At 38.9% G+C, this 72089-nt stretch overlaps 5 protein-coding genes and 2 long non-coding RNA genes across 8 annotated transcripts; all 7 read right to left on the bottom strand.

Moving 5' to 3' along the window:
* Positions 1-1556: 1556 nt before the first annotated feature.
* LOC110874083 lies at positions 1557-4371 on the bottom strand. Of its 2 annotated transcripts, none has more exons than XM_035977274.1 (2): positions 1746-4371; positions 1557-1655 (listed from the first exon to the last, which is right to left on the bottom strand). In XM_035977274.1, exon 1 carries the CDS (start codon positions 2874-2876, stop codon positions 1773-1775), a length of 1104 nt encoding a protein of 367 aa, XP_035833167.1. In that variant the 5' UTR covers positions 2877-4371; the 3' UTR covers positions 1557-1655; positions 1746-1772. Both variants share the same exon structure in this region; 1 of them encodes a protein (XP_035833167.1).
* A 444-nt stretch (positions 4372-4815) lies between these two features.
* Positions 4816-6330, bottom strand: LOC110877125. The gene is made up of 2 exons (XR_002556779.2): positions 5466-6330; positions 4816-5026 (listed from the first exon to the last, which is right to left on the bottom strand). It is a non-coding gene; the product is annotated as an uncharacterized LOC110877125 (long non-coding RNA).
* Positions 6331-13807: 7477 nt separating this feature from the next.
* Positions 13808-14893, bottom strand: LOC110875211 (disease resistance protein RUN1-like). The gene has a single exon (XM_022123407.1). The coding sequence runs from the start codon at positions 14891-14893 to the stop codon at positions 13808-13810; it is 1086 nt and encodes a 361-aa protein (XP_021979099.1).
* A 58-nt stretch (positions 14894-14951) lies between these two features.
* On the bottom strand, positions 14952-17192 carry LOC110875209 (TMV resistance protein N-like). Its single transcript, XM_022123406.2, has 3 exons — positions 16312-17192; positions 16055-16228; positions 14952-15956 (listed from the first exon to the last, which is right to left on the bottom strand). Exons 1-3 carry the CDS (start codon positions 17038-17040, stop codon positions 14952-14954), a joined length of 1908 nt encoding a protein of 635 aa, XP_021979098.2. The 5' UTR covers positions 17041-17192.
* A 2238-nt stretch (positions 17193-19430) lies between these two features.
* LOC110877124 (toll/interleukin-1 receptor-like protein) lies at positions 19431-20702 on the bottom strand. Its single transcript, XM_022125278.2, has 3 exons — positions 20153-20702; positions 19952-20040; positions 19431-19834 (listed from the first exon to the last, which is right to left on the bottom strand). Exons 1-3 carry the CDS (start codon positions 20630-20632, stop codon positions 19501-19503), a joined length of 903 nt encoding a protein of 300 aa, XP_021980970.1. The 5' UTR covers positions 20633-20702; the 3' UTR covers positions 19431-19500.
* An 18402-nt stretch (positions 20703-39104) lies between these two features.
* Positions 39105-42162, bottom strand: LOC110874080. Its single transcript, XR_002555619.2, has 3 exons — positions 40446-42162; positions 39666-39753; positions 39105-39567 (listed from the first exon to the last, which is right to left on the bottom strand). It is a non-coding gene; the product is annotated as an uncharacterized LOC110874080 (long non-coding RNA).
* A 2582-nt stretch (positions 42163-44744) lies between these two features.
* Positions 44745-48072, bottom strand: LOC110877123. Its single transcript, XM_022125277.2, has 2 exons — positions 47937-48072; positions 44745-46237 (listed from the first exon to the last, which is right to left on the bottom strand). Exon 2 carries the CDS (start codon positions 46233-46235, stop codon positions 45039-45041), a length of 1197 nt encoding a protein of 398 aa, XP_021980969.1. The 5' UTR covers positions 46236-46237; positions 47937-48072; the 3' UTR covers positions 44745-45038.
* Between the last annotated feature and the right edge of the window lie 24017 nt (positions 48073-72089).

Raw genomic sequence — 72089 nt, forward strand, 5'->3', positions numbered from 1 at the left:
TACAACGGTCAAAAAAATTCAAAACAAATTCCATAACGCCGCTAAGATCTTCGCGCTAGCCAAAAAAATTCGAACATGGCGCCGGGGGGGGGGGGGGGGGGCGGTGTTCGCGGCGCTATACGGGCGCTATAGCCCCTTCTGGCGCCCCACTACGTATTGCCTAAGATCAAAATATCTAATCACCTTGACTTTCTATGCCTGACACAACGGACCCACTTCCATTTTAAAGTAAGCTCAATCCTACCAACCAGTAAGGTGTGTACTATAATAATCCTTTTACAAATTCCAAAACACTAACAACTTCCACCAATAACTTCTAAGGATCAAAAAGTAGAATTATATGAAGAACACTTGAAGATTGTTGAAGATATAAAGAACTACCCAGAAAATTTGAGTTTTCCGGTAAACTAAAGAGTTTTCCGGTGAACCAACACCTTTCCGAAACCCGATTTTGCTTGAAACTTCACTAAAAACCAACTTTTAACATGTGAAAATGAAAAATAAAGAGGTTTTTATAAGAACTTTCAACAAAAAAGGCAGATTTTCGATGTTTTAAGCAGAAATTTTCAAGAAACACTAAACTTCAAAAACCCAAAACACACCCGAAAACACTCGGTTTTAACAAGGAGAAGAGCCAATGCTCTGATACCACTTGTAGGTCCGGCTAGGAGGATCTAGTCGCCTAATCCTTGTATACAAACACACCCGGTTGTGCGGAATCCAACCGGAGATGCAAACCGAGATCGAACACGACAAGAACACGAGATACAAGACCGAGACTCAACGATTAACACCAATGTATTAATACTTGAAAAGTCGGTTACAAGCTCAATGTTTACAAAACAATCTTTGCAAACTCTCTCTTGAATCTCTCGGGTATATCTTCCTTGTGCGGTTCTTGTCTACCACCGAAAACACTTGTCTGTTTTCTTGTTTTCCTTGTGTACACCAATCACCAAGTGAGTTCGGTATATATATAAATGTTGACTTGTGCGATTGGGTAAGGTTCGGCCCAGATGTGATTGTATCAGCCCAAGTAATGTGATTGGCCCATATACAACAACACATGCACGTTCAGTTTAATAACTTGCATGAATTTTCATGAACTTGTTTTTAGTCAAAGTCTAGCCACTTTATGACATCATCATGACATCATGATGATGATGTCATGATGATGTGGCGACGGGAATAGGTTGCGGCTCTCCGTGCTTCACGTGTCGAACTCTGGGGCGTACGACGGAGGAATGTCGTGGCGTCGGGCTTGAGCCGAACCTAACCGGAGAACCGAACCGAGTTGAACCGAGCCAAGTCGCGTCCACATAATATGTATCAACAGCTATAGCAAGTGTCGTTACTATGACGAACTGAACGAATACCTATCAAATTCCGCCTAGGTTCGGCAGCAACGTGCGGGCTGAATCATCTAGTTGAGTAATATCATGTAGTACTTCCAATCAAACAATAATCATTAATTAAGATGCGAAAGAAAAATTATTTGACCATACAACTTTACCACAAGAAAAAACCAATAAAAAATCTAGTGATAATTAAAAAAATTAGACACAAAATAACAATCTTTTACTAAGTTTCCACTAGAAAATGTCCAATAAAAATGAGATCATCTATCACATGGCTTATCTTCATCATTGTCTATCCTGTACAAAAAAAAAAAAAAAAATTGTCTTAGTAGACTACAATTAAAAAAATAATACAAAATGTGTGTGTGTGTGTATATAATCTCAAACCTTGATCATTTAGTTTGATGTGGTTTATCAGCAATACGTCCCTTCCGTGTGGTCAGATCGTAAGTATGTGGTGCCTTCAATCCTGTAATTACCTGGTTGAATACCGACTGAAAATGGTGGTAGATCATCAAACTGGTCATATTCTTCCTCATTAGCAACATTGTCGACACCAATAATACGTCGTTTACCTTGCAAGACGATGTGGTATCTTGGGTTGCTCGGGTCATTGACAAAAAACACTTGTCTGACATGTTTTGCGAGTACAAATGGTTCAGATGCATAGCCATCACTTTTAAGGTCTACAAGAGTAAAACCATATTTATCAACTTTGACACCTGTACGATTATTCACCCATTTACATCTAAACACAGTTTGAGTGAAATCATAATAGTCTAATTCCCAAATTTCTTGTATGACACCATAATAAGAATCTTTAGCAATTCTTATCATTGTATCATGATTCATCCTATCAAATTCAGCCGTTGATGCTATTATTGTAACTCCACTGTTCTGCATTGTACTTTTTGCATCTTGATCTTTAGTATAAAACGTGTAACCATTAATGTCGTACCCTTGGTAAGATTTAACTTTAAAATCTGGACCTTGCCCTAACTTTTCCACAATTCTGTCAACCTTAGTTGTTGTTACCTTAGTTTTCATCCAACTAGAAAACTCCTTATTATGCTTTATTATATACCACATATTATCCTTACCCTGGTATGTCGACCGTAAAATGTTCATGTGTTCTTCAACAAATGGAGCAAGACAAGTCATGTGTTTTAGGACCAATAAATGTGCAATTTGTAAAGTGTCACGACTTGGGATGATGTTTTTCATACCAACACCTCCAACCCCATCAAGTTTACCCGAGTGACAAGATTGAGGTACACCAGTACTATCCACACCTTCCAAATAACCTGTACAAAATTCAAGCACTTCCTCGGAAGCATATCCCTCAACAATACTACCCTCAGGTCGGTTAGGATTTCTTACATAACCTTTTAAAAAACCCATATATCTTTCAAAAGGGTACATGCAACGTAGAAATACAGGGCCACAAGCCTTAATTTCTCCTACTATATGGGATACTAGGTGAACCATAACATCAAAAAAAGACGGTGGAAAGTACATCTCTAGTTCACAGAGCGTGATGATAACTTCTTTTTGCCATGTATCCAGTGACTCGGGATCAATAACTTTCGAGTGATTGTATGTCGGATGTGATTGTATGTCGGATGTTCCCGGGTAACACTCCACGAACTGCAATAGGAATCATATGTGTCATTAAAACATGACAATCATGAGACTTCATACCAAGAAGTTTACAGTCTTTCATTGACACTAAACTTTTAATGTTTGCAGAATAAGTTGATGGTACCTTAATATCATGTAAACATTTGCAAAACTTTGTTTTTTCTTCTCTTGACATAGTATAACATGCAGGTGGCAGAAAAATACGGTTGTCTCTCTCAACAGGGGCAAGCTCTTTACGTATTCCCATATTTACCATGTCTTTACGGACATTTATCCCATCTTTCGTTTTACTGGGAATATTTAACAATAAGCCCAACAAGCTATCACATACGTTTTTTTCGATATGCATAACATCTAGGCAATGTCTAACATCTAAATGTTTCCAGTAAGGTAATTCCCAAAAGATTAACTTCTTTTTCCAAATAACACCTTTCTCAACGCGAGTTCTTTTTCCCAACACAGTTTTTTTTCCCAACACAGTTTTTTTTCCCAACACAGTTTTTAAATTTTTAACTCTTGAAAATGCATCAAATCGTTTCCTTATCTTTCGGAGCTCGGTACTACCATCAAACTCTTCCTTTTTCTCTCGATAAATGTGACCATCTGGAAGGAATCTTCGATGTCCCATGTATACAGTTTTTTTGCAATTTTTTAAATATACTGAACTTGTCTCATCTTCACAAACAGGACATGCTTTCTTACCTTTCGTCTTGTACCCTGACAAGTTACTGTACGCAGGAAAATCACTTATGGTACAAAAAATCATGGCCCGCAATTTAAATTGTTCTTTCTTGTAAGCATCATACATATCTACACCTGAACTCCATAGAGTTTTTAAGTCTTCAATTAAAGGAGACAAATAAACATCAATATCATTACCAGGTTGTTTCGGACCCTGAATCAACAAAGACATCATAATGTATTTTCGTTTCATGGCTAACCACGGTGGAAGATTGTAGATACATAAAAGAACCGGCCACGTACAACGGAGACTACTCATGCTGCCGAAAGGATTGATTCCGTCTGAACTAAGTCCAAACCGTATGTTTCTAATCTCTTCTCCAAATTCTGGATACATGTTATCAATGTTTCTCCACTGAGGTGAATCCGCCACGTGTCTTAATTTTCCATCATTTACACGCTCATCTGAAATGCCAACGTAATAGTTTTGCCTCTTTTTCGTTTGAAAACAGACGTTTCAATCTCGGTATGATGGGAAAATACCACAACATTTTAGCCGGTGGCCCATTTTTTGTCACATCATCATCAACTTCATCGGTTTCTTTTTTACGTTTATACCTCGATGCATTACATGTAAAACACTTATGTTCATTCTCGAACTCATTTCTATACAACATACAATGATTTGGACATGCATGTATTCTTTCAATTTCTAATCCCATAGGACACATCAACTTTTTTGCTCGGTATGTCGAAAGCGGTAACTCATTACCTTCCGGAAGCATGTCGTGCAAAAGCACTAATAAATTTGTGAAACTTTTATCACTCCATCCGTTTTTTGACTTTAAATGAAACAATTTCAACACAACATTAAGTTTTGAAAAATTTTCACAACCGGGATACAACGGTTTTCCTTCTTCTTCAAAGAGTTGTTGTAATTTTTCTTGATCATCCGCACCAATATTAGTCTCTAAATCATGAAACATTTCATTTAAGTTGTCATTGGGGTCATTAAAATGGTCATTATCGTCATCAATATTTGAATCATTGTTCTCCCTATTATCATCATCTAGATTGATTGACGTTGTGCTAGTGTTAGTAAGTGATTCCCCATGCATTGACCAACATGTGTATCTAGGCATAAAACCACGTGTATTCAAATGAAACTGTATGTCTTTGATATCGTTAAATCTTTGGAAATTTTTACAAATTGTACAAGGGCAACAAATCAATCCACTTCCACTATTCAATCGATTTGTTTCGGCAACCCTAAGAAAATTTCGAACGCCATCCGTAAACATCGAGCTTGTACGTGTGGTATGGTACATCCAGTAAGTACGATCCATCTGCAAATTAAAATAAACAAATAAATCATATAATTGCATATATACACATATATGGTGTAAACCAGTGTTTTAAGGCGGTGGATCCTAACCCACTTTTTGAATATTCTATCTCATATGTATATATTTTAACGAGTTGACTATTTAAGAAAAAATCGACAGCATTTCGCCTTAACTCCCCAAGTATGCGTATAACCCGCAAACTCGAAGGAGCTAAGGCGAAATGCTACCGATTTTTTCTTAAACAGCCAACCCGTTAAAATATAAACACATCCTAATGAGATAGAATATTCAAAAAGCAGTCCCAAAATGGGGACAATCCGAAATTTATCTCTATTAGATAAATTTCGGACGGGTATACTCTAAAGGTTATCTAGATCTAGATGTATATGCATACAATCAATATATAACAACAAATGGAATATGAATAGAATTTCTGTACCTTTAAATTGGTGATAGAATGAAGAGTTGACGAAACTATAATTCTTCAATTATACCCTTATATATTTACCAACCAAACTTCCTACCATGCCCAACCGTTGCGTTCCTACTACGCTCAACCATAAGTAACCGTTCGCATGCTTCTATAAACAACTGACATCTCTATTATATATAAAATTTGTGGCCGTGTTTTTACTTTTTCCCTCTAAAATATATAGATCCATTCGACGATACGCTTCTAAAACAAAACGATTTGATGTGCGATATGGTTTATGGCACCTTTTCGTTATGCATAAACGCACTGATGTTACGAATTCGAACTTCACGACCGAAGCCTTTCCGTTGTTGGAGCGGATTTTAGAACAGAATCAGACCTTCTAATTCGATCTTCGATTTCGTCTCTTTTCCTAATTCTTCCGACCCTCACAACCAACCCGTATTCCATGTTAATCGAACCAATTTATAGCATCGATCATTGATTGCAATTTTAGTAACCCTAAATTTGCAAAATAAATAACGCTTACCGGTTCCAAAATGATATTCCGAAGAAGAGAGGATTTCGTTGATTTGCAGACGGCGAAACCCAGATCGTCGAAGCCTTACGTTTGAAATTAGGGCTACGGTTTGTTGTTAACACCATCAAAGCCGTATGTTGAAAACAAGAATCGAAAGAGGTGCGATTACAATAGGGGTAGAATCGATTATTAAAGCCGACTATTGTGGTTGTAATAATCTCTGGTGGAACCACGGAAAAACGAGGAGACTTTGTACAAGGCTGTGAAGAAGATCAAAAGTCAAAATTGTGACTTTTAAGAAATTCTGATTAATTTTGTTGGGAAGCGAAAGTGTGACTTTTAAATATTTTTTTAATACAAAATTTCAATTCTCAAGTTAAAATATAAATTCAATTTGATTAATTTGTCTGGAAATGAAAGTGTGCCTTTGAGATATTGTGAATTTGTGGGTATTTGCTTTTTAACGACCCCTGCAAATGTTATTGCTTAAATTGATATTCATGAGAATAGATGTTTAAGTAGAAAACTGGTAGTGGTTATTTTTTCTATTCCAACATAATGATAATTTTATCATAAAGTAATTGTAGCATTGATGTTAGACAATCACCGATGTGTACACAATTAGCCCGTATTCGTATGTCTTTTATAATCTTTCTTTCGCTTGAATCCGTAGAGATTACGCCATCAATCATCGCTAATATTAATCAAACTTCATGTTTTAAAGTCTATGATGACCAACTTAAATAATACAATATTTGTTTTCTTTTTTTCTCATATAATATCTTACATGATTAAAAGCCAACTATTGCTTGAATGATTTGGTTCCTTTTTTGCTTATTTTTCGGTTTTAAAGAATCTTCAAAGAGTGAATTGGCATTGCATGTTGTTACTTTGGGTTTGAGTATCTCATATGTAATCATTATGTTGTTATTCTTTGGTACATTTTGTGTAGAAAACATGTGTTATTTATTTGTCAGACCCTAATAGTTTCGTTTTGCTTTAGCCTTTAGGCCATTTTGCGATAATTGTGATATTCTTTCCATTCTATTTTTTTCATTCATGATGCTCATTAGATGCCAAACCTAACCTAGAAATTTATAACCCCATTTGATTTGATTATTTTGTTTTACATGTTTTGAAATTAGTGGGTGGGTTCTAAGATGCCCTTTTAAAGTTACGTATCTTTTTCATGGTTGATGTAACCTGTTTTGGATTGCAACGAATTAATGACGAAATTTCATCTCAAATGTTTATCATAAATTTAGCTTTGATGTTTTGTTATGGTCATTTTAATCAGAAATAATCTCTTTGTCTTTTGTTTATTCTATATTTCGCTTTCTTGTTTTTAACTACAATTAGCAACATATAATCAATTAATACATGAATGAAATTAACTAAAAGTAAAAATATATCAACAATTAACGAAACAAAATGAAATTTTCCTACCTTATATGGGTTGTTGAATGAATTTAAAGCTGCAGATTTGAGAAGATACAGCTAACTCAATCAAGCAGACTGTGGCTATGGCTTTGGGAGTAATAGTGTTTCTGAACAACAATAAAATGAAGAAGAAGTTAGAAAAAATATTAAAAGGGAAAGCATATAATGAACGAGCTTAGTCACTTTTGTGGCATCACGACTTGCATATATGGGTATCTCAATAAGTAATTACTTTTTAACTCATCATTAGATTTTCAAGCTGACCAAAATATACAATATTCTTGCTGGTGATTCTAATAAAAAGAAAAAATCAGGAAACGATATTAACAAAAACTAAACACATAATTAAAACATGTCACCAAGTTTAAGACGCGGACATTTATTAAAAATCATAATATTAATGGGATCTGAGCTCATCTGATGACTTCAAATCAAAACTCAAATCGTATATCTCGGATGATTTGAGAAGCTCAAAATGAGGTATCCAAAACAGTACAGTACAACCCGACCCGATCCGAAACCCATTTCAACCCGGACCCGTTCCAACCCGAACCCATCCCGACCCGAACCCGTTTTGACCCGAACATAAACAACCCTTTTTTAGTTGACCCATTCTGACTCGGACCCGTTTTGACCCGCAACCCAACCCAACCCGACCCGACCCACCCGTTTTGCCGGGTTGGGTTGACGTTGTTACCTATTAATTTGTTTTAAAATTTGTAGAATGTCTTCTTTCAAAGAATCAACTGGTGAAACTATATGATATTAATAAACCTCATATTGATTTAGATCTGCTGGGAGTTGATCAATCAAGCTACGACAAATCGCGTGGGAGAGCCATTGTTAGGATATCTAACTAAGAAAGAAACAGAGGTAAAGCTTCCCCGACCAACTAGGTTAAGAACAAAACCCCAGCCCTGATACAAATCACTGCCTAACAGATTTTGCGTGAAGCGAGGGAATGCCAAGAAGCTAAAACCCGACCAACAAAACTGATTATCACCACTTATTAGGAGAGTAAGGTGGAACAAAAGTGCGTGGATCATGAAGTATGCTAAGAAGGATTTCAATCGTGCTAGGAGTGTTTGGGAGCGCGCACTGGATGTCAATTGAAGCAACTAAAGGGTGGTGTTACACAGCATGTCCAAGATGTGGTCAATACTGAGTGGATTTGTATGCGTGACGGCACACAGAAAAAGCGAACACAATGTAAGTTACACACCATTTAAATCCATTATCCAAATCGATATTGAATACGCTGACACATACATGTACAGGTACCGAATCATTTCGACAATCTCGGACAGCACGGAAAGCATGTCGACAGTTATTTTCTATGGTGCAGGGAGACAGCTGTTAGCAATGACATGCGAGGAGTTGGCTGCGACTGAGGACCCCATGAAAAAGTTGTACTCAGTTATGGAAAAGGAAGCATTCATGATTATCCAGCTACTATACGACAAGAAAACGCGCACATTGAAATCTGTTGTCAACAAAGCAGCGCAATGTGCCAGCTTTGTCAAAAATGTAGTCAATGGATGTATGCTATATGCTGATAACAGTAACACATATGCCTGAACATACCATATTTTATAAGCTACGTCTGTTAATAGCAGTCATAACTATAACTTGATGACAATTACTTATGAACATAAAGAAAGCTCGCACCCATAACTAAATTAAAGCAACACCTTATGTCGGGCAACGCGCGAGGGTTCGAATATCCCTAGTTAAGTTAGAAAAATTAAAGTTTCTCATTAACATATTTTAGTTACAGCTATTAGAAATCGGATCACTTAGCCCCATATAAACTAAGCCAAAGTTCACTAAAAACAGTTTCTCTACACGGGTCGAAACGGGTCATTTTAAAATTTGACTGTATACTATGCTGTATATGTCAACACACATACCAAACAGATCATATTATAAGATCAACAGCAGCATAATAAAAGATTGACATACATTACATACTGAACCTGATCAGCAAGAAACTAGTAGCAGGAGAGGCAACAGCAGCATCAAGAATTGTATTATAAAAAAAAAAAACTTGCTCTTATTTCTATTCCCGGACTCCATTTTCAATGTTTCTCCTGTTGTTACCATTGTTTAGTAAAACATGTACTATAATGGCTTTAATTACATTATAGCATTAAACCTTTTCCACTACTGTCAAGCAAATAGTGATCTTTGTGATTGATACTACATCCTGAATGTCACAGACGCTAATACAAACAAACAACATGATATTAACAGAAAAATCAGGTTATGAATATTCAAAATCTTGATTGGGAAAACCCTGTTAACGACAATTGATAACGATGTGACTTTGATGGGCAAGCTCGTTAACAGCTTAACGCCCAGGTTATGCCCCTTGGGGGCGGTGTTTCACGACCATTCCGACTTATGGTGTACCTTCTTATATTTTGAGATTATATTTTTCTTTTTTGTCATTATTTGAGGCACAATCACTTTAACTAAAGTTTCTACAGCAGCAATTAGGGTGGTTTCAGGAATAAATTACAAGTTTATAACTAATTAAACGACGCTGCATCGTGTGGTAACATTCTTTAACTTAAAAAACAATATTTTCTTACGTTTTTTTAAGATCGTTTCGTTATATATCCAAGTTGGTTTACATTTTGACGTATTTAAGTATGTTTCAGCATAAATCCAAACAAAGATCACCTCTAGGTTTACAAATTACTTTCAATCAGCGACTTCATTTACATATTACTTTCAATCAGTGAGCTTCTTTAATGTTTCTAAACCAAACAGCTAAGTATATTGAAGTCTTTGTATCAATCAGCGATGTTAATGGATGCATGTGAAACAAACAGCGATTTTATTAACATCCTTGTTCAAAACAGCGATGTTATTTGACTTCTTTAATGTATTATGTTCAAACAGCGATGTTCGGGTAAGTATTATTTTCATTCAGCGACTTTCGGGACAAACTGACAAAGGATAAAGCCAAACAAAGCCACAACCACCGTCGAAAGACCCAAACAACACTATACATGCATCATACCAAAGCATCAGTAAAAACTCACCTTTACGCTGGACGACAGAAACTCGCCAAAGTGCGCCGGGAAGAACCGAAAATCACCGTTGTAATGCAAAGGCAGCGCCTTTGGAAGATGCTTAGGAAGACACCGGAGCTTTGATCTAGTCTAATTTGGGAAGGAAGAGGAGCTCAGCGAAGAATTGTTGTTGCGTTCGTGGCAGAGATTGAGAAGATAAACCCTACATCTAAAAACATATAACCGTAACCGTCCAAGAAGAATGCGCCCCACCCCCCCCCCCCCCCAAAAAAAAAATAGTTTAACCGTCCCAAAATAATGCGCTGCCCCAAATAATTCTTTTAATAACCCGGTTTGTTTTAGACTGGCCCAAATAAACTTTATTGACCCACTTTTTTATACAATGAAATTTTGTAGGGGTTTTTTGACACCCTATTTTTCTAAACCGCTCCAAAATATTCTTTGAACCGTCCCATAAACTCATTTTTGTACTAGTGTATAAAAATGATTTAAACAGATCCACATGGCAAAAATAGTTAACTAGATTAATGTAAACCTGGCATGCAACTATACAAGTCAATCATCTGATTACCGCAAGTTTTCAAAGACTTACCATGACATCAAGACTACGGACGGTGCGTTACTCCTATAGCCCTATACATGTTAAGGGGAGGCTCGTACGAAGTTAGTGACAGGTAAATCACATAAGAATGCTCCAAGAATACAAATCAAGTATCATGTATTTAAGCATGCATGATTAAATTGTTTGTGTTTGCATAAAGTATAAGTGTGAATGTGTAATTTGATAATGTAAACATGTTGCACCCAAAAATGTAAAACGCAAAGAGGGCATTCGAGTATACTCACGTTTTTGCAAAGCTTTCCTTTGTTAATCTCGCGAGTTGAAGAGCCGGAGGTTGGAACACCGAGGTCACCCTACATGGGGTAAACGAAGGTGTGTGAGTATTCGGATTGGAATTTAAATTACAAAAAGTATGTATTCATAAAATATTTTTTGTCTAAGTACTCATTTTGACACTAAGTTTGTATGTGATTTCATGGGTACTAGTTTGCCCATTAGAATCGAAAACAAGAAACTTAGAACATTAGATAAAGTAACCCAAATTCATGACACATAATCATAAACCGATTAGTATCATGAGTTTGGCTATGTGTATATATATATATATATATATATATATACTTATATATTTTATATAGTAATCCTAAAACTAAGTCCATCAAGAGTATCATAGATGTCATATAAGTCAAGCATTAAGGTAAGATTAACCTCATTGTATGAATTCACCAATGCACAAATCATCACAAGGATGATTCGGATGGTCATGAATGAAAAGGAAATATACAACTATCTAACATTTCATAAAGTAGCCAAGTAAGATCAACCCGGGTGTGTGGTCTCAACATGGAAGGAATGAACCAAGAATTGGAGGCTGGACGGGGTTGTCTTACTTTAGGACTAGTAAGCTACTTGGAATAGCAAGATAAAACATCAAGTGAGGTGTGGAACAAGTTAGGATAGCCATGGCTTTGAAGGTTCACACTTTCATCAAACACAAGTCTTGCCATATGAACTATGGTAGACTTGGGTGATTTCGACACTTGTGGTTTGTCTTAAACCCTACCAAAACAGAAAGTTTAGAGGGCGTTTGCACCTCTAAACTTATAAGAATCAACCATACACAAGCTCACTAACCATATACTTGATTTGAAGCAAGGCAGGTATAAGATTCCATAAGAAATCACAAGTTTTTATATAAGTCAACAATATAATCTTCCAAAACAGAAAGTTTGGACCTCAAAATGGTGATGTTTAACCTTAGTTTACCATGGTAAACTTGTGGATACACTCCTAGAGGTGTTCCAAGCCTTGAAATGGAAGAAAAGATGAAGAAAAGTGAAGAAAGTGCTTACTTTTGCACTTAGAATAATCTACCTTTTTTTCTGATGTTTGCTACTGATTTGAGAGAGATTTGAGAGTGTAGATGAGTTGGGAAAGTGAAAATGAGTGATATGGAGCTTGCTTATATAGTAGTTGGTTAGGGTTTAGTGTTTAACAATGATTAAAGATGATTGGGGAGTAAAAAGGTGGCCAATCCATGACCAATAATCTGCGGATCAAGGGGTTTAATGGGCCGCACAGATATGGCTTAGGGTATCGCGCCCCATGGCGTCCCATTTTACCAGCCCCAAGTTTGATCTATTGCATTTTGGCCCCTGAACTTTTATTTTCTTATTCTTTTAAGCCATAACTTCCATTTTAGCACATTTTCAAGTATGCAACATGTATGCAACCATAATTTGAGTGTCGTGGATGCATGTATATGTATTTGCACGTATAAAAAGTGTCGAAACACGTATTTAAACGACTGATTGTATGTATAACAAATATGTATAAAGAACGAATTTCATTATGATCAATTCTTGGATTACAAAGTTGGAAAATGAAATACGATTACAATGAGGATAAAAGTTTCCAAAAATAGAAATACAAGACGAACTTTCTAAATAAGAAAAAGTTGCAAAAAGCGATGCGTTACATTTTTGGGCCCAAAAAATTGTTGGGCCCTGTTCGGTGGCACACCTTGCACACCCTATGGGCCGGGGCCTGCCTAACTTAGTTTAAATAGGTTATCCCTAACTTGGTGGCAAAGACATTACCATATTATTTAAAACATAATTAGGAAACATAACCAACTATGACCGACTTGTCAACATTGATCCCCCAAGTTCATCAACTCGTGACTTGAACTCCTTTGTCACCCTTTCCCATCACCGACTTGTCATAAGTCGGGAATACCGCTAGCAGGTTTCTCATTCATATAATCTCACCTTGATATCACAAAAACTCGATCGGTATGGGGAAAATGTATATGAAAACTTAAATCACTTGAACTCCATTGATTGCTTGAACATCTACTAATACTTGTGCTTCAACATTGATTTCCTGAAATTGAAGACTTAAACATTCAAGGACTAATATATTTATAAATCACCAACTTACATCCATTGTTTGAACATTAATTATTATAACAGATGCATTTTCTAAGAAAGCATACCTTGATATCTCCGAAAGTCAATCTCTTTGAGGAAAAACATCACAGGGCACTTGGTGAAATCACTTGAACTTTATCAGTTGCCTGAAAGAACATGGATTGCTTACCTGCTAGAACATCGTTGATTAATGCTTGACCATGTACAGTTAAATGCATACATCAAGATGCCTACTTTCCATCATGTTAATCTACCACCAATTTAAAATTCAAATCAAATTAAGACGAAAACTGAGCAGAATACCTGCTACCATACTTGTTTGGAAATTGACTCCTCGAAATCAGCCCTTGAATTCATATAGGAGACACATGATGTATGTCCCTAATGTAGCAGGAGGCCGTGTATGTTGAGATTTCTATCAAGGATGTAAAACCATACGACTCAAGCCGCCACCTGGACCCAATAATGCGTAGCCCTTTCAAATGATAAATGCTTTGCGGAAGACGACTGATGCCTGCACCTTCTATATTTAACCCTTTTAAACCTTCTAAACTTCCAAATTCCTCAGGAAGTTTATCAACTAGAATACAATAGGAGATATCTAGATATTCTAAACATTTCATCTTACATATGTTGTTTGGAATATCTTGTAAGGATATACAATCCGTTAGGTATAACTCCTTCAAACACTCTAATCTGCATATCTCCATGGGTAAGTGTTGTAGAAGCCAACAAAATTTGAGATCAAGAGATTTAAGATGTTTCAACATACAAATGCTATCTGGAAGATGTTTAATCTCTTTCATTGACAATGTTAGCTTCTCTAGACATTCTAACTGGCACAGGTCCTTGGGCACCTCGGGTAAGTTGCCTTCAAGTGTAAGATTTCTTAAACGTTGTAAACCACAAATGCTTGCTGAAAAGGACTCAAGGTTTGTGCAAGCACATAGACCAAAAGAAAGAAGCTTCTCAAGATTTCCACTTAATGAGGGTAGAGGTTCTCCATAAAAACATTTAAACACAAACTTTGGCAAATTACTATTGGGATGTAGTGGGCAAATATCCTGGGACTCTGCAATCAGTACTAATGTAGCGAGAATCCCAAATTCAAGTAAATGATACCGATGGGTACCCACAAAACGCTCAAACCTTGAACAACCACTTAACTTTAAGTTGGCAAGGTTTTTTAGACATCCTATAGGAGCACGAATTTCTTGAAGATAATAGCAGTTTTCAAGAACTAACCTCTTGAGATGTGGAGTCAACCCCAAGTTAAGTTTACTCAACTTAGAACCACTAATGAAAAGGGATTTGAGTATGGAACCTTTAGGGGGTATGTGAAGTTCTACAAGGTCGTTACACCCTTCAAGATATAATGTCTCGAGATGTGGAGTCAGCCCCAAGTCAAGCTTACTCAACTTAGAACCAAAGAGGACCATGGACTTCAGCATCGTACATTCAACGGGCATGTGGAGTTCTACAAGGTGGTTATACCCTTCAAGATGTAATGTCTGGAGGTGTGGAGACAGCTCCAGTACTCAACATATAACCACTAAGGACAAGGTAATTCAACATTGGACATTCAGCGCGCATGTGGAGTACAAAGTTATAACATTCTGTTAGATCTAACCTCTCGAGCATTGGAGTTAACCCCTCAAGTTTACTCAACTTAGAACCACTAAGAACAAGGGACTTTAGCTTGGCACATTCAAGAGGCATGTAGAGTTCTACTAGGTCGTAACATCCTTCAAGATCTAATGTCTGAAGCTTTGGAGTCCCCCTTAGGTCAAGTTTACTCAACTTAGAACCTATGAGGACAAGGGACTTCAGCTTGGTATATTCAACAGGCATGTTGAGTTCTACAAGGTACTTACATCTTTCAAGATCTAATGTCTCGAGTTGTGGAGTCAGCCCCAAGTCAAGTTTATTTAACTTAGAACCTTTGAGGACAAGGGACTTCAGATTGGTACATTTAACGGGCATGTGGAGTTCTAAAAGGTTGTTACATCCTTCAAGATCTAATTTCTCGAGTTGTGGAGTCTGCCCTAGGTGAAGTTTACTCAACTTAGAACCATAAAGGACAATGGACTTTAGCTTGGGACTTTCAACGGGCATGTGGAGTTCTTCAATGTTGTTACAACCTTCTAGATCTAATGTCTCGAGTTGTGGAATCTGCCCTAGGTCAAGTTTACTCAATTTAGAACTACGGAGGACAAGGGACTTGAGCTTGAGACTTTCAACGGGCATGTGGAGTTCTTCAATGTTGTTACAACCTTCAAGATCTAATGTCTCGAGTTGTGGAGTTAGCCGAAGATCAAGTTTACTCAATTTAGAACCATGGAGGACAAGGGACTTGAGCTTGGGACTTTCAACAGGTACATGGAGTTCTTCAAAGTCATAACATCCTGATAGATCTAACCACTCGAGATCTGGTGTCAACCCAAGGTCAAAGGTTCTGAACTGTGTATGCTTAATGTTAAGAATTTTGAGCTCATTAAGAACCTGTCATAAAAAAGGAAGAAAAGGATAAATTTCAAAGTAATGAGAAAATATCCTACAATAAAGCATTACAAAAAACAACCAATCAACCGTTATTCTACCTTTCTTTCTCCCTCTTCCTGTTGAGAGATGTTGCTGCAACCCATTCCAATAAACCAATATTCCCCACTAACGTAAAGATATCTAAGCTTCTTCATCTTTCTAAGACCTTTCATAATTATAGATGGATGGAGTTTCGTATACTGTAGTTTTATACTCAGTGTTGCTTCTGTACCCTGTAAAAAAAGGTTAACATGAGTATTTTTTCAAAAAAGAAATCATATTATTTTTCCACCTTATAAATAAAATTCAACCGTACCAACTCATTAATCAAAATATCTTCTACTTCTTTTTTAACCCATAATCTGTTATGCCTTTGAGGCTCATGAGGGTGCAAACGACGAACAATATTCATACCCATTTCTTCAATACGGTCATGCATTTCTAAACAACCATAATCCGAAATGATTATCAATGATTTCTGCTCAAGAACTTTTAAAGCAATTCGAGCATGGAATCCATAACTTTCAAGTATTCGGATTGCTTTTTCTTTTGGTTCACCTTTTAATATGCATGCAACTTCAAGAAATATTTCTTTGTGATCATTTTCTAGCCCATTGTAGCTTAGTTCCAGTGTTTCCAAAGTTTGCTTTTCTGGAATTGTTTTTAGTCTTTCTATGGCGTCATTAAATTCACACTTTGTCTTACCACAAAGAGATGAACCCAAAACTTTAATTGTTAAGGGAAGACCACCAGCATAATGTACTACTTTTCCTGAGAGCTCTTGGTACCCTTCAATTGGGTTCTCTCTGCCAAATGCGTACTTACTAAAAAGGCGAATTCCTTCCTCATGTGATAACAGATTGGCATCATGAATAGACTTCACTCCATGGGCTACCAACACATGCTCATCTCTTGTTGTGATGATGATTGTACTTCCGGACTTAAACCAAGTATGCTCTCCTGCTAACGCCTCAAGCTGCTCGATATCATCGACATCATCTAAAACAACAAGTACTTTTCTACTACTTATCATTTTTTTCATCATTATCTCCCCTTCATCAACACTTTTTACGTCAATGTTTGGATCATTTAAAACATCTTTAAGGACCTGTTTTTGCAATTTCTTCAAACCAGAGCCTTTTGAAACTTCTCTGACATTCTCGACAAAGCTTTTACCTTCGTACCAAATGGAGATATGATTAAAAACATCTCTAGCCAAAGTCGTCTTTCCACCACCTCCAATCCCCTTAATCCCTATCATACGAACATCATCATAATCATCTTCTAAAGATGAAACTACATGCTTTACACGGGTCTCCATGCCTATTAACTTTTCACCAGCACTTGAACTAATAAAACGTAGCTCTAGTGAAATATCTTCAACAACTTTTTGTACGAATTTCGCTTCATATCTGTGTGTTAAAGAAGAATAAGTTAGATTACTAAAAACCCCAGATAAACAATTAATTTAAAATATATAACAAACAATAATATATGAAGTAACAAGAAGGAATTACCCATCAAAAGTACTCTTCAACTCTCTCCCAGCCAGATCAGCGGCTTCTTTCAAAGCGTCTCTCCATATTCCAGCAGTCTCATCTTTTTCATGTTTGGCAAAGGCTTCTTTGACTACCCCACTTTGGTGACGGACTTCGGTGGGTTCCACATTAAAGAAAACAGGGTAAGCAATCCGCCCAGTCTTGTTGTGGCAGTCCATAATCTTGACGAGCTCGTCTAAGCACCACGATTGTTAGATTATAAACTTAATTATGTATGTTTATTATGTATTTTAGGATGTTTTAGTTTATTACGTAATTAATTATCGAACCGAGATGACGAATTGGTGGCACCGTTTCATATAGCGGTTATTCCCGCCAATTCTTACAACCGTCATTCTCATAGGTATATATATATGTATTAACCGATAACATTTCGGGTTACCAAGACAATTTCATTTCCTTCGGAATTGTCCAAAACTGTTTCTCCTTTCGTTCCCATATTCCACTCTGTTTTGTGTGTGTAATCATAACACAATGAAAACCAATTCTTCGAACACCGGTAATGCTTCCGCTGATATGAAACTGGATGTCCAACATAGTGGTATCAGAGCCACGGTGGGAAATCGAAGAAAATCGGTCGATATTATACGATTCCGGGCACAACCGGATGATGAACAAAACAGAGTGTACGGAGACGAAAGACGAAGGAGGCTGCGCGTGGAACAAGATGTTGTTCCAATAATGAATTACGTCTGCAAGAACCGTGAATCAGATGACGGAATCGATAAGGATTCCCAGAAGTTAAAATACGGACAAATAAGTGTCCCAAGTTTCAGCCATGAAAGGGTTGAAGACGGCTATGGTATGGGCCGTAGTATTCACGAAGACGGGGAACAATTCAAGAGACGTTCAGATGACGAAGAAGACGTTTTGATATTGAATCTGGCAAGTACAGATGTTCACGATGGGGCATGCTTCACCCCGAATATCCATATGATTGGTTACGATCGGGAAGATCAGGAAGAACCAATCGGTGATCAGAAGGATCACAATGATTCAATCGAACAAACGGAATACTACGATTCCGGTGGTGACTGCAACGATAAAGAAGATGAAGACTCGTATATCTTCGTAACTGAAAGCGATATGCAAGATGATGTTCCGATGACCCGAACCGTTCATGAAGACAAGAATATTATGAAAAGAACCGTTCGTTTGAAGGAAGATGAATCAGGGTATAAGATTATGTCGACCAACGACCGCTGGGCAGTAGTGGAAAACGATGTGGGTTATGAATATGATATTGTAGAACTGATGAGGACATTGTATGCCATGTATCAGGACATATTAATCTATTACTACAAGTTCAGGGCTGTGCAAGGAAAAGCGATAGATAAGGAAATGGTGGAACAAGACAAAGGTTCATCGGATCTCTGCCATGAAGAAGGAAAAGGGACGGAGATATTCAAGATGAAGAGGCGATCCATCACTATGCTTTGTTTGCCGGTAATGACTGGGAAGGGATGAAGAAGATGCAGGCAAAACGACCCGGAATGTCCTCATACATGCTTCTAAACATAATTAAGTTTAGGGGAGTATGTTAGATTATAAACTTAATTATGTATGTTTATTATGTATTTTAGGATGTTTTAGTTTATTACGTAATTAATTATCGAACCGAGATGACGAATTGGTGGCACCGTTTCATATAGCGGTTATTCACGCCAATTCTTACAACCGTCATTCTCATAGGTATATATATGTATTAACCGATAACATTTCAGGTTACCAAGACAATTTCATTTCCTTCGGAATTGTCCAAAACTGTTTCTCCTTTCGTTCCCCTATTCCACTCTGTTTTGTGTGTGTAATCATAACACAATGAAAACCAATTCTTCGAACACCGGTAATGCTTCCGCTGATATGAAACTGGATGTCCAACAACGATGAAGACGCATAGTTCTTGGAGAAAACAATGATGTATATTCTCGAGTCTTCTATGGATCTCATGAGCTGATCATTGATCCTTTTCCCTTGATTTTTTCATCGTCTTTGTAAGTGGTAATGCCTCTACGGTCAAGAGCATGATAGAGATGATCAACAAAGGTCTTACGGGTGTCTTCACCCCTGAAACTCAAAAATACATCATACTTGAACCTCTTTCTAACAGAGCCTTTTGAAATTTCCCTAACGTCCTCAACAAAGCTTTCACCTCCCATCCCTTGGACCCCAATCACCTGGGTTTCCATGCCTACTAATTTCCCATCAACACTCAAATTAAAGAATTTTAGATTTAGCGAAGCCTCTTCAACAATTTGTTGGACAAATTTAGCTTCGTGCCTGTGTATTAAAAAAGATTCAGTTAATGTTTGTACTTTGTATCCCACATGAAACCTACGATGAGATGGATGTTCCTGTTAAACAGAGATTTAAAAGAAAGAGAAGTGAAGAATATACCCATTGAAAGTGTTCTTTAACTCCATCCCAGCCAGGCTAGCTGCTTCTTTGAGAGCATTTCTCCATCTTCCAACATTATCTTCCTTTTCCTGTTTGGCAAAGTCCAAATCTTTCTTAATATTAACAAATCAAGAAACTTATTCTACTCTAAAACATAAGTCACATCAGTAACAAATACAATTGCAATGATAAAGATGTTACCAGATCTACATCTTCTGACGTCCTCTTCCTCTTCCTTGTGAACAGTTTAAAGAAGGAGAACATCCCGCTTCCCTTTTCATGTTTAGCAACAAGTTTGGAAAATGCTTCTCCAACTAGCCCACTTTGGTTGCCGACTTCAGTAGGTTCCACATCAAAGAAGACGGGGTAAGCAGTCTGCTCGGCTGTCTTCTGGCACTTGATAATCTCCACCAACTCGTCTAAGCAGCATGATGAAGATGCATAGTTCTTGGAGAATACAACTATGTGAAACCTCGAGTCTTGAATAGATCGGATGAGCTGATCATGTATCCTTCCCTCTTTCTCGATTTTTTCATCAGCTTTGTAAGTTGTAATACCTTTCTCCAGAAGAGCATGATAGAGAGGATCAACATAGGTCGTAAGGGTGTCTTCACCCATGAAACTCAAAAAGACATCGTACTTGAAGCTCTTTTGAATGGATGAAGTTGAAGTAGATGCCATTGATCAATGTATGCTTCAAATATGGAAGAAAATACAATCTTTATTAGTTGGGAGAAAGAAATCTGTATGAACTGAATGGATGAGGAAAAAGTGTGTGGTAGTGTGGAGAAAGTGAAGCCACTTGTTTGGTTTAGATAAAATAAAGAGTACGATTATTATCTGAATTTTCAACGAAAAGATTAGGAAGTTTCTGTGAAATTTTAATAGTCATTATCGTTTCTTTAGGTCTCGACCCAACTTACAAGTTAGACAAAAATGAAAGGTATTCAAATAAAGTTTCGTATTTTTTTAGTTATGACTCATAAGGTGAAGTTTTATTTATTTTTTATTTTATTTGTAGTTTATTAACCTTTAGATACTGGATTAAAATTTTAGTATAACTTGACTATCATTGTTAAGCAGCAACCGAATAAAAACGCGTAACACCCAGTGACTCACCTGATATCAACATTCTCTTCAGCAAATCAGTTGAACACCACAGCTGTCAGTGCACATATAATGAATACAACTAGATGGATAATTACAAGAAGTATTATATAACAAAAATTAAAAGAGATCTATATGTAGGTCCCGAAATCGGAGGATCGATTTACACAACCAAACCCTTGTTTATAACAAACAAAGTTAAGTGTGCGGAATCCACTTAACTAAGCCAAATCAAACATAGAACAAAGTATGAACAGTGGTTTAACCAAAGAAACACAATCGTTTGATTAAACTGGATGAGAAAGCAACTGATACAAACACAGTCTACACAAAGTGACCTTCAGGGTATACTCTCACCAATTGGTTGTAACTGAGCTAATCTGTGCCTTTATATAGCAGCTGGGCCATTAGAGTTCGACGAAACACAGATTGGGCCGACGAAACGGAACTGGGCCCAACACTAAGCCCATCAGACGACGAAACACATCTGTTTCGTCGCTGATCTTGACGAAACAGAAACAAACAGATCAAAGTCTGTTTCGTCGACAAGTGTTCGACGAAACACTTCTGTTTCGTCGAAGGCTGCAAATTGCAATCTGTTTGCTGCAAACAGACAGCAAACAGTAGGCACCTATAAGCATACACAAATGACAGAAATACCCTTAATATGCAACATGCATTGTTCAAGGACTATTACATAAACAACGAGACAAATAAGTCGGACACAAGCGGATAGGAGGATATCCGACTTGGTCAACTGCGAATACAGACTCGATAAACTATAAAAGACCGTACAAAATACATCGTAAAGTACAAGACTAGTGGCAGACACAAAAATGCATCAACAAACTCCCCCTTGTCTGTTATTGGTCTTCGGTCTTTATATATTCCTTCTTCAGTGTCGTTCAGACCATGAACTGCCCGAATGTATTCTCCTGTAGTAACAGAAGCAAGCGACGCGCTGAAATTTTAACACCTGACGTGCGTCCTTGTCTTCATAGAATGTGTCATGCCGGTACAACTAGTTAATGTCGGATGCAGACGTATTAACTATCCACATTGGATCCAACGTCCTGAAATTCTCTTGATCGCCATTGAAAACGATCACCGCCTCATGTGTGTCGGAATCATAACACCATAAACGCATTTCACCCAGAAAGTCTTGCCACATTGGCATCAAAGGAATCTTGTCTACCACTTTCGCCGGCTCGTAAATAAGCTTGTATCTGCCAGTGTTGGTTGCCGGATCAAGCGTAAACTCGATTTGTTGGTAGATGGAGAACTGAGGTTTGTAAGACTTGTCCTTCCACCCAGACTTCTTGTTCATTCTAATCAATCGCTCGAATAACGTCGCACCATCATATTTTGAGCGATTTATGAGATCTATCTTTGTCAAAGCGGCCACATCATAAAATGGCAAAGATAGAATGCTCAGTAAAGATCGAAAGTACTGGATCCCAAACTCCCGCTTAATTGCAACACAATGTATCTCCTTCACAAACATCCAACACAGGATTCTCCCGCTAGGCTTCACTTTCTCAAACCGTAAGTAGTCAACTTGAGCAGCCTCAGGCACGGGTTTGGAAGCTTTTGACAAGAACCGTTGATGCCACGCGGAGAATGCATCGGTGGCATTTTCTGATGAATCGCGGTTCTTCAGATGCTCCTCAATGTCTTCTACATTGTCTTTTAACCAGTCTTCATCAAACGGGGCAAACTCGGTTCCATCTTGTCTAACATACGAAGACTTCTTCACATTTCCCTTGAAGACAATTTCTTCGATGTTTTCAGCATTTGAAGATTCTGGCTCACTAGGCATCTTTTCAATCTCATCATCATCTACATCTCTCATCGCATTTAGAGTAATCAGTTGCTGCTGTGAGAGATCTTCAACAATTTCTCCTTCCTCAAGCAATTCACCGGAGAAGGGATGAATAACCTGCAATGCGAGATCAGCACTGCTAGGAATATAAGATGTACCTTCAGTTTGCTGTACTTCTTCAGCTGCTCCAGAAGAAGTTCCTTGTGTAGATTCAACTGTTTGTGGCTGAGCAACAATAATTGCGGAGGATGTAGCTGCTGTTGGTTGTTGTGATGTAGCAGAGGGATCAGGATTCCCTTGATCCTCGGGATCATCATCCCTTTTCTTCAGTATTTCTTGCTGCTTACATCTATCCTCCCACAGTGTAGCAACCCGAGATCATAGAAACTCGTAGCCAGCGTTTAACGTTTTAGCCCCTTCAAGTATTGTGGTATTTCGCGAGTCGTACAACTCTTTCATGACATCACATCTACTTCTCAGATCTTCCGCCAGCTTTTGAAGTACAGAGCTACTTCTTTGCCTTTCTTCGTCTGCAGCTCTTAAACGGACGTTTTCAGCCTTAAGTTGATCGATCTCAGCTTGTTGGCGTTGTATTACAGCTTGTTGTTCGCCAACAGTGGACTTCAACCTATCAATGTCCACCTGATGAGTGATCTGATCGTTTTTCGTGATCCTGATGAAGTCCGTCTGTCTTTGAATACGATCCGCCGCTGCTTCAAGATGAGAGAATAAAAAGTTATTCTTCTCCTCTTGAGTCATTTCCAAGAAGATCCTCTGACGTTCACCACTCGACTGAGAAGTTGTTGCTCTAATTGTTTCAGCCATGGATCTTTGAGGAATAGCCTGAGGAGATACAGTTTGAGTTTCAGGAGCTGAAGTTACTACCGGTGGTTCTTAAATTGGTGCTGGTGGAACAGATTCCCGGGTAGAGGTACTCAAATATCTTCGAGCTTTCTTCTTTTTCTGATGTTCTGCTGATTTTTCTGCTTTTCTTTTCCTTAGACGTTCCGCTTCCGAATCAGAAGGAACGTATTCTGGATCATCTTCTTGTCGAATCCTCCTCAATCTCTTTACACCGTGTTCGTCGAGATACATCTCGTATCCAGGTTCAATCAGATGATCATCATCAGAATCAGAATCAACCTCATCATCACCACCGGCTGATGTATCACCCGCTGACACTCCACCTGCTGATGTACCACCCGCTGATGTACCACCAGTAGTTCCAACACTAGATGCACCAACGGCACCTGTATCGCCACCATCACCACCTTCATCATCACTATCACTCCCCGAACTACCCGAATCAATCGGATCTGGACCAAACTTTTCACTCATTCTCCTTTTCAACTCCGGCTCTTGATCATCTGATTCACTATCATTGTGACGCCATTTGTTTTCTTCAGGAGCAACGTAGGCAGTGTTCCCTAGCGCACCGAAAAACTTTCTTGGAGGAACACTTTCTTTATATCTTTTGTACGCAAGATTCTTGATAATCCTTAAGGAGTTGAAGTTCATCGCCTCGATCTTCAGAACATCGTTGTCGGCTTTAGGAACACCCGGATGTTGAATATTCATAACCATTTGAAGAAACCGTGGATACATCCAGAACTTGTTCCCGGTTATCCTACTCCCAGTTCTCGTAATGTTTTCTTTCATGTTGCCGAAAATGTACCTTGAAATGCTAAACGGTTTGTTCAGCACCAAAGCCACCATAAAACCAACTAGATCGTTGCCAGCCATGTCATAACCGGCACGTCTATTGCTAAGGCACTGGATGAGAACGTGTAGCAAGAACTTGTAACATAACGGCAGATCACCCTTGTTGATTTGAGTGCTGAAAATGTCTCCGGTACACTTCATCCGTAATATACAACCTCGTGTACACATAATTGGCATAGAATCTGGAGCGTCCGGATGGTCTTGTAGTTGTAGCACTTCGTTCAGAATATCCGGAGATACGATCACATCCAAATTGTTCACACGTCCTCTGATAACGTCCTTTCCATCCACTTGCACAACGCTTGCGGAATCCCAGAACGCCTTGATAAGTGACTTGTAAACCGGCGTCGAGAACGTGACAGGATAATTTATCCGCGACTCCCTGATCCACTTCGTGATATCTTTCAATTCAGCAAGTTTTTCTTCCGGATCCAAATAGGCGATTTGATTATGACGCTTTTCAGACATAATCTCCTCTTCCGTTTTGTTCTCCTTCTTTGTCGCGGGTTTCCGTTTGCCTTCTTTCGGTGCCATCTGAAATTGGAAATGTCCACAATAAGCAACAATTACATCACATATGCATTCAGACATGTATGGATACAAGTACATGTATCCAACTGACAGGTAACTTATCAAACCATGTCTACTGTGAACAAATAACACACTGTGAAATTTCCTAAGGCATGGACGACGAAACAGAATCACTCGACGAAACAGAAGTAGGTTCGACGAAACAGAATTTGCTAGTTGACCAGATCTGTTTTGTTGACCATTGCATTTCGTCGATCAAGTCTTCCGCGAAACGGACTCACTCTGTTTCGTTGACTAGTTACACGACGAAACGGATTTGTTTCGTTGACTTATCTGTTTCGCCGACTGTCTGGTTCGCCGGAGTTAGGGTTTTTGAAATTGGGTGTTTCGCCGTATGAGGTTTATACCATGAACAGATCATCACAACTTACAGACTGCTACTTGTTTAACCCAACCCAAGTAGGAAACATGCCCAAAATCCAATGGGGATGAGATTTTCGGTCAAAAATCCGTTTAGGACGGTAAACCCACCACAAACATCAATCCCCTGTTTTTGTTACATAAACTTAAACCCGAATCAAAGGCAAACAAACATACAAAAACCCTAAATCTATCTGATTTCATACGATTCCATACTAAAAACAAGCTTCAAACATGAAAACATTAAGAAACAGGGGTTTCGGATGTTTCAAACAAAAACACACGGTTGATAATGATCGAAGCATGAACATGATAATTTTTGTACCTTTGAATTTTGCAAGATTTCGAGATAAAATGGATGATTTGAGTGATTTAGTGGGTGACCGAAGGTATGGCGTTTGGGTGTGTTTGGAGAAGATGAACAGTTGTTGATTGAAAAAAGTAACCACCTTCTGACCACTGGGACCCTTTATACACCGACTCACCTTCGGCGAAACAGCCATCTCGACGAAACAGAGTAATGGGCTTCGACGAAACAGAAATCTGGGCTGGACTTGGGCCTGTAACATTAGCCCATGACGAAACAGAAATTGGGCTATTCCGTTTCGTCATCACCTCGACGAAACGGCCTGTTTCATCGAAAACCAAACTGGTTTGACCAAACGTTGACACTTTGACTTTGACCAATCTTTGTTTCGTCGATAAGGATCTGTTTCGTCGACCATGCTTTGATTCGTCGATAGCATTTTCAAAAGTACCAAGGCATGACAATTTTGTACACTGAACAGGTTTTGAACAATTTACCATTTTGCCATTTTGTTTGAGTTTTCAAATGCAAGAACGTTTTATAAAGTAGGTTTCAGGCTTCCGGCATAAACACCAAGCAACAACTTTGGCTTAAACAAAAAAGAACTTACACACTACAGTAAAAACAATTTTAAAGCGCGAAAAACTAAACGAAATGCAATTGAAAGAGATAAAGAACTGTACAAGTGCAACTTTTTGCGAGTTTCAAGGATAAGGAATCATACCAGCTTACGGTCTTAGTCAACATGATTTTGATTTCTGTTCAAGGTTCTTGATAAGTATACTACCTCGATTATCGGTATTGTTGTCCACATAAACTCAAGCTTATCAAAGGTAATCACAATTAGGAGATACGATTTATGGTAAGGATTATACTTACAAGTCGATGTGAATCCACTCACGACACATTCCCATATCAAGGTATGCACGAGGATTCATCTTACCGGTGAGTATACCGATTATCATCTGTTTGACCGTATAAAGATGTGAGATACTCACTTATTTTGTTTTGAAAACAAGCCCTATGTGATAGAATCACTTATTGATGAGGAACTTGATTTTCGATGCATGAGGGCACAGGAGCAAGTCCGTGAACAGGTTAGTACTTTCGTACAGCAGAGAGACGAACTTGACTCCCGGAAAAATGTGATATTTTATCACTTATTTGTTTGGACATGTGATTGTTTATCACTTATTGAGGTCGAATGCAATATGTACACGTATGTATGGTATCATGGAAGATCTAGACTTGCGTCCCCGTTATTTTTCGGTAAAAGATACAACCATGATACCCAGATGATAAGCAGCATAAAGACCGAATATCTCAGAACCTCGGCAATCTATCAAACGAAATTTCGGTACCAAGACCATATGCCAATGAATGGTTCCCACCTGACTTGAAGTCTGTTAGGTTTGTATCATCCTGCACATTTTAGTTTGATTGTGAGCCTACCGATACATCGTTAGTAGAGATACTTATCATTTGTTTAACATTTTTGACCATGTTGACCGACCACACCAGTGAATATCATCATCTTCCTTTTTCCAAGAAACTCATTTTTGGGTTTTCTAATTTTTTTGAATTTTTGAATTTTTCAGATTTTTTTTTAATTTTTGAATTTTTTAAACGAAAAGACAGAACATAAAGACATCTTTTTGGATTTTTGAATTTTTCAAATGTTTTTGTATTTTCTTGAAATTTTCTCCCCCTAAAATGCTAAAAGGTTACGAAAGTGAAAATCTTTTTGTATTTTTAGAATTTTGAAAGAAAATATTTACAAAAACGATTAGCCAAAGAAGTTTACTCGGGTATCACCTTAATGACATTGACCAAAAGTAGATAATCAAACCGTGATTTATCAAAAGCTTTTGTAAACAGGTCGGCACGTTGGTGATCGGTTGGGATATGAACGACATCGATTAATCTTTTATCAAAACAATCACGTATGAAGTGATATTTAATTTCGATGTGTTTGGTCTTGGAATGCTGCACAGGATTTCTAGTGATCTGTAAGGCAGCATTGTTATCAACAAAAATAGGAGTAGATAGGAATTCAAAACCGTAGTCGCGCATTTGTTGTTGTATCCACAAGACTTGGGAGCAACAACTGGAGGCAGCAATGTATTCTGCTTCACAAGTTGATGTAGCAACACACGTTTGCTTCTTGCACTACCACGTAACTAGGCGATTTCCTAAGAATTGACATCCTGCTGTTGTTGATTTGCCATCAATTTTGCAACCACCGAAATCAGAATCACTGTATGCAGTCAAGTCAAAGCTATCATCCCTAGGGTACCAAAGACCGGTGTCTGGGCATCCCTTCAAATAGCGAAAAATCCTTTTAACAGCTGACAGATGAGAGGCCTTCGGGTTGGCTTGATATCTTGCAAGCAGGCACGTTGGATACATGATGTCAGGCCTCGAAGCAGTGAGATACATAAGAGATCCGATCATGGCGCGATAGTATGAAGAGTTGATGCTTTCACCCTTCAAATCCGGAGTAATCCCATGATTCTGCGGAAGTGGGGTACCAATGGGCGTTGCTTCTGACATCTGGAACCGGCTCAAGATGTCACCAACATATTTAGTCTGATGGATGAATATCCCAGACTCGGTTTGTTGAACTTGTAGGCCCAAAAAGAAAGTCATCTCCCCCATAGCGCTCATCTCGAACTTTTCCTGCATAATACGTTCGAATTGCCTGCACAAAGAATCATTAGTAGAACCAAGTATGATATCATCAACGTATACCTGTACCAACAGAAGATCTCCATCTTGTTCCTTGATAAGAGAGTGCAATCGATAAGACCTCGTCGAAATCCATTCTCCAGAAGATAGTTGGATAAGGTTGCGTACCAAGCTCTAGGTGCTTGATGTAAACCATAAAGAGCTTTGTTGAGCAACCAGACCCGATCGGGGTGAATTGGATCTTCAAAGCCTGGAGGCTGTTCGACGTACACCTCTTCTTGAACTATCCCATGAAGAAAAGCACTTTTGACATCCATCTGGTTCACTTTGAATCCTTTAAAAGAAGCATAAGCAAGAAAGATCCGAATAGCTTCCAGACGTGCAACTGGTGCATAAACTTCATTGTAGTCAATCCCCTCAATCTGGCGAAAACCTTGAACCACCAGTCTCACCTTGTTACGAATAACTACTCCACGATCGTCCTTTTTGCATTTAAAAACCCAGCGAGTGCCAATTTTCTTGTAATTCTCCGGCCTTCCAACAAGCTTCCAAACACCAAGCTTTTGAAATTGCTGCAGTTCGTCCTGCATGGCTTCAACCCAAGCATTATCTTTTAAGGCTTCTTTCCAAGATTTTGGTTCTTCTTGTGAAACGTAACACGCGAAGGACCAATCATTTTGAAGACCAGATTCTCTGATGGCTGAATATAAACCAGCATTCTGGTTGTTTCTCAGCTAATTATGCGTCTGCACACCGCGATGGACATCTCCTATAATATTCTGCTGGGGATGGGTATCATGAATCCTCATTTCAGGATTTTCAGGAACACGAGCATTGATACCCAGATTGTTAAGATTAAGATCAACAACCAATTCCACACCTGGAATGTGTGTAAAAGTGGATGCATTTCCTTCAGTAGTATCTACATTCTGCACAAGAGGAGTTTCCAAAGAAGCACCCTGAACAGGAGCAACTGGAGCTGAAGATCCTTCTGCCGCATCATGATATTCATCATCTTCCGATGACTCATTGTAATCAGTAGCATCTTCAAATACCTCATTTTGTACCGTATTGTTAACCGAAGAAGAACCTTGAGGGTTAACAATAACAGGTCTAACCAATGGTGAGTCAGCAGCGTTGTCACTGTCAAATAACATTCTAGCAGCTGCTGATTCTTCGTCAAAGGTTGGCAGATTAAAGCAGTCAAACAGTCCATCGTAATCGAACATCCAAGGATCACCCGGAGCCCTAACAGGACTTGTGTACCTTTGAACGCTTACTTCACTCCATAGTTCAATCTTTTTGGTTGCCAGATTCCATACACGGAAATTTGGAGTTGCATATCCAAGGAAGAAACCATCGATAGCTTTCGCGCCAAACTTTCCATCCGGCTCAATCATAGTACATGGAGCGCCAAACGGTTCTAAGTAAGAAAGATCCGGTTTCCTTTTCTGTAGAAGTTCGAAACAAGTTTTCCCATGTCTCTTAACTGTAAGAACTAGGTTTAGTGTGTAGCAAGCAGTCGACATAGCCTCCCCCCATAATTGAACAGGGAGTTCCGACTCTACCAGCATTGTTCTTGCAGTTTCAATTATCGTCCGATTCTTCCTCTCAGCGACGCCGTTTTGTTGTGGAGTGTGACGAGAACTGTATTCATGCAGAATGCCCTTTGAAGTACAGAACTCATCCATCACATGATTCTTGAACTCCGTTCCATTGTCGCTTCTGATCCTCTTAACTTTCAACGTGTAGAGATTCTCCAACATTGTAAGAAGATCCTTGAGGATGCCAGGAGTATCACTCTTGTGTGCCATAAAAGATACCCAAGAAAATCTAGAATAATCGTCAGTAACCACCAGACAGTAAGCATCCCCAAAAGTTGTCTTGTGTTTCATAGGTCCAAACAGGTCCATATGAAGACGTTCGAGAGGCATGCTAACAGTATTGATTTTCTTCAAAGGGTGAGACTTCTTTGTTTGCTTCCCTTTCTTGCACGAAACAAAGATATCTTGTAAATGAAAGCTTCTCACAGGCACACCATTCACAAGATTGTTTTTCACCAAATGGTTCATCTTCCTCAAGTGAATGTGCCCCATTCTTCTGTGCCAAGATATAGACTCCTTTTCTGTGGCTTTTGAGACAAAGCAAGTGACTTGTGCAGATGTTGTAATCTCTTGGCTCATATCAAGAATATAGAGATCATTAACTCTTGGAGCCGATAAGAGAATCCATTCTTTAGGAATCTTGAAACTAGGTTTAAGCACATAACAACCGGCATCATCAAAATGCACGGTGAACTTTTTATCGCAGATTTGCGACACACTGAGAAGATTATGATCAATTTGACGAACATAATTGATCTTATCGAAACACACAATACCATTGGAGATACTTCCCTCTCCAGTGATGTATCCGCCTTTGTCTCCCGCAAATGCGACATAGCCTCCTCTAATATTTCTCACATCATATAGAAGCCGTAAGTCGCCTGTCATGTGCCTGGATGCTCCACTATCAACAATCCAATGACTATTAATAGTTCCTCCTGGAACATCCTTCACATATCATTGAAAGATCAGTTGAGGATGGGGACCCAAGCCTTAGTGGTCTTGGGTCGTCCTTGAGCATCATGAAAAGTGATCTCAATTTCTTGATGATTCTCAAAAACAGTAGCTCCCCCTAAACTATCACCCGTCTTAGGTTTCCAAGTTTGTTTTTGTTTACCAGATTGAGTGTTGTAAACAGATTTTGAATCTTCTGGTTTTAATGGTTGTGAAACACTTGGTTCCCTTTTTATTGGTTTGACTTCAGATTTTAAAGCCTTTTCAACAGCTTTGATGTTCTTACGTCGTTATTTCGTTTCTTGTTCTTTAACTACTCGTTTATCATGTTTTGGTGAAACAGGACGACGTTGAGAGTGAACCTTTTCAGGTGGTGCTTTCTCAACAAATTTATCCTTTGGAGTGTTTGTGCAATTCTTAATGATATGCCCAAACTCCCCACATTTAAAACATGTTCTCCTTTCCACAAACTTAGGAGAATTTGATTGACCAACAGAAGTCGAACCCGTAGAGCCTGAGGTACTTGCCTTTTCATCACACCCGTTTGTATGTTGAGTGTAATTGTTTTCACTGTTACGTCTTAAAATCGTGACTTGTTGTACAAAATCGGTGTTTGATTTGTTTTCAAAAGTCTCAATTTTATCCGTACCCTTTGATGCTACGAATTTGACATCTTTTGCTTTCTTTTGATAACGAGCCCCTTTTGTTTCAGATTTTGATTGAGAAACATTAGGCTTTTGAGCTTGCCTGCCTTTCTGGTTGTTTACCCTTAGAAGCAATAGGTTGTTGTTTCGTTGGTGGTTTTTGATTTCCAAATTGTTTTCTAATCTCAGCCTTAGGAACTGGATCACATTGAGTTATAACGACTCCTGGAAGTGTTTTTCCCAAAAACTTGTTTGTGTTATCTTCAAAAACTTTATCAATCGAAGATGGATTGACATTTTTAATTGGAAAATCATGATCTGAATAGATTCTGAAGCACCAACCAAAGTGTACAACACATTACTGCTCTTAATGGTAGACACAGATGTCTTGTCATTCTTGACAGGATCTATCACTTGTTTGACCACAGGAGTATCAGGATTACAAAGAATATGATTTTCAAGTAGAATTTCTACTCCTTTCATCTTGTTAAGTGATTTATCCTGATCACTATATCTGATTCTGATTCATCATCTGACGACTCATAGTCCTCAATGATTGGAGGACTTTGTTTCGTACATGTTGAGATTTCTAGTTGCTCAGATGATGTGTTTGAAGAACTGTCCGGTTTGAACCCTAGGCCAGTAGAAAATTCCTCATAATCAAGAGGCACACTGGGTTCATACCGTGGCATATCCTCTTCATCAGGCATTTTGGTATAGTTATGTCTCAAAGGGGGCAGACATTTCTCATACCCTACGCCTTTCTTGTTTCCCTTCAATTGTTGAACATCAATGATGTGATCAAGCACAAATCGGGAATTAGAATAACTTTCCAACTTTTGCTTGATAGCATCATGCTCGCATTTGGCTATGGCTAGTTCCTTTTTGGTTTCCTCAACAATGTTTATGTAATCGTTTATGCTAACTTGTTTATGATAAACCACTTTGTTAACTTCGGAAACGCTTTTCTTTAGGGTTTCAATTACAGATTTAAATTCTTTTTCGTTTCGAACTAAAGCCATATTAGCCTCTTTGCACTTAGATAGTTCAATAACCAAACTTTGATTATGACTATGAAGCTTTTCTGATTCAAGCTTCATATCTGCACAAGATTTACAAACACTAGGAGCAGGAGTTTCAGAATTTACCTGACTCGTAGAGGCTGAGACATTTGCCATAAAGGCAGTATGAAAAGAAAAAGATCCGTCTTCAGAGAAGAACTTCTCCATTTCCTTAGATGCAACAACAACCTTCTTGATAAGAACTGATTTCTGACATTTTAACTCCTCAGCTTCATTTAACAAGTCTTCAACATCAGAACTTGCTTCTTCCTTAACATCAGAATCAGAATGATCATCTCCCGAAATAGAACTTTCTTCATCAGAACTCCCGGTATAACCCGAACTGTCGTCACTTTCAGAAAATTCCCCTTTATGAACATGCTTGATGTGATTGATGATCTTTGCATAACAAGTTGTTCCTCCTCCTTGATCACCTTCCCTAAACTGTACAGACCAGTCACACCCTTCGTCAGCTTGAACTGTCAATGCTTGATTGGGATTTGATGGTCCAGACTGGTTCTGATTGTTATTCACAGCTACAATCCTCCTTTCACAATTCTCTTGCTGGGCATTGGCATTTGAAGTACTCGTCTGGTTTCTGAATGGGTTATGGTTGCCTTGTTTGGTTGGTCGGGTGCACTCACATTTGAAGTGTCCCTTCTCGCCACAATTGAAACATGTGACTGCATTTATATCAAACCCGTACTTCGTGTCCTTTTTGCCTTCCAACGAAGTTCTTCCGGTTCGAGCCATGAAGTCTTTTGCCCTTCTAACTGCACTAGCAAAAGCCCATTTAATATCCATTAACTCCATTTCATCCCTGTCGATCTGTTGATAATCTTCATTGGTCATATTGATGTTTCCAATTTGACCTGCTACCAACCCGCAGTAAGCACTGACCATTGTATTAATGAGTTCCATATGCTCCTTTGCTACTTCAATGCTAACTTGTGAGAGGTTTGAAGTATCGACTCTGACCGTGTTAGGGTTTAGGGGTGGTGGATTGTTGGCATAATGAGCTTGTTGTTGTGGTTGTGCTTGAGGTGTGGGTATTGATTGTGAAAGATAGGCACTTTGATCAAACTGTGGTTGAGCAGTGGTAACTTGAGGTGTAGGAATGGATTGTGAAAGATAAGCACTTTGATCCCACTGTGGTTGTGCTTGATTGAACTGTGGAAACGGAGAAGAGTTTGTATTGGATACAAACGTAGTTTGAAGCTTTGGTTGCTGAACGGAACTAGAACTAGCTGATGGACCAAAACCCGACAAATACATTTCTGTATTTTGAGGAGGTGCAGCTGCAATTCTTTTAGCCTTCCTAATTTCTTCTTCATTCTTGTGCTCTAACTTCTAAATGAATTCATAGAGACTCGCATTGGCTGCATCCAGTGCACCCGTATGTTTCAGAAGCTCAACGAATGGACTCCACTTAGGAGCTAGAGCATCAGCAAACCGAGCAATCATTTCCTGATGGGTAGCATTAACATTGTAAGAACTCATTTCACTAATCAAATGATAGAAACGAGAAGTCATATCATTTAGGGTTTCATTCTCCAAGAACTGAAATGATTCAAATTCTTTCTTTAACAAATCATGGCGAGTCTTCCTAGAAGCTGCATTCCCTTCTCCTCTCGCCACCAATGCATCCCATAGGCTTTTCGTGGTCTTACAATACCCAAATTGATGGTAGATTTCTTTGTGAAGCGCTTGTGTAAGAATAGCAAACGCCTTTTTCTCCAAGTCATAGGCTTTCTTATCATCTTCAAGCATATTAGCATAACCTGCTAAAGTTGATGCTGCTAATTCGAGGGCAGGGTTGACTGCATTAATAAAACACGTCCAAAGTTCGGTACTTTGCCCTTAAACATAGGTATGGAAACGTCCCTTCCATGATGGATAATCATTCATGTGATTTAACTTGGGTGGGCGATTGTTGCTACCCGTCTCACTTTCGCTTAGCAAGAGATTTTGAATGCTTTGGTTTTGATTTGAAACCAAGGCCCATTGGCTTGCACTTATGGAAGGTTGTTGTTGAGGTATGGAGTTTGCTAAGTATGAAGCCATAGATGTTTGATTTGAACTTTGACCTGGTCGTGGGTCCGTGCTCCAGTCCCACGGGCTTGTACAACTCATCTTCAATGTATACAAGAGGAATACCTGATCAAATACTTGAAAGCACAATGTTAAGACAACTTTGCAAACCTTCTGTTTAAAAATGACACTACACACGACGAAACACTTTCCCACGAAACAGATTCTGTTTCGTCGCAATCACTTATGACGAAACAGAGTGTGTTTCGTCGAAGTATTATGGCGAAACACTTTGTGATTCGTCAAAGGGACCTTTGGCGAAACACTTTTTGATTCGTCGAAGGGACCTTTGGCGAACACTTTTTGATTCGTCACAAATCTGTTCCGTCGATTGTTCGATTCGTCGAGGCCTGTTTGGTTGAAAAGGTAACCAGAGTTGGTGAGGTAGGTCAAATCTTATCATTAAACTGTCAACTCACACCAGCTTTCTCACTTCACCCCATGCTCCGATTACCAACCAAGGTATGGTGGACAATAGATTAATCCTTTTTCTGTTTTAAAACTTAATTCTATATCCAATGAATATTCAAGAACAACTTGAATATTCTTTGAATAAAAGAAGAACAAACCCAGAAACTTTAGACAAAAGAAGAACAAACCCAGAAACTTTAAACTTTCCGGTCACCAATAAATGTTCCGAAACGCTAAAATGCACAAGACTTTCACTAAAAACCCGGTTTATCACACAAACAAACAATCTAACGGGGTTTTTGATAAAACTCTTTAGCAAACAACCATATTTCAACAGATTTTTGAAGAACTTTTCTGGAAAATATGAGTTTTAAGAACAATTTTCTGAGAAACACACAAACACTTGATAAAACAACCGAACTATGTTTGATTTTAAACAAGGATAAGAGCCAAGGCTCTGATACCACTTGTAGGTCCCGAAATCGGAGGATCGATTTACACAACCAAACCCTTGTTTATAACAAACAAAGTTAAGTGTGCGGAATCCACTTAACTAAGCCAAATCAAACATAGAACAAAGTATGAACAATGGTTTAACCAAAGAAACACAATCGTTTGATTAAACTGGATGAGAAAGCAACTGATACAAACACAGTCTACACAAAGTGACCTTCAGGGTATACTCTCATCTCTTGGTTGTAACTGAGCTAATCTGTGCCTTTATATAGCAGCTGGGCCATTAGAGTTCGACGAAACACAGATTGGGCCGACGAAACGGAACTGGGCCCAACACTAAGCCCATCAGACGACGAAACACATTTGTTTCGTCGCTGATCTTGAAGAAACAGAAACAAACAGATCAAAGTCTGTTTCGTCGACAAGTGTTCGACGAAACACTTATGTTTCGTCGAAGGCTGCAAATTGCAATCTGTTTGCTGCAAACAGACAGCAAACAACAGGCACCTATAAGCATACACAAATGACAGAAATACCCTTAATATGCAACATGCATTGTTCAAGGACTATTACATAAACAACGAGACAAATAAGTCAGACACAAGCGGATAGGAGGATATCCGACTTGGTCGACTGCGAATACAGACTCGATAAACTATAAAAGACCGTACAAAATACATCGTAAAGTACAAGACTAGTGACAGACACAAAAATGCATCAACACTATACCTCATACAGAATAAAATACCCTCTTGATTTTGCACAACTTAACCAGTAGCACATAAAATAAGACGTGAGCCACTGCCCAATGAGCATTTTATGAGGTTATATACGAAATTACGCTTGTCTGTCATTTCATCGAACAGTTCCAGACCCGGAACCGGTTTCTATCCTACGCGACCTGCGGGTACATACCAGTTCCATACCCGGGCTTAGAAAAAGGAACCGACCCGGAACCACCGGACCCGGTTCCACCTCTACCCAATCAAAACCGAGACCCGAACCGGACCCTGCCAAACTGGTCAAATACCCGAATGTACTTGGAACCGGTTGACCCGGACCCGGTTCCTACCCGGTTCTAGGGTATAGAAAAAACCCGTTTTGTGCGTCTTTAGTATCAACTATGGTGTCTTACTCATATTTATTCTTGGCAAAACAGACGAGTCAGGTCCGTGGATGGGGACGTAACGTGTCATACAGGGTTTGGGTCAGAATAGACCGTTTAAAAAAAAATGTAGTCTTGGTTCCGGTCAAACAGGTTTTGACCAAAATGCATACAGGTTGAAAGCGGGTGTTCTAGAAAATGTCAATTTGATCAGACTTTATAAATACAGGTATGTAGACAACTAAAAGAGCTAAACTTGACATATTCTATGTATTAAAGTTACACCCTTTTTATATCATAAAATTACAACAGATTGTGAATCAATTTAAAAGGAAACCAGATGACAAAAATTAGCAAGCTTAAAATCCATTACCAAGACATTTTCATACTTTATAATAATTCCATAGAAATTTTCAAACATAATCAGGTGACTCCTATCTAAACCCCGTATTGCTAGTGATACTGTCAACCATGTTGTGCAAAACGACTTCAAGTGCCACTTTTTCTTCAGACTCTCCTTTTCAAATCCGCACCCATATGATCTATTAAATTATTTTGCACGGTATTCTTGAGCAAGTAATGAATGCTTCACGAGCGGGTGGTGTCACGATCAGTGAGCTTTTTTTATATCACCCTACTTGGATCGAATTCCATGTTCTGTACCTAGGCTATAATGCTTGTTTATGTGTGAATCGATTGGTATGAGTACCCGTTTCTATGTAATATATAGACTTTTGCTGGCTTGAAACGTATCTCATATTTAATGCTGCAATGGTTTCATTTAAATATTTAGGTCATTATTATGAAGAAAACATTGTTGCCAAAACAGTGTGAACATATTGTTAAATATATAAACAAAAAGAATGAGAAGAGATGCAAACCTATATAGATGATCCCCAGGTATAAATATTAGTTATTTCATATATGTTTATGTGCCTTAAAAACTCACTTTTTTTATCAACTCTAAGGACGAGTTTGATGACCATGTAAATATAGATCCCAGGAGACCATGAATTCAACCCATCAATCAAGAACAAAATAATAATCGAACAAAGAACAAGAAGAGAGGTATTAACCCTAATACACAATCGTATTAATAAATGAACAATAGAACCTGATTGTTACAAGATGCAAGATACAAGATTCCAGATTACTAAAATACAAACTAAAACTAAACTATTTTTAGACTTCAATGGGTGCGAGTGTAGAGTCGTGTCCTTTCACGAATAGTCACGTCTCAAAAACATGTGGTTGAGAATGATTCTGAAGAGTTACGTTTCTTGATCCAAAAGTCACGTCTCTTCTTGTCTTCCTTGTGGCCGTCGATCTAGAGGTGTGTCTCCAAGAGACACATCGATTCCTTGATTCCTTGAGTGGTGGTTACAAACTTCTGAAATGACATAATCACCCCCGAACTTTATAACCGCCTTGTAACCGCCGTCTAAATAACTTTAAACTAGTGATAATCAACCCTTGCACTTCTAGTCAAACTTTGATCACACAATTAAGGCCAACATTCACCCCCCCCCCCCTAAATGTTTATCCAAGTTTGATTCTTGAACTTTGCATGCTTCTTCCTGGGCAAACTTTAATCCTGGTGTATGCGTCACACACTACACCAAAACCTTTGCGGCCTCATCCATGTATACATATGACTATGCAAACCATTATGTTCCCGCGATGATTCCATCAACAATCTTCAACCCTGCAAGTCCTTAGGGAATTCTCCGACCCGAACACCGTCTCTTGCGATTGATCTTTGTGATGGCATCCTCTCTTCCTTCTCTGTATCTTTTCTCCTTCCTGGGCAATCTCTGGACCCAATGTCTTTAACGATATGCGACTTTGGGATCAACTTCTTGGGAGATTTGTTAATTGGTGATTTCCATGAACGAAGGATGGCTTCCCCTGCGCATACTTACTCGACCCTTCCGCTGCCCGACCGCACTTTCCTCCATTCAGACCTATACCAACATGCTCGGTTCGCCCGACGATTTCCTGCCTTCCCTCAGATGATTCTTCCGAACCGCGAAACCCTTGCCTTGATTGAAGAATTGAACCCATGATCTTGATTCTTTGACCCTTGGCTCTGATACCAATATAGATCCCAGGAGACCATGAATTTAACCCATCAATCAAGAACAAAATAATAATCGAACAAAGTACAAGAAGAGAGGGATTAACCCTAATACACAATCGTATTCATAAATGAACAACAGAACCTGATTGTTACAAGATGCAAGATACAAGATTCCAGATTACTAAAATACAAACTAAAACTAAACTATTTATAGACTTCAATGGGTGCGAGTGTAGAGTCGTGTCCTTTCACGAATAGTCACGTCGCTAAAACATGTGGTTGAGAATGATTCTGAAGAGTTACGTCTCTTGATCCAAAAGTCACGTCTCTTCTTGTCTTCCTTGTGGCCGTCGATCTAGAGGTGTGTCTCCAAGAGACACATCGATTTCTTGAGTGGTGGTTACAAACTTCTGAAATGACATAATCACCCCCCCGAACTTTATAACCGCCTTGTAACCGCCGTCTAAATAACTTTAAACTAGTGCATAATCAACCCTTGCACTTCTAGTCAAACTTTGATCACACAATTAAGGCCAACAGTAAAGAGCTCCTATCAGCTGGACTGCAGGGATCTTTACAGGAAAACTAAACTAAATGGTGTAACAAACGCCACCTGCAATTAAAAATTTAACATGCATGAAGAAAATAAATCTTAATAGAGTTAATAAATAATAAATTGAAAGTAATAATAATGTGTGAAGGGTGTCTTACGGGGCCATAAGGCCATCCGAAACCATGACTTTGGTTCCCAAGCTGATCCCCAGGTACTCTAAACGACCTTGCCATGAAACACACCTATCTGAGATTTAACAAAAAAATATTAGTAATAAGTAGAGAAATTTCATTGAGTTTACTACAATGTCTCTGTGTACTTTGTAGGCCAAGTTACATGAAAGGAACGGTCTACTGAGTCACAAAACTAGAGTGGGTCAAGTTTTGCCGTTTTGTACATTTAGGCCATCCGTAGTCATAAAGCCCCTTGTGGGGCGTTATACGGCACATGTCATGCCACGTCACACCGGGGTTTTATGGGGCGTTATATCACTAGAGCCCGTAGTCATAAAGCCCCTACCCATCATTACCTAATTATTAATTTTCAATTTTATTAATTAATTATAAAAACTTTGAAAACATCCCCCATACCCGGCGCTATATGCATGGCGCCTCCCCCCTTTTTTTGTCTCAAAAAGCCCTTCGTAGTGGTGTTTGGGGCTTTATAGGGGCTTTATGTGGGTGCATAGCGCCCCACTACACAAAGTCTTAAAGAAAACTTCTCTTGTGAATAACTCTCACAACAGCTATCGGAATATACCCATTTAGATGCATAAAACTATATGAAACGTAAATGTATGTTGGTACAATTCTTTCACTAGTATACCACAATATAAAAATGAAAACATTCTAAAAAATCACAATCTTCTACCACATTAAAAATCATAAAAAAAATAAAATAAAGAAATTACACGAGGTTTCTTATTCTAACTATCTTACCTTGAAATCACCAAAAGTTGATCAATCTGGAAAACGATAATATTTGAAAACTGAAGTCACAAAAACTTGATGAAATCACTTGAACCTGCTCAATTGCTTGAACATCTACTAATACTTGTGCTTCAACATTGATTACCTGAAATCACAGACATAAACATTCTCTCCATCTCCCAGCACCCTCTTTCTCTGCATGTTTTGTAAAGGCTTCTCCAACCACCCCTTCTATCTTCTATAGGCTAATTAACATGAGCAGTGGCGGAACCAGAACTTCTCTGTCAGGGGGTCATCATAAGCTTCCCTTTTCTACCGGCTACAACTAGAGAGTCTAAAACATGTTTTTTCCTAGAAAAATCTCATATTTTACATATAAAAATCTCACAAATTTCTATGTCATGGGGGTCAGCGGACCCTCTTGACCTCCCTCTAGTTCCGCCCCTGAAGATGAGTTAAGTTTTAAGGATATAGTTTTTCCTATAATACTTGAGATTAGCTTGTTAAAGATCATAAGACTATGGACTTATTTAGAGTGATGACACACTTATTATATTATTATAATTGTTGACTTATATTAAAATTTCCCTTGCTTTATTTTTCTTGTAATGTCTCAAAAGTGTTCTGAGTACAAAGTATACAATAATTAGCAACCGAATTCAATATGTTGTATTGATTAGTTTTTACAGATGAACTGTCCATGTTTTGTTGGAATCAAGGGTTTTTTAGCTTATAATTGAAAATAAAAATCAAGTTTCATATTTGTTTCATTTGAGTCTCTTAATTTTTATTTTAACAAAAAAATGAAAAAAAAAACCCTTTGATTCCAACAAAACATGGACGGTTCGTGTATAAAAACTAATCAATGCGACATATTGAATTCGGTTGCTAATTATTGTATACTTTGTACTCAGAAAACTTTTGAGACATTACAAGGAAAATAAAGGAAGGAAAATTTTAATATAAGTCAATAATTATAAAGTGTGTCATCACTCTAACTAAGTTCATAGTCTTGTAATCTTTAACGAGCTAATCTCAAGTATTATAGGAAAAGCTATATCCTTAAAACTTAACTCATCTTAATTAGCCTATGGAAGGGGTTGTTGTACCAACGAGTCAAGACTGTCTAGTTTAGCTTTACATTCCAACAGCTTGTCATCCAAATTCTTTGTCACCCCTGACTTTTGCGGAAGCGTGGGTTATTGGTGTGATTACTTAATACCATAGTAATCAATCATAACAATGCTATATGATAAAAACATAGGTTTGTCATCCATTACATAAGTGTAAAACATAACAACATCGTTTTAAAACATAGACTTCAGGTTCAAGTTTTACAAATCTTACAAATTGATTATGAGTTAGACTCGTCAAAAAGTTATTGAGTAACACCAAGGTTTGGAAGACGTGTCTCGTCCAGGAATAAGACACATTAACCAAATCAAAGACCATGGATGACAGCTTTATTCTTAACGCAACATAAAAACTTCCAACGCCCGCCAGATCCACTTATAAATTCCCTGAAATACATGTAGTTTGAAAAATATCAACAAAAGTTGAGCGAGTTCATGTGTTCGTTTGTGTGTATGTATAGGCCTTTGAAACATTGTAAGTATGAATGTAAGTCCCTGGTATGTAGCAATAAGGAAAAAGAGATCATCACTGGGTTGCAAAGCCAATGGTATGTGTGAAGTGATGCAGGAAGACTCAAACCTAGCAGATTTCGTACCGGGCATCCGGCTGTAAGACATAGTCACTGTTAGGCCTCCTAATCCAAGATCTCACTCAGCTAAAACAACCAACAGGTGTGCGGAATCCACCTGATGATCAACCACTGTAGATGAAACACAAGAATGCAACAATTTGAGAGAGAAATCAAGAATACACTGAGTATTCTTGATGAAGATGAATGACGTCACTCACACAAAGCGCCGCCAGACAAAACACAATGATTAGGGCACAAAAATTCACACAGAAATCGTTACCTTGTCTATTCCATATAAAGTTATATATACAAGGTGAAACCCGGACTTTCAAGACTAACTAGAAAGCTCGGACAAAACAAATAGCACAAAGCTCAGAGCTTTTGCCACAAAACTCAGACAAAAGCTATATCTATACAAAACTCTGACTAAATAAATCCTTCCAAAACTTGGACAATTTGTCCCTAGGAACTTCTTGGGACTAAACTTTGCATAAAACTCTGACCAAGAAATTCCTTCCAAAACTTGGACAAATTGTCCCTAGGAACTTCTTGGGACTAACTTTTGGACACTTGTACAATAAAGACCCTAAATGTTGGAAGCCTTGCACTTATCACCAAAAGTGCATTAACAAACCCCCCCTTGATCAGTGCATGGTCTTCATTGAACTTGAGATCTTCAAATCCTCTTTGAAAAGTCGCTACCTGCCCAGACCTTGTTCTTCACACAGAACTGGACCACCTTGATGAACTGGTCCGCAAGAACACGATCTTCTGCATTGTATTTTAGGGGCAGGCGACGAAGTTTCTTCAAGTGTGCTTCCCGCAAGTTTGCGAGCCAAATCGGATCCAGTATCTTAGCAATCTCCTTCGACACATTCTTCTCAGTAATCACGGCTTCCCCAGTTTTCCCATTGAGATACCAATAACCTATTTTATCAAACTTATTGAGATCGAACTTTCGCATAGGTATTTCACGAAGGCAACTCGATGGAGGGTAAACCACTTTCCATTCCTCTTTACCAGTGAACTTATTTAGATATTTAACCCCTTGACCGACTGCTGGCTTGAACAGCTTCCACTTGCTCTCACGACTCTCAGCAACCAGATGAGGAATCAATCCTCTGATACTAGCCACGCTTGTATGGTTGTTGAGATCAAGTTGAGCAATGTGATGAAGATCACGTGCTGGAAGAGTCTGAAGATCCTTAGCCCTAGGCCTGAAGTACTGAACTCCATCGGTCCTTTTAATCATCACCAAGCCGTGCTGCTCGTCGAAATCCCAACTATGAATTTGACCCGAGTACTCGCCTTTTGTCGATAGGTATCTCTTCCTTTGCGTGTCATCTGGAAGAACCCTAAACCATCTGCGAGCTGCCACACTGACTTCTTCGGGAACTCGTATTGGGTTGAAGATTTCTTCAGGCATTTCAACACCAAACACAAAGCTTCAGAGAATATCGTTGTTTACCGGCAAGGACTCATACTCAATTGTCTTCCCTTTCGCAGTTTCAATAAAACTGAACTTGCCAGCCAAGTCGTCGTCTGTACGCCAATCCTCAAACGTTTCCTCAACCACTTCTCCAGGTTCCAAAACTAATTCAGCAACAACCTCTACAGGGCCCTTATCTCCCCCTGCAGCTGCACCTGAGGACTCCCCCTCAACATGAGCCAGAGTCGCAGCTTCAGGAGCACGTGCACTCCTTGACTGCTCCCCCTGCTTTGACGCGTTGGGATCCTTGTCCTTATCAAGATCTTCTCTGATTTTCTTAAGTTCATCCATTTTGCACTGAGCCTGGACCTGAAAATCAGAAGCCGAACTCTCCCCCTGAGCAGCAAGGAGTGATACGAGATCTGTCACGATCCCGATAAGACAATCCGAAGTACTAACCAAGGTCCGTTGTCGAGCAGACGTCGATGCCTCATGAGCTATGAACTTACCCAACTGAAGGCTCTGATCCTTGGTTAGACGAAAAAGCTGAGCCATCTGTTGCTCTCGTTCTGCATCCCTTTTCTTCAAGAGATCAATTTCATTCTGCAGCCTAGAAAACTGAGTCTTGTGTTGAAACATGACCTTGGCTGCATCCTGAAACTTGTCACGAACAAACTCTTGAAAGTTCTGCTGTTTACCTGAACTGGATGGTCTCGAAGCAGAAACTGAAGAAGATCTAGGAGCAGGAGGTCTTGAGCCAGACGGCTGAGCCCTGGATGGCCTAGGACCTGAAGATGGTATCATTGGAGGACGTGAAGAACCTTTCTTCCGTCGTACTGTTGGCGGATTTGAACAATAAGCGGTCCTTGGACCTGTCCTCCGTGTCTCTGGAGCTGGAAAATCAATAGGAGAACTAGGTTGCGCTGGCAGAGAGGAATTTCCTGATACGGCAAACACATTGCCCGTACCCTTTTGAGATGATAACGACTCAAATAGCGGTACTACAGGAATTGGAGAAGACATAATCGGCGTTACCGGTTGAGAAGAAGTAGTCACACTGGTAACTTCCACAAAGGAAGGAAATGGAAGCGGGGAAGACAGTGACGGAGGAGCTATAGACAACTCCACATTAAGAAGACCTCTTGAGTCTGATGGAGCAGAACTGGATGTAACTGAGACTGAAGCAACCATCGGACTAGAAGACTGAAGATCCGAAACAGCGACACGTTGTCGCTTATATGCCCTGAAAGGAACTGGGACACGAACCGTATCAGAAACATGACGTTGACGGTCCTCATCATCATCATCATCAGAAGAGCTATAAACAATGGAATCTAAATCATTTGCTTTGTCATTCCATCTAGCTAGGTGAATACCCCAATCGAAGAGGGACCGAGAGAAGCAACCTTTGCTCGAAATAACTCAAGCTTTCTACTTTCGGGGGGTGGAAGACGATGTTGAAGCTCTTTCATACTAAACTAAGATATACTTTTTCGGATGGCATATCATCAAACAATTCATCCACAACAGCATCCTCCATAGGCCGTTTCCCTTTTTCAACTGTACGGGAGGACGGACATGCATCTAAAGCAGCATCAAGCTCTAAAATCACATCATCAGTTTCTACAGCAACCTCTGTTGCCGAAGACGTAGAAATTGGAATTTGAGCAGACACAGCTTCTTGAAGAGAAGTAACAACAACTGGTTCAGAAATCACAGGTTCTTGAACAGGTTCAGGGTCCGGAATAACAGCCAGTGGTTGTTGAAGATCAACCTGAGGTTGAACAACCACGGGCTCTTGAGTATCTCCAACAAAGATGTGATCTATACCATCTCTAATGTTTAACCATTGCAAATCAGCTTCTGGATTGTAGTTGTCTTGAAGGATAGCACCACACAAGGAAGTCGGAACTGGACGTGCATCAGTTCTTTTGGACCCGTTAACCTTCGCACAATCAGTGAAGATACGATTAGGCATTGGTGCTAAAGCGTACGCAGGCAAAGTTCCTTCGAATGAAAGATTCGGCAACAAATGTCGAAAGATAAGACAAAGGAATCGAGGATACAAAATCATCAATCGCTTATCATTTGCCTTCAGACCGATCTGGTGTTTGAGAGCTTGGAAAATCATTAGAGAGAAATTGTATGGCTGGTTGTAAGGTAACCCAATCATCCCAGACACAAGATCATTACTCATTGTATCAGTTCCCGATTTTCGTGGAGACAAACACTGCATCAACACATGAAAGAAGAATCTCCACTGCCCAAGAAACATTGCCTTGGAGATCTCCTTTTTATCAAAAGAATCAGCATAGCCGAAGGATTTAACTCCACGTTCTCGTATTTGACGCACATAGCAAGTGTTACCATGATCTAAGTTACCAAAACGGAGAGCCGCACGAATAACCGCCTCTGTGATAACAATAGAACTCCCAGAAACAGTGGCCTCGATAGTATCATCAACAACCCGAGCTGAACGCCAAAAATCATCAATATACGCTTGCACTAGATGAATATTTTCTGAAATCGCGAAACCAATTCTTGAATTTCGAAGAAAATGAATAATATCAGCATATGCGGCTCCACCACGAACGTTCACGTCCAGCAATGCAATTTGATTATGACTTCGATGAAACTCACGAACCGGATGCGGTTGTTCAGCCATTTCTGTTGAAAACAAAAACACAAACGAAACACATGCATCAGTTATAGTTGTCGAACAGTTAAAGAAGTTAATCATTTAGGTAACACATAGTAATCATCAATATTCAATTCCGGGCAGAATTTCAGTCATATATACAAACACACAGTGAATAGACATAGTCAATGTATATAAAATCAAGCCTCGGCTAATTTAACAACCAGTTCACATATATAGAGGAGACCCTAAACTGTGAGTTAAAACTGACAAATGAAAACAAAACCTGCTCATGACAAACAGATCTCATTTCCTTTCAAATTAACTAAGAGTACCCACAACTCAGATACATGTTATAGAAACTCGGTATAAATCTCGGACTCATTTAACTCACATTCACTCGGACCAAACACGAGATTTATAATCCTCGGATAAGATCCCAAACCTCGGAACCCATTAAAAACTCAGAACTGCAGTGGACTGTTAATGAAACTCGGAGCAAAAATTTTGACTAACCTCGGACCATGAAACTCGGAATTAAAATTGCTGCACTTCTTTATAAAACTCGGAATAAAAGTATATGGTCAACCTCGGAACTGTGTCATCTGGTTGCTGAGAGATCATTAGTAAAACTCGGAGCAAATGAGACCAAAAACCTCTGAGCACAACTGGTTGAACCACTGTGGCTGAATAGATACTAGTTTTCTTTTAAAAACTCGGTGCTGTAACATTTTGATAAACTCGGGACAGTGTAATAAACCTCGGACTGCAGCAAATTAAAAAATTTGGGACATACTGTTTTGGTCACAACTTGGAAACACAAAAACTCGGACCATATCGTTGGTCAAAAACTCGGGAACGTTTGGTCTTGAAAAACTCGGAACCAGACACTAATAAAGCTCGGCTGCTGCAGAAACACGGAGGACTAACCTCGGCTGCTGCAGAAACAGAGGCAACTCAACCTCGGACATTTTAAAAACTCGGGCATTTTTTAAGAAAAACCTCGGACAGACCTGCAGTTTCAAAACTCGGAGCAATGTAACAAACAAGCAAACCTCGGGAACCAAAAACAGATTCCGAGTTGAAACTTCGGACAGACACGATGCTTGTAAGAACTCGGAACGGTGATCGCTGTAAAAACTCGGAGTCACTAAACAATTTTAAAACTAGGAACTTCTCACCGAATCATGTCTTGATCTCTCCGAACTTACGGAAGAGACAAAGACAGACCCTCGAAGATTTTAACACAAAATAAAAAGAACACATCTTTCATAGAGAATCAAAAAGGTAAAAATTCAAATTTTTATCATCTTCTTCCTACACAACCCAATTTCGCGCCAAGAACATCAAGAACTTTGTTCAAACATATTCAAACAACCAACAATTATGTGACTAACTAGACAATATCAAGAACATTTTTACACCAACATTCAACGAATCAAGGCTCAAAACAAACCAAACAAGCAATTTTCTACAAGATTTATGAACCTCAACTTCAAGAACACCAAGTTCTTGAATCTAATCTCAAAACCCCCAAATTTTCTACAAAACCCTAACTTCAAACAACTCAAAATCAACACATGAAATCAACAATTTGTAAGATATCACAAAGATTTAAGCATGAATTTATCAAGAACTATGAACACTAAGTTCAAATCAAGCCCTAGAAACCCAAGAAAACTTACCAAACAAGATACCATGGAGATGTAAGAAGTAAATGATACATACCTTGAAGATGAACACACAAGTTGAAGAGAAGAAGTAGAAACAAAATGGTGAGTTGGAGAAGATGCGAACACGGTTTGAAAGAAATAAAAACTCAGAGGTTTGAAGAATGAGGGATGAAGGAGACAAGACAAAGGAATCAAACCATATGGAATGAAAACCTCGGTCCTATATTGGGTTATAAAACTCAGACCCAACTGACTAGGTAAAACTCGGACCCACTAAAAGTCGGATTTTTTTTTTAATGAAGCTTTGGGTTTTAAAAGTCTGACCCACCAAAAGTCGGACCAAAATAAGTTTAATTCTTCACCTACACCCCCAAACTTCTCTCAATTTAACGAATAAAGTCTGACCCACCAAAAGTCGGACTAAAATAAGTTTAATTCTTCACCTACACCCCCAAACTTCTCTCAATTTAACGAATAAAGGCCTAAAAGTTTTTAACTTTCAACAAAAACCATTTTTACCTTTCACCTAAGATAGAAAAATATCACTACTTGGAACAAGGAATTTTTCGATTTCCATACCTGATGAATTTTCTCACAAACACCTAGGAAAATCTGACACGACCGATTTTTCGTGAGGAAAACTTATTTTAAGCTTACCAAATTTGTGTTTAACACCTTATTAAATAATTTTCACAACCCTAAAGTATTTTTAATGAGTTAACTCGCACATAGAAACAAGAAAGCAAAATCTTTTTGTGGTTTTTCAATTTTTGACTGAAATGGAAATTAAACCTACGAACGTATTTACACTAATTATCTTTTTGTGAAGTCGGAGCAAAGGAATCATATCGGTTTTACTGTCAGTACCCAACACAAGAACCATAGCACTTTAGCTTAATTTTTTTTTTTTTTTAGTATGATGTTGACAGTTCAAGACATTCAACGGTATTGTGGTCCACTTAAGTTTTAGCACGCTTTCGAACACTGTTTTCGAGATATGGAATTAAGTGTATTAAGCTGACAGTAACTATGTTTACCCACCTCAGAATATACTCCCGTATCAAGGTATGCGCGAGAGATCATCTTACTGGTGAGTATACCATTTATCATCTGTTTTTGACCTATAAGCTAATGTGAGATACTCACTTATTTGGATTTCAGATGCAAAGGGCACAGGAGCAAGTCATTTGTGATAGAATCACTTATTGAAGATAGACTTGACTCCCGCAAGATTTTGTGGGACATGTGATTGTTTATCACTTATTTGGGTCGGATGCATCATGTATTGAAGATATTTACACGTGTGTATGGTATCATGGAAGATCTAGACTTGCGTCCCCGTTGTTTTCCGGTAAAAGAAACAACCATGATACCCAGACGATAAACAGCATAAAGACTACGTATCTCAGAACCTCGGCAATCTATCAAACGAAATTACGGTACCAAGACCATATATCCGAGAGATGCGCCACACGAGTTACGCAGTTCATTATGTTTATATACCAAAGACAGGTTCTTATTTACGCGTAAAACCTACCGATGCAACGTATAATGAAGCTGTCACATTTAACAGTTAATCTCATATATATATAGCCATAGTCCTGCACCAGATACGACTAACCGATGTACTATCATTTCCCTTATATCTCAACACGACTTCATTTTAAATTTTTCAAATGTTTTTGTATTTTTCTTAAATTTATCCTACAACTAGGTAAAATATTTTTGTAGTTTTTCAATTTTTCGAAAGCGGTAAGAACTGTACAGAAAAGATAAAATAAAGTATCTATGCAAGTTTAGAAAGCATTTTACTCTGGGTTGATCATGCCAATCATTCGGACCAGATTTTCAAATCTAGCCCGATCGAATGTTTTCGTAAACAGGTCGGCAAGATTATCCAAGGTGTCTACCCTAACCACTTCTATTAAACCCTTCTCAGCACAGTCACGAATAAAGTGATGCCTAACATCTATGTGCTTAGTGCGTGAGTGATTTACTGGATTGTTTGTTATGGAAATGGCAGAGTTATTATCGACAAGGATAGGAGTTCGAGTAAAATTCAAACCGTAGTCCCTCATTTGCTGCTGAATCCACAAAACCTGAGCACAACAGCTTGAAGCAGCAATGTACTCGGCCTCGCACGTGGATAGAGAAACAGCAACTTGCTTTTTGCATTTCCAAGAGACAAGACGATTTCCAAGAAGTTGTGCGCCGCCAGAGGTTGACTTTCTATTCATCCGGCACCCTCCGAAATCTGCATCAGCATACGCCATCAAATCCAGACCACCTTCAGCTGGATACCACAAACCAAGCTTAGGCGTCCCTTTCAGATATCTGAAAATACGCTTGACTGCTTTCAAATGAGACTCCTTCGGAGTTGATTGGTACCTAGCACACAAACAAACAGAGAACATAATATCTGGTCGTGAAGCAGTAAGATACATCAGTGAACCTATCATTGCTCGATATAGAGTCGGATCCACTTCAGGATCTTTCACATCATCGGATGAAAGCTTGAGATTTGTCGGGAGAGGCGTGTCATAGGGTAAGCTATCTTCCAGTCCAAATCTTTTGAGAATCTCGTGGACATACTTTGTCTGATGCACGTACATCCCGGTTTTTTCTTGACTCACTTGAAGACCTAAGAAGAAAGATAACTCGCCCATCACGGTCATTTCAAACTTTGACTTCATCACCGTCTCAAACTCACGACAAAACTCTTCATTTGAAGAACCAAAGATTATGTCATCAACGTAAATTTGCACGATCAGAAAATCTCCCCCTTTCTTCAAAATGAACAGTGTGGAGTCGATTGCACCACGCGAGAACCCATGCTCCAAAAGATGTTTTGACAACGTCTCGTACCAAGCTCGAGGGGCCTGATGGAGACCATAGAGAGCCTTGTCTAACAAATAGACCTTGTTGTCTAACCCTGGAGCTTCGAAACCCGGTGGTTGGGACACATGCACAGTTTCATGCAATTTCCCGTAAAGAAAGGCGCTTTTCACATCCAACTGATAGACTTTGATACGCATGTGTGCAGCAAAGGCTAGAAACAAACGAATAGCTTCCAGTCTTGCCACCGGTGCATAAACTTCTGTATAATCAATCCCTTCCTCCTGATTGAAGCCTTGAACAACCAACCGTGCTTTGTTTCTGACAACGACACCCTTATCGTCTTTCTTGCACTTGAAAACCCATTTCGTGTTGATTGCATGTTGGCCTTTTGGAAGATCGACCAAATTCCACACCTTTAACTTGTCGAACTGAGCTAACTCTTCTTGCATCGCCTCACACCAAGAATTATCCTTCAGGGCCATCTGATAGTTCTTCGGCTCTATCTGAGAGATAAAACATTCATGCAGGCTAAGATTGTAGATTTCTTCTTTCTTGATAGCAGAGAACAGAAATTGCATCTCTGAAATACTCATTCGCGTTTGCACTCCAGCGTTTGGATTCCCAATAATATTATCAACAGGATGATGAATATTTCTTCTTGGAACTGGGATTGCCGGAGCTTGAAGGTTGTTTCCCAAATTTGATTGAATCTCCCCCTCAGCATTTGCATTACTAGAAGAAGCTTGATCATTACCAGAAGACGCATTAGCATTTGGATATGCTGAAAAGTCAACGTATAGATCACCACTTGTAGTTTGAGCAGCTGCATTGGGGATCTGCTCAGCAACAACATCATTTACGGTCGAAGAATCAGCGACTGGAACATTCGAAGACACATTAGTAGGAATACTTGTTCTCCAACTCGCATCCACTTCATCTTTGTTCACAAGATGTGTGTATACAACCTCCGAATCTTCTTCTGAAACATCAGGAAGATCAAACGAATCAAACAATTTATCATAATCATATCCGCTTTTGGGACCGAATTCGGACGGTGGAGGATCAAAACTCAAAGGAGTTATGTCAAACACGATCTCCACTATTCGCTTCTTGATGTTATAAACGCGTTTGTTTGGAGTTCCATTGGCATAAGCCAAAAAGAACCCAATTTCACCAAAAGGCTGAAAACCAGATAAGTTCGGCTTCCGGTTTTCAAGAAATTCATAACACGTTTTAACTTCTCTTTTGACAGTAAGCACATGATTTAACACATAACATGCAGTGTTCACCGCCTCGGCCCAGAAGAAAATTGGCAATTTTGATTCAGAAAGCATAGTGCGGGCCGCCTCAATTAGGGTACGATTCTTCCGTTCTGCAACTCCGTTCTGTTGAGGAACATATGGAGCGCTGAACTGATGAATTATTCCCATTTCCCGACATAACTCATCCATATGCTGATTTTAAAACTCAGTGCCGTTGTCACTTCGGATTTTCTTAATAGGAAGTGAATAATTTTTCTCAAGTTGTTTGAATAAATCTCTTAAAATACCAGCGGTTTGATCCTTTGTTTTTAAGAAAAATACCCATGAGTAACGTGAGAAATCGTCAGTGACAACTAAGCAATAGGACATCCCACCAATGCTAGCAACATGGATCGGGCCGAAAAGATCCATGTGAAGCAACTCAAGTGGTTTTTGGATTGAGTTAACTGTTTTCGGTTTATGAGGCTTTCGTTTGATTTTTCCTTTTTCACATGATTCACATTTGTTGTGCATATTGAAACTACGTAAAGGAACCCCCAACACCAAGTTGTTTTTCACTAAGTGGTTCATTTTTCGCAGATGCACGTGGCCCATTCTCCTATGCCAGAGATACGATTGATCTTCAGTCGCCTTTGAAAGTAGACAAGTCACTGGAGCAGATGAGTTAACCAACGGGCGCATGTCCATGACATAGGTGTTATTCACCCTTGGAGCCCTCATGACGATCCAATCTTCAGGAACAACAAATCCCGGACGCAAAACTTAGCAAGCTTTATCAGTGAAAAGCATCGTGTACTTGTTATCACAGATTTGAGAAACCGACATCAAGTTATGCTTCAGTTCTTCAACGTAGTTCACTTTATGCAGCGTAATCTTTCCATTTGACACAGAGCCTTCACCGGTGATGTATCCACCCTTTTCACCGGCAAAATTCACATAACCACCACGAAATTGTTTAAAATTGTTCAATAATTCTTTATTTCCTGTCATGTGTCTGGAACAGCCACTATCGATATACCAAATATAGATAGCCCTCTTCAGCTGCTCCTACACTCCCCAACAAAAATTTAGTTAGAGTGTGGGACCCAAGCCATGATGGTCTTGGGTCGTGCTGATTCGTCAACATAAGAAAACTCTTTGAAATAACCATCATCGCCTCTGTGTCCACCATTTCCATTTCGGAAATTGTTGGAATGAGTCACCGCAAATCGTGGATTATACGGAGTTGACGATCTGTTGGTATACCCAGAGTTTCCATACCCTCGGCTTCCATAGTTTTGGTAACTGTAATTTTGATTCCTGGGTGGCTCAAAATTCCTACCAAATCTAAGAGCATCTTCATGTCTTGAGAATGATCGTGGATGATTATTTGAATGTGGTCGTTGATTTGGAAATCGGGGGGGGGGGGGGGTGACGCATTTCGATCATTCACGAATCTGTTCTGAGCATGAGGTCTAGCATAGTTGTTGTTCGAACCTCCAGAACGTTTGTCATTCTCAACTCCTTGAAAGGTGACATGATTTTGTCGTCTGTGAGGGGTTTTCTCACGAGTATCATGTCTTTGAGGCACATTTTCTGATCTGTCCCCACGGTTAATATCAACGGGTTTCTCTTCTTGATCCTGATTTTGTTGTGATTTAACATTTGGTTTAACATCAGGTTTTACTTCTTGTTTAATCACTTTGTTTTTCTCAACCTTTTGATTTTTACCATTTTTCTTTTCAACATTAACTGATTCATTTTGTGGCTTGTCAACAAAAGGTTTCTTTTGATCAGGATCAACAAGTGATTTACCCCTGTCATCTGGACAGTCTGCTGCTAAGTGTCCTTTCCCACGACACTTGTAGCATTTGCGAATTTTCGCAGCGTTCTTCGGACGTTCCTCATGAGTGGTCGAAGATGATGAGTCGTTGGTGGAATTTTTCAAAATCTGGTTCACAAACTGAGAGTTGGAACCTGTTTCAATTTTTACTTCTTCTTTGATAAAATCCTCCCCTTTAACAAACTCAGTTTTAGGGACATTTTTCAAAGCCTTTTTATTTTTCCCACGTGACTTTGGTTTTGATTTCTCATTTTGAACTTGATTGAAAATTTCCAAAATCTTGTTGCTTATCAAATTTTCAATGTTTTCAAGATTTACTTCATTTTTCTTTGAAACTCCACTCATCTTCGACTGATCTGAGTCAGTAACTTCACCTGGCTCAGATTCTGACTCACTTTGTGGGTCAACCGTTAGAGGAGTCTTTGGCACAAAATTTGCCAATTCAGGGTCAATGCTTGGCATCGATGTATAATTATGGTTTACCGGAGGAGGCACCTTGTTATAACCAATGCCAAACATTCCTTCCTCAGATTCTTTGAGACGTTGGCTGTTAATACAGAAGTTCATCACTTCGGATGAATCCCTGAACTTTTCGATCTTTCGTTGCAAATCTAAAATCAGATTATCTTTTTCCAAAATGATTTTGTTCTTTTCCAAAACACAATTTTGATTCATTTCAAGTTCAGATTTTAATTCCTGATTTCTAAGATTACCCACAGCCACAAGTCTCTCAAATTCAGAGATATCATTTTTCAGTGCTTTTATCTTAATTCGATGTTCTTTATCCGAATTAGACAAAACAGCAATGAGTTCTCTGGATTTTTCTAAATCTGCAATTAAGTTTGTGTTATGAAGTGCATATCTATCTATCTTAGTCACAAACTCAACACATCTAGCACATCGCTTATCTACAAAAGATGATTTTACCTCAATGTCAGCCATGAATGCACAAGCCTCGTTTTCTATGGAGTTTTCTTCCAACCTTTTAGCTTCTGCATCCGCAAATTGCTGCATTTCGGTTGTGGAGATGTTGAATTCAAAGCGTTCTCCCTTTTCTCCATTTTCTGTCTTGCTAGACTTCTCAACAGTCTCTTCGATCGAAAGACTTTCATTCTCAGCAACATTCCCCGAATCCAATTCTTCCCCAATAACCTCAGCTACAACTGCAAGCTCCTCAATGCTAGTCTCTTCGACAACCTCTTCACACACTTCTTCGTTCACAATTTCAGCTATAAAATCTTGTGACACAATAGCTCCCGAAATGTCTTCCAAGGCAGAACCCCAGTCATAAGGCTCAGTCACACTCTGTAGAGGTTGAGCCACCATAGCGTTGTTTGTCGAAGGTGTAAGATTTTCAGACCCACTTGAACGTGCACTTGAGTTAGAGGTACCAGCTGATGAATTGTTGTGAGGTCTTGAATTATTTCCTCGGGAATTGTTGTCAGATCTTTCCATTTTCGGCTTTCGACAATCACGTGCGAAATGCCCGTAGATACCACAGTTGTAACATTTTACTTTGGACATGTCGACTCCCATTCGAGTCTTTGTCTGACCTCCTATGAACTTCCTACCCGTCTTCAACAGAAACTTCTTCACTCTTCGGACTAACAGTGCCATATTGAGTTGTAGATCAAGTTCTTCCATTTCATCTTGATCTATCTGATCAAAGTCTCCATCGAGACTTGACGGTTCAACGAGCTTCCCAAGACAGAAGTTCTCGTAGGCAGTCATGAAGGACGCCAACAGACTCATGTTTTCTTCAATTAACTTCAAACAGCTTGCATCTATCTTAGGAATGTTCAAGCTTGTTCCTTGAGATTTCTGAGCTCCACTAGAAGAGTACATCCCTTGATTGGAATTGGTTGTTCCACCTGAACTGTCATTGTTGCTAATAAAGGCGTGTTCACTTGTAGGACCTTCATTCTCCGAATACAAAGCAACACCGACTCCACCATTACTACCCTTCTCCGTTGGTTTTGAAGCCTTATATAACTGAGGATCTTGGATCTTCTCAAAATCAGATGCTTGATCTTCCATATTCCAAGCATAACCCCTCAGTTTCTGAACAACTTCTTCCAATGAAAGCTCTTCGTAGAGAACACCCTCTCTGATCAAGGCGGAGTACATATTCCATTCTCTCGAAAGACAATTCAGAAACTTCTCAACCTTCTCGAATTCAGTGTAGATACCCTCTTTACTTCTATCAAGTTCGCTCAGCAGATGATAAAATCGATTCACAGTGTCATCAAATGATTCATTCTTCAACGCCTTGAACACAACGAATTGAGTCTTCAAACGTTCGAGACGTCGTTTCTTGTACATTTCGTTTCCTTCATATCGCTGGATCATACTATCCCACAATTCCTTTGAGCTATTTCTCTTACGGAACGTATGAAGTATAGATTGTGTCATTGCCATCGTTATCATTGACATAGCTTTCTCTTCACAGTCATAAAACTTCTTCTGGTCATCAGTGAGAGCCAAATACGTATCAATCGTCAACGTACGTACCGGAGTAGCTCCACATCCTTTAACGATGCACAACCAGATTTTGATGTCTTTTGCTCGTACATATCTTTCAAAACGCTCCTTCCACTCAGGAAAATCAAGCTCGTTGATCAACAAAGGAGGTTTGTCGTTACTTCCTACCTCAGCATTGTGCTTGAGTTTTTGCACCATTGTAGTCAGATTGTTGTTTGCCATTTTCAGGAAACAACAGAGAACTTCCAAGCAGTGAAGTGAGCTTTAGTCAGAGTGTGAACCCCGGATCACAGAAACCTGAAATAGAACACAGACAAAGGAACTCGGACACAACACTGTTAGAAATTTAACCTCAGACCAACTATTTGATGGAAAAATTCGGACACCAAGCCTTTAAACTATTAAAATTTGGACTAACCACTCTAAAAACTCAGGACTCTTAGACAACTAACTAATAGCTCGGACTCTATAATTGATATTAAAACTTCGGACTCAATATATCTATAAAAAAAAATCGGACCTAACCAAAAAAAAATATATATATATAAAAGTCGGACACTAAATGAAGGAAACTCGGACTTAACTATATCAAGGAAACTCGGACTACTATATATAAAATTAAAATTAAAGGCACGAAACTCGGACTAATCTAAGATAAAACTCGGACTAATCAAATATATAAAAAAAAAAGAAATTCGGACACTACTTAACTAAAACAAAGTCGGACAAAAGATTAAACTTAAAAATCGGACCTAATATAATGCCAAAACTCGGACAGGATAAAATAAAGGAACTCGGACTAATCTAAAACTTGGACTCTATAAAATTCGGACTCACTATGAATGTTAAAAACAAAACTCGGACTCGATGAAATAAACAACAACCTCGGACTCAATGTGTTTATACTAAGAAGAGAAACTCGGACATAGAAAACTAGATAAAAATCGGACTCTACTAGACTTCTAATAAAAATTCGGACCTAAGATAATTTAATAAACTCGGACACAAATTGAAAGCAAGAAACTCAGACTTCAAAACAACTAAAAAGTCAGACAAAAGTCGGACAAACCTAAGAATTCGGACAAACTAAGACTAAAGAACTCGGACTACTAAAACTCTAAAGAACTCGGACTACTAAAACTAAAGAACTCGGACTCTTCAAGCTATAAAAAAAAACTCGGACTAATAAAGACAACTAATTTAAATTACGGACACTATAACTGTGAATAAAATTCGGACCTAGTATAATAAAGAAACTCGGACTAAAAAATATAGAATAAAAGTCGGACTAAATATATATGTATACTAAAAGTCGGACTCAAATACTAAGAGGTCGGACACTCAAAACAACTATTAAAAGTCGGACTATGTAAATCTAATAAACTTCGGACTACTTTAAGACAAAAACTCAGATACTAATTAACCTAAAAAGGAAAAATTAGGACTATGTTAGAGTAAAAACTCAGACTCAGAATACCTAAAAAGGAAAAATTCGGACTAGGACAAAGCTCAGACTGAATGATTTGAAACTCAGACAAGTCTCAAAACTCAGACAAGTCTCAAAACTCATAAGGAACCAATCTTCGGACTATCTCCCCAATGTGACTACACACTGGTTCAACAATACCCCGGAGACACAAACACAAAGTGTAAACCACGGACCAAGCTTTCCAAGGATCAAACTCAGAATCTTTTTCACCTTCAAACCTCTGTATGAAGAAGAACAAAAACCCCTGTAAAACCCAGATGAAGAAAACATTAAAAACTCACTAAACTACTCAAAATCCATCATCAAATCACTAGATATGAATGAAGAATCATGAATAAAACACAAAAACTCACTAAACTCTCACTAAACCCAATCAAAATATGAACTTTTTCTCACCAAAAACCTTCAAACTAAGAACACCTACAGTAGTATGAGCACACTGCTCTGATACCACTTGTAAGGCCTCCTAATCCAAGATCTCACTCAGCTAAAGCAACCAACAGGTGTGCGGAATCCACCTGATGATCAACCACTGTAGATGAAACACAAGAATGCAAGGATTTGAGAGAGAAATCAAGAATACACTGAGTATTCTTGATGAAGATGAATGACGTCACTCACACAAAGCGCCGCCAGACAAAACACAATGATTAGGGCACAGAAATTCACACAGAAATCGTTACCTTGTCTATTCCATATAAAGTTATATATACAAGGTGAAACCCGGACTTTCAAGACTAACTAGAAAGCTCGGACAAAACAAATAGCACAAAGCTCAGAGCTTTTGCCACAAAACTCAGACAAAAGCTATATCTATACAAAACTCTGACTAAATAAATCCTTCCAAAACTTGGACAATTTGTCCCTAGGAACTTCTTGGGACTAAACTTTACATAAAACTCTAAAACTCTGACCAAGAAATTCCTTCCAAAACTTGGACAAATTGTCCCTAGGAACTTCTTGGGACTAACTTTTGGACACTTGTACAATAAAGACCCTAAATGTTGGAAGCCTTGCACTTATCACCAAAAGTGCATTAACAGTCACCACGTGGTCCACTCAGCGGACTCAGGGGTGGGGCTCGCTACACCCAAATAGATCTATCACTCATGTCCCTCGGTCCTACAACGAGGATTGATGGCCTTAATCGCCCTACTCATTCACATGATCTAAGTAGTAAACCCTCCTTAAGCTAATTATACCATGTAATAAACGTCTGTAATAATTGTAACATGTATTTCACCCCTGAAGTATAAAACTAAAAACAGTTAAATCAAAGGGGGGACATGAACTCACTATATTGCGTCTTCAGTATGTGTAACCCAAGTCTCCTCAGCCAACACGACTACCTACAGTGTACTAACGTCTATTAGACGAACGGGCCGTGCCTTTGCTTAGTATGAAGGTTCTTGAATTACGTTTCTTGTGTTCCTAAAATTATTCCAAGTTATAATTATAAGTTAAAATAATTATTTTAACTTTAAATTATAGTTAATGTTTGGAATAATTGTTAAAAAAATATTTCGTATTCCTACTTCTCAAGTATTTTAACTTCGTATTTCCTTCCCAAGGATGGGGTATCTCATACATGTATTTTCGTATTTGTATTTGTATATCTTGCCAAGTAATGGCGTCGTATTTCGGTGTACTGTTCCAAATAAAAATATGTTAATATATTCCCAATATATATTTCCAAAACCATATATTTCAAGTCTCACTTAAATATATATAAACTTATTTTGTTCAATCGGGTATTGTCCCAGGAAACTTCTATTGTGAATAACTCACACAACAGCTATTGGAATATACCCATTTAGATGCCTAAAACTATATGAAACATAAGTGTATGTTGGTACAATTCTTTCACTAGTATACCACAATACAAAAATGAAAACATTCTAAAAATCACAATCTTCTATCACATTAAAAATCATAAAAAATAAAACAAAATAAAGAAATTACACGAGGTTTCTTATTCTAACTATCTTACCTGAATCACCAAAACTTGATCTATCTGGATAATGATAGTATTTGAAAACTGAAATCACTTGAACCTGATCAATTGCTTGAACATCTACTAATACTTGTGCTTCAATTACTTGAACCTGATTGCCTGAAATCACAGATTTAAACATTTACAGACAGATATAATGCATTCATAAATCACAAACTTACATAGATTTTTTGAACATCAATTAATATAATGCATGTATTTTTAAGAAAGCATTCCTTGAATTCACCAAAGCTCAATCGCTTTCAGGAAAAAGATAACAGGGTACTTAATGGAATCAGATGAACTTTATCTATTTCCTAAAAGGACATCGATCGCGCACCTGCTAGAACATCATTGATTAATATTAGAAGAAACGATTAAACTTAATTTATGATATGTATATGTACTTATATTCGTATTAGCTAGAACTCGGATCATAATGATAAGTTATGGTGGGTATAATAAGCGGGTATATTCGAAACTGCCTATGACAGTTTTCCCGCCTCAATTAACCGCCAAATTTGTCAAGTATATAAATGTAAGGACCGGCAACATTAACCGGTACCAAGACATTCAATCCTCTTCGATAATTGTCTGTCCATTCATTCGTTATTGTTTGTTAAAGTATGTCAAGTATGTCCGCTGCCAACAGACGTTTACATCATCAGAATGATGATGATGATCTGATTAAACAATGTTCTACCCCAACATGTGGTATCAGAGCCACGGTGACAACCCTTCCATGCCAACACTGCCAAGATGAAGAAACCAGACTGCAAAAGAAAGTTCATCGGACAAAATTGTGTTATTACTGTCATCGCCCAGGCCACTTCATATACGACTGCAAATCAAAGGAGAATGATGAAAACACACAACTTGTCTCTCAAGCGGTAAATGCAGGGATACGAAAACAAAGGGAATCGGTAGAAGAAAGGAACGAGATGATTGTGACTGGATCAGAGGGCGGAACATGGGGAGACATATGGTATGTTAGTCTTTCATTTACACAACACTATGCCGGTAATCTAAATGTTTTCAAGCGTATCAAACATTTAGTGGGGGTTGAAACCAACTCGGGGGAAAACGATTTCTTGTTTATGCGGGGCATAGGGGTTGTAGAAGTCAAGTCCAATAATGAAAAGTTGTTGATTCAGGGTGTCTTATACACACCGGAATTAGATAGAAATGTACTCAGTCTAAATCAGTTAACAATGCAAGGCTTTACCGTTAAAAAGGATGGAGATACTTGCAAAATATTTCCTATGTTCTCATCTCCTATCAATAACACTGTCAATGAAATAACGGGGCTGTCGAAGGAAGATGAATTAGGCCTAAAAGAAAAACAAAAGGTGATAAGGTTGAATGATGTAAATGAAAAATATAAAGAGGAATACCTTAATTCCTATTTTGAAGATTTACACGTTTCCTCCGATGAAACGGATTGGAGTGTGATGATTATAAGGGCTTTGGAATTCAATGATTTCAAAGATTGTGTAAATCTGTTAAATATGTTAGAGGATGGCAAGTTTGTGTTCCATTACAAGTACGAACTAGAAAAGAAATTCGACGAAATGGTGTCTTGGTTTGTTATAACTTTCCTGGGCATAACCACAAGGCCAATGCCTCCGGTGATGACCGAGAACAGAAAAGTTGATTTGCTGAGTCTGTACATGATTGTGGAATGGGATGGTGGTTACAACAGTGTAACCGAAGATAATCTCTGGCCGATTATCGCTAAAGACATGGGCTTTGAATACAAGGATGGTGAATACATGCGGACCGTTTATGCCATGTATTTAGATATCCTAGTGTATTATTACAAGTTTAAAGACGTGCAGACAAGAGCCAACAAATCAGAAAGAATGAAGGAAAGGGAAGATGTACCTGAATGCAGTCTCGGAAGGAGCACAAGTGCTGAAGAAATCAAGGAGGCAACTGGAATGGAATCGTATGCGCTGTATGCTGAAAACAGTTGGGAAGGAGCATGGAATGCACACAAGAAAAGAAGAAAATTCAACTTTGATCATGCAAGAAAAGCTGTTGAAGAAGCAAATGCAAGTGTTCTTAAGGGTGTTACTAAACGTAATTAAGTTTAGGGGGAAGTATTAGAAGAAACGATTAAACTTAATTTATGATATGTATATGTACTTATATTCGTATTAGCTAGAACTCGGATCATAATGATAAGTTATGGTGGGTATAATAAGCGGGTATATTCGAAACTGCCTATGACAGTTTTCCCGCCTCAATTAACCGCCAAATTTGTCAAGTATATAAATGTAAGGACCGGCAACATTAACCGGTACCAAGACATTCAATCCTCTTCGATAATTGTCTGTCCATTCATTCGTTATTGTTTGTTAAAGTATGTCAAGTATGTCCGCTGCCAACAGACGTTTACATCATCAGAATGATGATGATGATCTGATTAAACAATGTTCTACCCCAACAATTAATGCCTACACGAAATGCCTACTTTCCATCAATGCTAATATACCACTGCTTCAAAATTCAAATCAAAGTAAAACGAAAAATTAACAGAATACCTGCCCCTATAGTTGTTTTCGAATTGGCTATTTGGAATCATCCCTTAAGTTCAAAGAGGAGACTCATGTTATAAGTCCCTAATGTAGCAGGAGGCTGTGTAGGTTGAGATTTCTCTCAAGGATGTAAAATTGTATGACTCAAGGCGCCATGTAGACCCAACAATACACAGACTTTTCAGTTGAAAAATGCTCTGTGGAAGACGCCTTATACCTGCACCTTCTATATTTATCTCATCCAAACTTTAGACTTTTCATCCAAATTCTTCTGGCAATTTCTCAATTAGAATACAAAAGCGGAGATCCAAGTATTTTAGACTTTTCATGTTACAGATGCTGTTCGGAACATCTCTCAAGGATACACCATCCGTTAGGTGTAACTCCTCTAAAGCCTCTAATCTGCCAAGATCGTTTGGTAGCTGCTCAAGAAGCTGACAATATCTAAGTTTAAGAGATTTCAGATGTTTCAACATACAAATGCTATCTGGAAGATACGTAATCACTTTCATCGACAAACTTAGTTCCTCTAGAGTTTCTAACTGGTGTAGATCCTTGAGCACCTCTGGAATACTGCCTTCAAGTGTAAGCTTCCCCAAACGTCGCATACCACATATAGATGCTGAAAAAGACTCAAGATCTGTTCAAGCACACAGACCCAAAGAAATAAGGTTCTCAAGGTTTCCAGATGATGAGGGTAGATCTTCATCATATAAACATTTAAACTGAAACCTTGGCAAATTATTGCTGGGATGCAGTGGGCATATATCTACAGGCTCTGCAAATAGTTGCAACGTAGCTATACAATCAATACAAGGTACCTCATATTGCTTGGAAACCGCAAAATGCTCAAATCTTGAACAACCACTTAAGTTTAAGTGGACAAGCTTTTTTACACATCCCATGGGAGCATGAATTTCTTGAAGATAATGACATTCTTTATGTAGGTCCCTCTCGGAGGATCGAGAACAAACCTAAACCTTGTTATACAAACTCACTAGCGAGTGCGGAATCCAAGCTAGCGAGAAAACCGGGATGATGCAAGAACAAACACAAGAACACACAAGACTCAACGATTAACACCACTTGTATTAATGCGTAGAAAGTTTCCGGTTACAAGCACAATGTTTACAATCAGTTTGCAAACTCTCAAAGTGTGTGTGTGAATGTTTCGGACAGAATGCTCTCAACTCTTGTCTGTCTCTCTAAGTGTGCATCTCTCAGAACTTGCTAACACATACACTGCATGGGTATTTATATACCCAGCCCATGATGTCTGGTCGAAGGATCCGATAGATGGTCCGAAGGATCATCTTTTGGATATAGTGCTTTCGAAGGATCAGCAAGGACCTCGAAAGATCACCTTTCGAGGTCTATCATTCGAAACATATCTTTCGATGAGATCGAAGGATCCACATTATCCTTCGATCTCTTATCCTTCGACACAGAACATCTTTCAACATTATTCTAACTGTTGGCCAAGTCAATCCGGAGGATGGTTGACTTGGTCAACTTACAGACTACCAAGGACATCGTTTACATACAGACCGAATACAGACAAAGTACAGACACAAGAGCACCAACAAACTCCCCCTTGGCTGTAGCTTTGTCTTTATCTTCTATAGTTGTCGACTCGTCTCGAACTTCGACGGTCTTTGGTCTTCGAGTTCCCAAAACTCTGATGTCCTTTCAAGTCTTCATTGTCGGAGGATCTTCAAAGTCTTCACGTCTTGAAAGCAGAGAGTGTATCAACAAACTACCCGTATCATGTAGGAAGTGTGTTGACAAACTCCCCCTTAACATAAGCTCCCCCTTGAGCTGTGCTCGTGAATGACTTGATCTTTATGAAGTGAGATCCTTGTGGTGTTGATGATGGCCAGCGGCAATTCGATCATCTTCATCTCTTGAGTGCCTTCTCGTCGTGTCTTCATTCCAAAGCTTGTCATCGACCATGTTCTCCTAGCCTTTAGAATCTGCACATGCAAGAGATCTAAACGCGTAATGAGAACAACTGCTTGGAATAGTTAACATAACCACATGACACACGAATGACCATGTCATAATCAAACACCGTCCGACAGTTTGAAAGTTTAATAAATTTGTCAATTTTAAGTCTTTAACTTTCAAAACTTGCAAATTTCGACCGTTTATGAAGATTTAGTCAGTTCGGTTTTCGTTCAGGTTTCAGGTAACGAAGACTCGAGCTCCAACATCGTACGATCGAAAATAAAGTAGAAATAAAATCTTTTTGGCTTTTATAAAGTTTATATTAAAACACGCCTAAAATCTTTTTGGTATTTTTGAAATTAAAAGACAACAATTTAAAATCCTTTGAGTGTTATCAAACGACATCACCGCTAATGTCGTGCTGATATGCACCAAACGACGAAACTGTTTAAAAGAAAAACAATAAGAGTTAAGCAGAAAATAAATAAATATATACAAATATTCTTTTTGCGAGTTTCGAGGGTAAGAGAATCATATCAGTGTACGGTCATGCCAAAACACTCTTGTTGTTCAGTTAGTTAACATTAAGATAAGCATCCTATAACAATTATCGGTATTGTTGTCCACTTAAACTCAACTTATCAGATGTAATCATGGCGAGGGGATACGTTAAGGTATGATTTATACTTACCGACCGGTGTTCATCCATATCACGACACATTCCCGTATCAAGGTATGCACGAGAGTTCATCTTACCGGTGAGTATACCGATTATCATCTGTTTGACCGTATAAACTGTGAGATACTCACTTATTTTGATTTGAAAACAAGCCCTTTGTGATATAATCACTTATTGATGAGGAACTTGATTTTCATATGCATGAGGGCACAGGTGCAAGTCCGTGAACAGGTCAGTACTTCCGTACAGCAGAGAGACGAACTTGACACCCGGATAAATGTGATATTTTATCACTTATTTGATTTGGACATGTGATTGTTTATCACTTATTGAGGTCGAATGCAGTATGTAATATGTACACATATGTATAGTATCATGGAAGATCTAGACTTGCGTCCCCGTTATTTTTCGGTAAAAGATACAACCATGATACCCAGATGATAAGCAGCATAAAGACCGAATATCTCAGAACCTCGGCAATCTATCAAACGAAATTTCGGTACTAAGACCATATGCCAATGAATGGTTCCCACCTGGTCTTCAGTCGATTAAGATTTATATCACCCTGCACACTTTAAAATGATTGTGAGCCTACCGATACATCTTATATAGAGTTGCTTATCGTTTTTCATTTAAGGTTTAAAGAGGTTTGGATAGACCACTGATGTACTATCATTTTCTCTTTTGCTCGCCAGGAAACTCATTTTTGATTTTCTATTGTTTTTGTGTTTTTGAAATTTTTCGATGTTTTTGGATTTTCAGATTTTCGGATTTACTCCCCCTAAAATCAATAAACTAAGATAAATTTAAAAACACACAAAGATATTTACAAAAATGATTTTCCGATGTTGGTTTACTCTTGCTTGACCTTAATGCCATTTACCAATAATAAGAAGTCAAATCTAGATTTGTCAAAAGCTTTGGTAAATAAGTCGGCACGTTGGTCATCGGTGTGGACCTTAACAACATCGATTAGCCTTTTCTCAAAGCAATCACGTATGAAGTGATATTTGATTTCGATGTGTTTGGTCTTTGAATGCTGCACAGGATTTTTAGTGATATCTAAAGCAGCAGAATTATCAACGTATATAGGAGTAGTTAGGAATTCAAAACCGTAGTCCCGCAATTGTTGTTGGATCCAGAGAACTTGGGAGCAACAACTTGAGGCAGCAATGTATTCAGCTTCGCATGTTGATGTAGCGACGCATGTCTGCTTCTTGCACTGCCATGTGACCAGGCGATTTCCTAAAAACTGACATCCAGCCGTTGTGGATTTGCCGTCGATTTTGCATCCGCCAAAATCAGAATCACTGAATGCGACCAAGTCAAAGTTATTATCCCTAGGATACCACAGACCGGTGTTGGGGTACGCCTTCAAATAACGAAAAATCCTTTTGACAGCTGCAAGATGTGAGGCCTTCGGGTTAACTTGATATCTGGCAAGCAAACACGTTGGGTACATTATATCTGGCCTTGATGCTGTGAGGTACATAAGGGATCCGATCATCGCGCGATAGTATGAAGGGCTAACAGGTTCACCCTTCAAGTCTGGAGTAATTCCGTGATTAGTTGGCAATGGGGTACCAATGGGCGTTGCATCGGACATCTGGAATCGGCTCAAGATGTCACCAACATATTTAGTCTGATGGATGAATATCCCAGACTCCGTTTGTTGCACTTGTAGGCCCAAGAAGAAGGTCATTTCCCCCATAGCACTCATCTCGAACTTATCCTGCATGATGCGCTCGAAATTCCTACACAAAGCATCATTAGTAGAACCAAAAATAATATCATCAACATATACCTGAACCAGAAGAAGATCTCCATCTTGTTCTTTGATGAAGAGAGTACAATCGATAAGACCTCTTCGAAAACCATTCTCCAGCAGATATGTAGATAAGGTTGCATACCATGCTCGTGGCGCTTGATGAAGACCATATAGAGCTTTGTTGAGCAACCAAACCCGATCGGGATGGACAGGATCTTCAAAACCTGGAGGCTGTTCGACATATACCTCTTCTTCAACCACACCATGTAGAAATGCACTTTTGACGTCCATCTGGTAAACCTTGAATCCTTTGAATGAGGCATAAGCCAGAAAGATCCGAATAGCTTCCAGACGTGCAACTGGTGCATAGACTTCGTTGTAGTCGATCCCTTCAATCTGACGAAAACCTTGAACGACTAAACGAGCTTTGTTCCGAATAACCACTCCACGGTCGTCTTTCTTGCATTTGAAGACCCATCGAGTGCCAATCTTCTTGTAGTTCTCAGGCTTTTCAACAAGCTTCCAAACACCAAGCTTGTGAAATTGCTGTAATTCTTCCTGCATGGCTTCAACCCAAGCACTATCTTTCAGTGCTTCTTTCCACGACTTTGGTTCTTCTTGTGACACGTAACACGCGAAGGACCAGTCATTTTGTTGACCAGATTCTCTTATAGCTGAATACAAACCAGCATTCCGGTTGTTTCTCAGCTGATTACGCGTCTGCACACCGCGATGGACATCTCCTATTATGTTCTGCTGGGGATGGGTATCGTGAATCCTCATTTCAGGATTATCTGGCACACGAGCATTGATACCCAAGTTGGTAAGATTAAGATCAACAACCAACTCCACACCAGGAATGTGTGTAGAGGTGGATGCATTCCCTTCAGCAGTGTCTACATTCTGCGTATGAGGTGTATCACCAGAGGCACCTTGAACAGGAGCAGCTGGAGCTGAAGATCCTTCGGCTGCATCATGATATTCATCATCTTCAGAAGAGTCATTATAGTCAGCAGCATCTTCATAAACCTCATTTTGAACCATATTGTTGACAGACGTAGAAGCTTGAGGGTCAACAACAATAGGTCTAACCAATGGTGAGACAACAGCGTTGTCACTTTCCAACAACATTCGAGCAGCTGCTGATTCTTCATCAAAGGTTGGCAGATTGAAGGAGTCAAATAGCCCATCATAATCGAACATCCACGGATCACCCGGAGCCCTAACAGGACTCGTGTACCTTTGAACCCTAACTTCACTCCATAGCTCAATCTTTTTGGTAGCTAGATTCCAAACACGAAAATTCGGAGTAGCATATCCAAGGAAGAAACCCTCGATAGCTCTTGCACCAAACTTTCCATCCGGCTCAATCATAGTACAAGGAGCACCAAACGGTTCAAGGTAAGAAAGATCCGGTTTTCTTTTCTGAAGGAGTTCGAAGCAAGTCTTGCCATGTCTCTTAACTGTAAGAACTCTGTTCAACGTGTAGCATGCAGCCGATACAGCCTCCCCCCAGAACTGAATAGGGAGTTCCGACTCTACTAACATTGTTCTTGCAGTTTCAATAATCGTTCGATTCTTCCTCTCAGCGACACCATTTTGTTGTGGAGTATAACGAGAACTGTACTCATGAAGAATGCCTTTAGAAGTACAAAACTCATCCATAACTTGATTCTTGAATTCAGTTCCATTGTCGCTTCGGATCCTTTTCACTTTCAACGTATAGAGATTTTCCAACATAGTGAGAAGGTCCTTGAGGATTCCAGGAGTTTCACTCTTGTGTGCCATGAACGATACCCAAGAAAATCTAGAGTAGTCATCAGTAACTACTAAACAATAGGCATCACCAAACGTTGTCTTGTGCTTCATAGGTCCAAAAAGGTCCATATGAAGACGTTCGAGAGGCATGCTGACAGTGTTGATTTTCTTCAAAGGGTGAGACTTCTTTGTTTGCTTCCCCTTTTGGCACGAGACACAGATATCTTGTAGATGAAAACTTCTCACAGGCACACCATTCACAAGATTATTTTTCACCAAATGGTTCATCTTTCTCAAGTGAATGTGTCCCATTCTTCTGTGCCAAGATATAGACTCCTTTTCCGTGGCTTTTGAGACAAAACAAGTGACTTGTGCAGATGTTGTAATTGCCTGGCTCATGTCGAGAATATAAAGGTCATTAACTCTCGGAGCCGATAAGAGAATCCATTCTTGTGGAATTTTGAATCCAGGTTTCAACACATAGCAACCAGCATCATCAAAAATCACTGAGAACTTTTTATCGCAAATTTGTGACACACTCAGAAGATTGTGATCAATTTGCTTCACATAATTGATCTTATCAAAGCACACGATACCATTGGAGATACTTCCTTCTCCAGTGATGTACCCACCTTTATCACCCGCAAAAGCAACATACCCTCCTCTAATATTTCTCACGTCGTATAGGAGCCGTAAGTCGCCAGTCATGTGCCTGGATGCCCCACTATCAACAATCCAATGACTATTAATAGTTCCTCCTAGAACATCCTGCACATGTCATAAAAACATCAGTTGAGAATGGGGACCCAAGCCTTAGTGGTCTTGGGTCGTCCCTTAGCATCACGAAACGTGAGCTCGATCTCTTGATGATTTTCAAGAACAACTGCTCCCCCTGAATTGTCACCCGACTTAGGTAACCAAGTTTGATTTGGCCTGCCAGATTTATTTTTATAAACAATTTTTGAAGTTTCTGGTTTTACAGGTTGTGATACACTTGGTTTCCTTTTAACTGTTTGAACTTCAGGTTTTAAAGCCTTTTCAACAGTTTTTATGTTCTTACGTCGTTGTTTAGTTTCTTGTTCTTTCATTGTTCATTTATCATGTTTAAGTGAAACTGACCGACGTTGAGGGTGAACTGTTTCAGGTGGAGCTTTTTCAACCAATTTCTTCTTTGGAACATTTGGGCAGTTTCTGATAATGTGCCCAATTTCTCCACATTTGAAACAAGTTCTCCTTTCAACAGACTTAGGAGAACTTGATCGACTACCAGATGTTGAACTTGTAGAACCTGAGGTACTTGCTCTTTCATCACACCCGTTTGTGTGTTGGGTGTAATTGTTATCACTGTTACGTTTTAAAATCTTGACTTGTTGTACAAAATCAGTGTTTGATTTGTTTTCAAAAGTCTCAATTTTATCTGTACCTCTTGATGCTACAAATTTAACATCTTTTCCTTTCTTCGTGTAACGAGCTCCTTTTGATTCAACCTTAGCCTTTGGCTTTGGAGCTCGTTGTTGTTGTTTACCCTTAGAAGCAGTAGGTTGTTGAGTGGTTGGAGATTTTTGATTACCAAACTGTTTTCTAATCTCAGCCTTAGGAATTGGATCACATTGTGTTACCACAATTCCCGGAAGTGTTTTTCCCAAAAATTTGTTTGTATTGTCTTCAAAGACTTTGTCAATCAAAGATTGATTTACATTTTTAATTGGAAAAACATGATCTGAGTAGATTTTATTATCTCCAACCAAAGTGTACAACAAATTACTGCTTTTAACAGTAGACACACCTGTCTTATCAACTTCGACAGGATCAATCACTTGCTTCTTAGCAGATGGAACCTCAGGAGTATCAGGATCACAAAGGATGTGATTCTCTCGTGGAATATCTACTCCTTTCATCTTACTAAGTGATTTATCCTGATCACTTACAGCCACTTCTGATTCATCATCCGATGTCTCATAGTCCTCGATAATTGGAGGACTTTGCTTCATGGATGATGAAGTTTCTTGTTCCTTAGAGGCTGTGTTTGAAGAATTGTCCGGTTTGAACCCAAGGCCAGTAGCAAACTCCTCAACATCAAGAGGCACACTGGGTTCATACCGAGGCATTTCCTCCTCATCAGGCATCTTGGTATAGTTGTTCATCAAGGGGGGCGGACATTTATTATACCCTATGCCTTTCTGATTTCCCTTTAGTTGTTGAACATCGATGATGTGATCAAGCACAAATTGGGAGTTAGAATAACTATCCAATTTCTGTTTGATCGCATCATGTTCGCATTGGGCAATGGCTAATTGCTTTTTAGTTTCTTCCACAATGTTAATATATTCATTTATACTCACTTGCTTGTGGTAAACTACTTTGTTAACCTCGGACACATTTTTCTTTAAAGTTTCTATTACAGATTTAAATTCTTTTTCATTCCGGGTTAAAGCCATGTTTGCCTCTTTGCATTTCGACAGTTCAATAACCAAAGTCTGGTTATGACTATGAAGCTTTTCTGATTCAAGCTTCATCTCAGCACATGAGTTACAAATACTAGGGGCAGGAGGTTCAGAATTTACCTGACTAGTAGAGGCTGAACCATTTGCCATAAAGGCAGTTTGAAAAGAAAAAGCTCCATCTTCAGAAAATAGCTTTTCCATTTCCGTTGATGTAGCAGCAGCCTTCCTAATCAGAATTGATTTCTGACATTTAAGCTCATCAGCTTCATTCAGTAGCTCCTGAATATCATCATCTCCTTCCTCCTTCTCATCAGGCTCTGAGTGATTATCCCCAGAAACAGAGCCTTCTTCATCCGAACTTCCAGAATAACCAGAACTGTCATCACTCCCAGAAGATTCTTCTTTATGAACCTGCTCGATGACCTTAGCATACAATGCAATTCCACTTCCCTGATCACCTTCACCAAACTGCACTGACCAGTCACATCCTTCATCAGCTTGAACAGCCAAAGCCCGATTGTGATTGGTAGTTCCAGGATGTCCCTGATTGTTATTCACTGCCACCATCCTCCGTTCACGGTTTTCTTGTTGGGCATTCATATTCGTCTGGTTTCTGAAAGGGTTGTGATTGCCGTGTTTTGTTGGTCGAGTGCACTCACGTTTAAAGTGCCCTTTCTCGCCACAGTTAAAGCACGTGACGGCATTAATATCAAACCCATACTTCGTGTTTTTCTTTCCTTCCAACGAAGTTCTTCCAGTTCGAGCCATGAAATCTTTTGCCCTTCTAACCGCACTAGCAAAAGCCCATTTAATATCCATCAACTCCATTTCTTCCTTGTCGATCTGATCATAATCTTCATTGGTCATGTTGATGTTTCCAAGCTGACCTGCTACCAAACCACAGTAAGCACTGACCATGGTGTTGATAATCTCCATATGTTCCTTAGCAACTTCAATGCTAAGGTGTGAAAGATTTGAGTTGTCGACTCGGATTGTGTGATGACTTTGGGGTTGAGGTTGAGGATTGCTTGTATAGTGAGCTTGCTGTTGTTGTTGTTGAGGTTGTGGTTGTGGCTGTGTTGGAACAGGAATGTAAGACCTCGGATCGAATTGAGGTTGTGGTGGAGCAGCTGTTGACTGAGGAAACGGAAAGGAACTTGAACTTGTATTGGACACAAATGCAGTCT

This window comes from Helianthus annuus, chromosome 9 (assembly GCF_002127325.2).
Source record: "Helianthus annuus cultivar XRQ/B chromosome 9, HanXRQr2.0-SUNRISE, whole genome shotgun sequence".
Classification (NCBI taxonomy): domain Eukaryota; kingdom Viridiplantae; phylum Streptophyta; class Magnoliopsida; order Asterales; family Asteraceae; genus Helianthus; species Helianthus annuus.

What these genes read in the sequence shown, in the direction of transcription:
- LOC110874083 (XM_035977274.1), bottom strand. Translation starts at nt 2,876, where the DNA reads ATGTACTTTCCACCGTCTTTTTTTGATGTTATGGTTCACCTAGTATCC.
- LOC110875211 (XM_022123407.1), bottom strand. Translation starts at nt 14,893, where the DNA reads ATGGTCCTCTTTGGTTCTAAGTTGAGTAAGCTTGACTTGGGGCTGACT.
- LOC110875209 (XM_022123406.2), bottom strand. Translation starts at nt 17,040, where the DNA reads ATGATGAAAAAAATGATAAGTAGTAGAAAAGTACTTGTTGTTTTAGAT. An exon ending in ATATTTTGATTAATGAGTTG is followed by an intron (nt 16,229 to 16,311) that starts GTACGGTTGAAT and finishes CTTTTTTTACAG; the next exon opens with GGTACAGAAGCAACACTGAG. An exon ending in AGGAAGAGGGAGAAAGAAAG is followed by an intron (nt 15,957 to 16,054) that starts GTAGAATAACGG and finishes TTTTTATGACAG; the next exon opens with GTTCTTAATGAGCTCAAAAT.
- LOC110877124 (XM_022125278.2), bottom strand. Translation starts at nt 20,632, where the DNA reads ATGGCATCTACTTCAACTTCATCCATTCAAAAGAGCTTCAAGTACGAT. An exon ending in CGTCAGAAGATGTAGATCTG is followed by an intron (nt 20,041 to 20,152) that starts GTAACATCTTTA and finishes TTTGCCAAACAG; the next exon opens with GAAAAGGAAGATAATGTTGG. An exon ending in TTAAAGAACACTTTCAATGG is followed by an intron (nt 19,835 to 19,951) that starts GTATATTCTTCA and finishes TTTAATACACAG; the next exon opens with GCACGAAGCTAAATTTGTCC.
- LOC110877123 (XM_022125277.2), bottom strand. Translation starts at nt 46,235, where the DNA reads ATGGCTGAACAACCGCATCCGGTTCGTGAGTTTCATCGAAGTCATAAT.